General features: G+C 36.2%; 4 protein-coding genes across 10 annotated transcripts; 1 reads left to right on the top strand and 3 right to left on the bottom strand.

Moving 5' to 3' along the window:
• Nucleotides 1-7,240: 7,240 nt before the first annotated feature.
• On the bottom strand, nt 7,241-13,335 carry LOC108346091 (cytochrome c1 2, heme protein, mitochondrial). Of its 7 annotated transcripts, XM_052867380.1 has the most exons (6): nt 13,035-13,335; nt 12,918-12,960; nt 11,109-11,176; nt 8,613-8,827; nt 7,819-8,000; nt 7,241-7,604 (listed from the first exon to the last, which is right to left on the bottom strand). In XM_052867380.1, exons 4-6 carry the CDS (start codon nt 8,677-8,679, stop codon nt 7,398-7,400), a joined length of 456 nt encoding a protein of 151 aa, XP_052723340.1. In that variant the 5' UTR covers nt 8,680-8,827; nt 11,109-11,176; nt 12,918-12,960; nt 13,035-13,335; the 3' UTR covers nt 7,241-7,397. The 7 variants fall into 7 exon arrangements, 5 of the variants coding, with proteins under 5 accessions (XP_052723340.1, XP_052723341.1, XP_052723339.1 ...); XR_008244923.1 differs by lacking the exon at nt 12,918-12,960 and having other exon boundaries at nt 7,241-7,521; nt 13,035-13,183; XR_008244922.1 differs by lacking the exon at nt 12,918-12,960 and having other exon boundaries at nt 7,241-7,656; nt 13,035-13,183.
• A 3,777-nt stretch (nt 13,336-17,112) lies between these two features.
• LOC108345834 (malonyl-CoA:anthocyanidin 5-O-glucoside-6''-O-malonyltransferase) lies at nt 17,113-19,055 on the bottom strand. The gene has a single exon (XM_017584626.2). It carries the CDS (start codon nt 18,894-18,896, stop codon nt 17,472-17,474), a length of 1,425 nt encoding a protein of 474 aa, XP_017440115.1. The 5' UTR covers nt 18,897-19,055; the 3' UTR covers nt 17,113-17,471.
• A 25,379-nt stretch (nt 19,056-44,434) lies between these two features.
• Nucleotides 44,435-46,108, bottom strand: LOC128193336 (malonyl-CoA:anthocyanidin 5-O-glucoside-6''-O-malonyltransferase-like). The gene has a single exon (XM_052867535.1). The coding sequence runs from the start codon at nt 46,001-46,003 to the stop codon at nt 44,615-44,617; it is 1,389 nt and encodes a 462-aa protein (XP_052723495.1). The 5' UTR covers nt 46,004-46,108; the 3' UTR covers nt 44,435-44,614.
• An 18,976-nt stretch (nt 46,109-65,084) lies between these two features.
• Nucleotides 65,085-68,124, top strand: LOC128193689 (protein FAR1-RELATED SEQUENCE 5-like). The gene is made up of 4 exons (XM_052867763.1): nt 65,085-65,188; nt 65,329-67,537; nt 67,842-67,937; nt 68,098-68,124. Exons 1-4 carry the CDS (start codon nt 65,085-65,087, stop codon nt 68,122-68,124), a joined length of 2,436 nt encoding a protein of 811 aa, XP_052723723.1.
• The last annotated feature ends 3,965 nt before the right edge of the window (nt 68,125-72,089 follow it).

The raw sequence follows: 72,089 nt of genomic DNA on the forward strand, positions 1-72,089 counted from the left end.
TAACATTCAAGATGTGTCGTTTATAACTAAATAGCATAAACTTTTAACTAGTGAACCAGCAAATGAAGGACCTCAATACATTGTCATGTTAAACTACTGCATGCTACTACAATACTATTAGTTAAAAGATCCCAATTTTTTATTTGATATACAAACTAAATTGCGATCTTCAATGAAGCAGGGTTCATAATAGTTTAAAAATAAGTCATTCATCCATACAAATCATCAATATATGATGAATATAAAATACAAAAAAGGGTTGAAATCACCTTGAACCAACACATATTGTTAATTATTAACAAAAAGAAAAATAGGTCACGCTGAAAAGTAATATCCATCAATCATGGACTTAATTATCATTTAGCTAAATTCTAAAGGAAAAAAAGAGAGCTTCTTTTTAGGTACCGTAGAACCATATGTAGGTATCCATTTGCTAAGTAAGTTTCCATAATAAAAAATAAAGATTGTCAAAATTAATAGTTATTTTCTTCTGCTACTGCCAAATTGAAAAGTTGAGGAATGTGAACCTCAAAGGACACTCCAGACAAACACGCTTCTTTGGGAATTATGAGATAAAGGCAACTAACACCGCTTTGAAGGTATTCCTTACACAAAAAGAGAAAACAAACTACATTTATATGTTTTTAAATAAATATTGAGATAGATACATTAATTCATTATATATCATATTATATTTCGACTAAGTCATCAATCTTGTTAGAAGCAACATGGTAAGTCAAAGTCTTCTTCAGAGTATTTTGTAGCAACTTTCTCAAATCTAATATGGTATTCTTTCACGGATAAGCCAAACGTAGCTTAGACACAATAAATGTTTATAGAAGAGATTGAACACTATCTTTGCAAGATGTTTTTATATTAATTTTTTAGATAGCATATATTACGTCTAATTTTTAAATAATTGTTTAAGTTTCATTAAAAGAATAATGTTGCAATATGTAAGAGTATTTTTTTCAACTTGTAGACACACTTGGCTGACATGCATGAGTATTGTTGCTTAATATGAATATTGTTTGACTTTATAGGGGTAAATTACAATTTTCTACTTCTTAACATTGAAATCTAAAAGATAATTCTCAAAAGGTGTTAAAAGATTGCATTTGTGGTAGTCTTTTTGACTCTACTACTCATATAACTAAAAGAAATCAAAAGTCTTAAAAGATTGCGCTTATGATAGTCTTTTTGAATATTGTTCTTCCTTTCTTTTTATATTCATTTCTGAAAAGTAGTCATTATCATAACAATATTTCTTTTTAGATAGTCACTCTTTGTTCTTCATTTTGTTTTGTTTGTAATGCATTGATTGTTTTGCTTGAAGTTGGTGATAAGCATTACATTATGGAACTTCAATCATTTGGTTAATGTGTTTTTTATATGGTGACATCCTTAAAAGAGTAGAATAACTTTAGAACTCCATATAATAATATTGGGATGATATTTTTTATGTTTTAACATGAATCATTAATATTACACTAGTGCATAATAATCTTTTTTATCCAGTTTTCGAACAGATATAGAATGTTGATGGTCAACTGAAGACAAATAGAGGCTAGTATAGATAAAGATGTTGATTATATGCTTGAGCCTTTTGTTGGTAAGATATAAAACAATGTTTCACTCTTCATGCACAGAAGATCCCCAAGTGTGGTGTCAGATGATGTTAGGGAAGGATATTTTTCCATTCTTGCAACCAAGGATGGAGATTCGAAAAAGGTTCATCGATGGCTTAAATTTCTTGAATGATCCTGCTTTCTTGGACTGTTGAATCAAGCTCAGGAAGAATTTGCTTTCAAACAAAATGGAGCTTTTGCAATCCCTTGACAGCCTCAAGAATTACAGAACATTCTAGATCCTTCCAAAGTCTGAAGCAAATAAGCCACCAAAGATGTTGATCAAAGGTTGGAACTATGTAACTATGTTCAGATCTCCTTATGATGGACAACAATAAAGGGAGTCTTTGTTCATGAGGATCAGAAAATGGTGTTGAATAAGTTGTTAGACTAGTTTGAAGAGATTTTCAAAGAACCTAAAGTTTTAACATGCTATTATGTTGGTTGAAGGGCAAGTTCTTGTGAATGTTACATCTTATCATTTCTCACACCATCATAAGGATGAAATTGAGAAGCAAATTGTAGAAAGGTTATAGACTGATTGGAATTGGAATATCTTCATCACATTATTCAAAAACAAGGAGTGGCAGAGGATGTTACTAACATTAAAAATATGGTTGAATGGTCAGTCCCTACAAATGTGAAGGGCTACAAGTGTGCAAATGCTTTAAGTCACAGCTAGACAGATTGCAAACTATGTAAGATTGTGTAGCTACAAGTAAAAGAAGTTACAATAAACTATCCTAGAGAATGAAGCAAACGCCACCACAATTACCACAATACATGTAGAGACCCATTCATGAAGATTGAAACTAAAAGGCTAACTACTACATGAAACACCAGTATAAAACACTTAAGATTGAACTGTAAAATAATTCTAGAGGACTTGATTAATCCCTCTCACAATCTTCTATTTATAAGAATAAATTAATACACAAGTACATGATAAATAGGGTAACCCTAGACACAATATAATCATGATAAATAGGGTAATCCTAGACACAATATAATCATGATAAATAGGGTAACCCTTGACACACTATAATAATGATAAAATAGGATAAATATCCTAACACTCCCCCTCAAGCTGGAGCATACAAATTGTATGTACCAAGCTTGGAACAAATAAACTCAATCCGAGGACCCCTTATTGACTTGGTCAATACATCTGCAAGTTGATCGTTTGACCCAATAAACTCAGTACATATTTCTTTGGTTAACAACTTTTCACGAACAAAATGAATATCAATTTCTATATGTTTAGTCCTCTCGTGAAACACTAGATTTGATGCAATGTGGAGAGCAGCTTGATTGTCGCAATACATCTTCATAGTATGGATGTCACAAAATTTAACCTCTTGAAGGAATTGTTTCACCCATATAAGTTCACATGTTAGTGATGCCATTGCCCTATACTCGGCTTCCGCGGTTGATCGAGCTACTACATTTTGTTTCTTACTTTTCCATGAAATAATGTTTCCTCCCAGAAAAACACAATATCCTGTAGTAGACCGTCTATCAATAGGTGAACCTGCCCAATTTGCATCACAAAACCCAGAGACCTGAATGCTTCCTTTATCTTCATATAACAATCCTTGCCCGGGAGCCTTCTTTACATACCTTAGAATGCGAATGAGAGCATTCCAATGGTCAACACATGGAGCCTGCATGAACTGACTAACCACTCCAACTGCAAAGGATAGATCTGGCCTTGTAATAGTGAGATAAATCAGTTTTCCAACCAGCCTCCTATACCTCTCTGGATCGGAGAATAATTCACCTTCTTCTGTCCTTAATTTCTGGTTTGGGTCCATGGGACTGACTACCGGTCTACAATCAATCATGCCTGTTTCTTGTAATATATCAAGAGCATACTTCCTTTGGGAGATTACAACTCCATCTTTTGATTGCGCTACTTCAATGCCTAAGAAGTATTTGAGACTTCCAAGATCCTTGGTTTGAAAATGTCTACACAAGTACTCTTTTAGTTGAGATATTCCAACAGCATCACTTCCTGTAATGACAATATCATCAACATATACTATTAAGTAAACACATTTCCCGAGAGAAGAATGAGAATAAAAACCTGAATGGTCTGCTTCACTGCGTTTTAGCCCAAATTTTTGAACAATGGAGCTAAACTTTCCAAACCAAGCACGTGGGGATTGCTTGAGGCCATATAGAGATCGATGCAATTTGCATACCATACCAGACTCCCCCTAAGCAACAAACCCAGGAGGTTGCTCCATATAAACTTCTTCCTCAAGATCACCATGTAGGAAGGCATTCTTGATATCCAATTGATGAAGTGGCCAGTGACGAATGGCTGCCATGGCAAAGAAGAGACGAATAGTAGTCATCTTGGCTACAGGAGAGAAAGTGTCACAATAATCAAGACCATAAACCTGAGTGTAACCTTTTGCAACAAGCCGAGCTTTGAGCCGATCAATTTCACCATCAGGGCCAACTTTAACTGCATACACCCATCGACAACCAACCGCCTTTTTTCCTGGGGGTAGGGGCACCAGCTCCCAAGTATTACTATGGTCAAGAGCCTGCATTTCTGCAATCATAGCTTGTCGCCATCCAGGATGATCAAGTGCTTCTTTCACATTCTTGGGTATAACAACAGAGGACACTGAGGATAAAAGAGAAAAATAGGAGGGCGACAATCGATGATAGCTTAGAAAATTATAAATGGGATGAGGGTTTCGAGTGGAACGAGTACCTTTTCTGAGGGCAATAGGCCATGGTGAATCATTTGCACCAGGAGGCGTGGGAGGAGGTGACGAGGGAGAAGAATCTGAAGTAGGAGATTCACCATTGTCTTGGGGAGGTGGACTATCCATTGGGGCCCTGTGTGGGATGATCTCAGTATGTGGAGAAACAGGTGTAGAAGGATTGTGATCAAGACTTGGAATGACAGAGACAGTGGAACTATTTGACTCAGCCATTGGAATAGGAAGGACCTGTTGGAGGATGGAAACATCCTGAACAGATGGAGAGAAGTAAGGAGTCTGTTCAAAGAATGTGACATTGGCAGACATGTAATACTTCTTAGTTTCAGGAGAGTAACACCGATATCCTTTTTGAAGTCGAGAATAGCCTAAGAAGACACATTTGAGAGCGCGAGCGGAGAGTTTGTCTAGACCTGGAGACATGTCATGAACAAAACATACACAGCCAAACACTCGGGGAGATGTATGAAAGAGAGGATCATTAGGAAACAAAATGGAGAAAGGGACTTTATTATTAAGAGAGGAGGAGGGCATCCTATTAATAAGATAACATGCAGTTAAGATGGCATCCCCCAGTGATGGACAAGAATATGGGCACCAAGCAAAAGGGTATGAGCAGTTTCAACCAAGTGTCTATTTTTTCGTTCTGTTATACCATTTTGCTGTGGTGTATGAGGATAAGTAGACTGATGTAAGATACCATGGGAACTCAAGATGGCAGAAAAGGAGGATGAGAAATACTCTTTTGCATTATCACTTCTTAATATTTTGATTACTTGACCAAATTGATTCTTGATTTCATTCAAAAAGGATGTAAAGATAGCTAACAATTCAGAACGATTTTTCATAAGATAAACCCAAGTACATCGTGAATATTCATCAATAAAGGTAACAAAATATTTAAAACCAAAGGAGGAGATACGACTAGATCCCCATATATCAGAATGGATGATGGAAAAACTAGAATTACATATTGATTGAGACCTTTTAAGAAAGGAAGATCTAACATGTTTTCCTAATTGACATGACTCACATTCTAAGGTTTGGAGACCACTCAGTTCAGGACACATTTTTTTTAATTTGGACAAATGAGGATGGCCAAGTCGATCATGTAGCACTTTAGGATTAGGAGCAGCAACACAGGACACCCTTGGACGAGATCCAAAATGGTATAATCCGCCAGCTTCATATCCTTCTCCAATCTGTCTCCCCGAACCACGCTCCTGTATAACAAAAGATTTATGATCAAAGGTTATTGAACAATTTAACATTTTAGTCAACTGGCTTAAGGAAATTAAATTAAAAGGACAATTAGGGACAAAAAGGACTGAGTTGAGATTGAGGGAGGGAGATAAAGAAACATGACCGACTCCTTTGGAAGAAGTTTTAGATCCATTTGCAAGGGTTATGAAATGAGGTTTTTCTCGAAAGGAAATAGATGAGAACAAAGAGGTATTACCAGAAATGTGATCAGAAGCACCTGAGTCAATTACCCATGAATTGTGACCTTCCATAGATTGAGAAATGCAGGCTGTTGATGTATTGGGAGATTGAGATGGTTGTGCCAAACTGTTAGACTTTAACCTTAAATACTCTTGATATTCATCCTCAGAAAACATAGAAGTGGAAGTTTCAGTCTTTGAAGTGGCAGTTTCAGTCTTCAAAATATTGGCGGTTTTGGAAGGGAAACCATGTAAGGAGTAGCAATTCTCTTGAGTATGACCCATCCTTTTACAGTATGTGCATTGAGGACGTCCCCGACCTCCTCATCCTCCTCCTCTAGTGCCACGTCCTCCTCTTCCTCGTGTGGCAACCATGACAGATGGTTCCACTAGTTCATGCGCTTCTTGAGTTTGAGGTACCGGGACACGCAGAAGGCGAGTGGTCAATGTTTCCATAGAGGAACCTCATGACTAGTTAGAAGTTGATCTCTGAGATGATCAAAATCGGGATGTAGGGCACGAAGGATCAACACCATGTAAAATTTGTCTAGTTTCTTTTTGATATCCTCTAATGGATCTACTTCCAAAAACATCCTAAGTTCTTCGACAGCAGATTGGGCTTCAGCCATGAAGGACACCATATCATGGTCTGCCATTTTAAGAGATGCAAGCTTGTTCGTAGTGTCACAGAGACGTTTGGGCTTTCTTCCAAAAGGAGTGACAAGTTTTGAAAGCCCTCAAAGATACAAGAAGTTTGGGTTCCACTTATTGCCATAACAGGGCACACAACTGGAAATCTACTTGTTTCCACTGATCAGCTTTTTCAGTAGGCACATGGCTTCCATCTCGCTCAAGGTGGTCATAATGCCCTTGGCCAAGGAACCACATCTCAACGGCAGCAAACCATGACAGATAATTTTTTCCATTTAGCTTCTCGGAGGTAATTGATGGACTTCCAGAGAAGGAAAGAGTACTTCCAGACACCATTTTTGAAGAAGACGAATAGTACTAGCGAGGAACAAGAAAACCCTAAGGGTTTAGATGAAGGAAACTGTGACACAATATAATTATGATAAATAAGGTAATCCTAGACACAATATAATCATGATAAATAAGGTAATCCTAGACACAATATAATCATGATAAATAAGGTAACCCTTGACACACTATAATAATGATAAAATAGGATAAATATCCTAACAACCAGCAACAATGAGTAACAAGAGAACGATTTTATCAAATCAAAGAATGAAAAGCAAAGAGTATAGAAAATATTGAACTTTTTAAACTGGTTATGGAACAAGAGGCATGGCTCAGAGGAATGGGAAATATATCACCTCAAAATTTAAAAACCTCAAAATTTATACAAACCTTAAAAAGAAAATTCTACAAACCTCAAAATTTATACAGATTATCAAATACAAAAAGAAAATTCTACAAACCTCAAAATTTATACAGTATCAAATCTTGATAATCTCTGATACAAAAAAGAAATCTATAGTGAAAACCTCAATTTATCTAAAGATACATTTCTGATAAGGATTTCGGTGATGAAATACAAAAAAAAGAAAATTACAAAAAACAGAAAATCAAATAGAAGCTGCGGCCGCAGGTTCACCTCTGTACTCATCGTTGGCAGCGGCTCTTCCGATCGGATTTGGCGGCGGACCATCACGAGGAGTTTCTTTTAAAATAATAAGAGATGGCCTGCATCTGGACCATTCAAGATTAGCTTTCTCGTTTCTAAATGCTCTAAAACAACGTCGACGTGAGCTTCCATTAGCCTTTCCATGGTGCTAAGTTTTTCAAAATTCAAATACTGAATTGTTAACGACGGTCACAGTTCTTCTGTGGGAAAATGATACTTTATAAAGTTATCATAGTTATTTTAAATTTTATTAGTTTAAATTTTAGTTATTATTTATATTTTTTTATTATATTATATTAAATAATTAATTTGATATAAAAGCTATATAAAATCTAATGTTCCTAACAGACTACAGTCATTACTTTGGTGATGAGACTAAGATCTGGAGGATAGGCTCCACCGTTAGCAAACCTAGCGGCGGCTTCATTTCCATATGGCTGAGGAAAGCGATCACTGAGTTTACCAGGGCGTGTAAACATCTCACCCTCATCATTAGGGCCATCAACCACCTCAATCTCCCCTGCCATAGCCTTTACCTCTTCTTCTGTATGAGCAACACCAACCAAATCACGGTATGATATCAAAGACATGTCAGACATGGAATGACATGAAGCACAGACTTCTTGATAAACTTGATGACCACGACGAATCTTACACATTCAAAAATCAGTTAAATATGGTAATACCTATATTAGTATAAATGGCTATATAGCATTCCCGTAAAATATTGAATTGGGCAAATGATTAGATAGAGAAGAATGCAGTTCACAATATTATGAATCCTGGCCAAGAAAAATATCCTGAAATAAAATTACATTCTAACAATCATTCATGATATTTTTAAGATAAATAAATGAATGATAAGATTACTATTCACCAAATACACAAACAGGATTCAAACCCTGTGAGATCCCTCGTAAAGGCATTAAATTATAAAGCAAGAAAGGAAGATGGAATGACTGGTCCACAGGTGATAAAACTGAACATAAGAGCAATATGACAAAAAAGGGAAAAAAAAATACACCTATAATTAACAAATACTTATAATGCATCTGTAAAATGTACAGGGAGTAGTTTGACTGTACAAAGTCGCTAACTTCACAAATTATATTCTTGAGCAAGAAAAATAGAAAGGGAAATTTCAGGTCAGACTCACGAAGCATGATCATATGAACAGAGAATGCCCTTGTGAGGCCATGGATAGCTGGGACATGCCAGACCATGCTCAGCTTCGTCAGCTAATGCTGTTGTTGAAAAACTTAAAATCCCCGTGACACCAGCTCCTACTAATGCAAGTGCTCGTAAAGAGTTGCTGCCAGTAGAGTTGGCACCATCGATCTTTGAGATCACGGGTGACGTGAAAGAAGAACTCTACAATGAATGTAAAGTAGCTATTAGCAAATGAAACAATTGGATTGTTATATGGGAAGCACAATGTTTATATAGTCATGAAATTTTTTAAGAGATGCACAATATCAGCCACAGGCTGAAATGGATGCCAATCACATCACAAACACTGACATGCTATATGCACACACATATACAGATATAGATAAATAGAAAGATGAACCTCATTAAAGAATATTATCATTTTACCATATAGAAACTGTCTCATAGCATAATATCCCAAGATATGATAAAATTATATCTTTGAGTAAAGATATATTCACCTTTCCAAACCAACTTAACAAGCTTTACATTTTTTATATGATAAACAGTCTTATAAAAGAAAAACTAAGAGGCATTAGTTTTAATATTTTATTAGTTGACTGCACTATAAAAATATTTTTTAAATAGTATGAGGTCATTCATACTTAAGTGTCTATTTAAGTGTCCAAACTATATGGAGACATTAACCAGGAAACCCAAGGTAACAAAAATAGTAGGAGACGCGTTTGCACTTCAAAGTTCCACCATACTAGTTTGCAAAATGGTCTTTCACTCTTTCTTACATGTCAAATAATGACTATAAGTCTATAATGCAAGATAGTTTCCATTAATTGGAATTGGCTATTTGGACGAAAAAACCCAGCGGTCCTATTAAGAGGTTTTAAACACTAAAGAAAACATTACATTTAACATAAAATTAAAGAATGTTAGGTAAAGAAAAATGAAGAATGGTATGTCAACTGGACCAACTAATATTCTTTTTGAAATTTTAAGTTTAGGGAGGAAAGGTATATCATAGCTTAGCAAATCATTCAACAATACAATGTGATCAAAGAAAATGTTACGTGAGAAGAGGAACAATTTGATACCTATTTACAGGAATAAAGGGAATGAAAAAAAGTGTGCAGACACAAGGATCAAGCTAATATGACACTGTAAGACTACGTAAAGAAAAAGGTTTTAAATTGCAATTGTAGTAATGAACTCATGATCACATAGAGTGTGAATCCAGCGCTATCATGGTTGAGGTTAGCATCACAACTGAGATGTTGTAGATGCATCAAATGATGTAGACTGAGACTTAAATCCATGGTAAAGCGTGTTTGAGAACCAATTTTATGCCAATGAGGCTCTACATTTGTTTATTGATTTCATTGAAGATTCAGAAGGAAACAAATGTATTTTTAAATTTTCCTTTTTTGAGGAAAAACGGAAAAATATAGATTCATGCAAATTCAGTTACACTTGAAAATAAGAAAGTGGATCAGTGATTCCAGTAAAAAACAAATTATCGATGCCCCCAACTATCGCCAAACAACACCAATTTGAGTTCTCATATGTCACTCTACATGCAATTTTGAAGCCAAACAAAATGCAGAACATAATATTTGGCAGGCTTCATCACACAATTTGAGAGAAACTATCATCCTCGTCTGTTTTCAAAAAATCGTTCAAACCTCAGAGGCTAAAGTGTTTTGTTTCCGAAGTAAATACTCAGCATTTACAAGTTGAGTCACCAAACCCCATGGGTTTATGTTAACATTGAAGAAAATATAGCAATTGAAATAAATATAACTGAACAAAATTTCGTGCGACACTTGTTGAGGAGATTAAAAAGCTCATAATCATATATGGTAGTTTGGTCACAAGGCTTAATTAAGAAAAAGATAAGGATCAAATGGAACATAGTCAGGACTATTAAAAAAAGACTGTAGTACAATGAGGTAGCATCAAAATAAATTTTGACAAAATAAAATAATGACCCATGTAGCCCAACCAAGCCCACCCCAACACTTGGCTTGATCATTATTGGTGCTGCATACATTAGCTCATTGCAAGAGTTTTTTATTATTATTAATATTTACCATTATCCATCTTCAATCGCTCATTTATAATTTAAGATCTTCAAGTTTTTCAATAACAAACATTATATAACATCTATGACTCTAAAAAGAAATTGATAAATCTTTTACATACTAGCAGCAATGGTATGATGATATAGATAATGATTTTTAACATTATTGTCACATTACTCAAACAGAAAACAACATTGGTCAAGTAGAAATTTAAAAAAGATAAATGATTGGCTCTAACATCTTCCAGACAAACTAATGTTCTCAATTTTAAATTTGTTCACCAATTTTATTTTATTTTAATTATTTTTGGTCTAATGGTCTCTATTTTATGTCCCATGTTGCAAGCACCAGAAAAATAAATCTTCCAAAACAAATAATCTAATCAAAAAGAGAGGGGTCATGCTTACAGAAGAACAAGATTGGAGTTTCCTCCTCAATAACTGCCGAATAACACCTCCAGCCATCTCAGTTCAGACTGCAATCCATTCATATAAAAATTACAGAAAGTAACTAAATACCTCCAACCAAGTATAAAAGATAAAATATATGGGTAATGACAAAGACAGCATCACCAGAAAGTACAAATAAGATAAAAGTAAATGTTATCAACTGTTTCTGAAATGGAATAAGAAGACTAAACCCAAAAGTGAAAATTTACCAGGAAAAGTACTAGCAAATTTTGTAGTTTAGATTATGGTTAGATGATCTACCAATAAAATCACCTTTTTCTCAGTTTTTTTTGCAGAAGTAAAATCAGAAATCTTCCATGGGCATTTTTTTGGACAAACTTCTCAACAAGGATGTTAGGGAGTTAATTGTATATAGGAGAAGAGGTAAAGACACTGAGCCTAACTGCCAAGGCAGTTAGGAAATGGGGAAATGGGTTTCTATTAGTTCTGTTAGTAGTTGGTATAAAAGGGGGGAATGAGTTGTATGTCGCGGAGTTTTGGGAGTCTTATTGATTGTGCAAGAACTCTTGGAGTTCTTTGGGGAGAGGTTAAGCTCTCTGAGTACCTTGTATTCACCATTTTCTTGATTCTTTTGCAATAAAAGGAGGCTGTATAATTCAGAGGACCTGTTCTGTGTTGTGTTTCTAGTGCTATTCATAGGTTCTTGATTAAAAGAACCTATCAAAGGACTTCCATAAGTTAAGGCTAGCTTATGCATAAGATAATCTGTATAGGTTATCTCAAATAGTTCTCTAAATTAATAATTTATAACTTGTGCATGAAGCTAATTTAATTTGTTTTCTTTTTATTTTTATCTATTAGAAGTTCTTATGGAGAAGTTTGCTCAAACAGAAGCAAGGGCATAACTTAACCTTTAACTTATGATAAAAGTTTAAAGTTCTAGTTGCATCCAATTTTTCAAAAACCCTTGTAGAAGAAGAAAGTAAGAAGAAAGTAAGAAGAAAATTATATATATATATATATATATATATATATGTGTGTGTGTGTGTGTGTATAGAGAGAGAGAGAGCTCTTCTAGAAAGTATCTCATGGAGAATCCTTTTTTTATTTTTTTTTTCTTCTTATTTTCTTCTACTATAATTTTCTATCAAGATGTTTACCAGAACAGATCCAAATTCATTTTACCTTCTTATCTTCTTAAAGTAAAAGTGTCCACATAAAAGTTTATCCAAGCAAAACCTTACCCTCTCTCTCCCATATATTCTAATTATTGGTGAAAAACATTGGCAACAAGATCGAGAAAGCAGTAGACAAGATAAGACCAAGCACGAGTATGCACACCACGAAAGAGAAACTAATTTTAAAACCTCGTTAATAATTAATACACAATAAGTTTTACGGCTTAACTGACATCATCCCTCAGTGCTGATTTCAAACAACTGAAAGTACAGATAATCGGAAAAGAAACATTTCCTAAAAGCTGCAAAATGTATTTAAATCGTGTATTTTCAGGCATTTTCAGCACCAAATATGCAACTAAACTCAAAGTAAGGTCTCAAGAATAAAACAAACACACACAAAGGGCCAAAATATAGATAGTTGCATACGCAGAAAAAAAGAGCAACATCATAAACCCATATCACCAAGCAACACATTCAAATGAAATCTCAATACGGCAAATATTTTTCTGCAACACAAAACCAGGAAGCTCGGTTCAATTCAGAAAACGAAGCTTCGTGGACCCAAATGGGAAGTAATAGAAAGAAAATAGATATCAAATTGTTAGGGAGATGAAAATTGTAAAACCCGTAATTAAGAAGTGGGTAACAGATCCGAGTTGCAGTGATTGCTGAATATTTAAAAGACAAAAAACAAATTAAGTAAAAATTATTGGAAATGAAGAGAAAGGAAAAAGGGACTTACGAAACGAAAGCTCTCGATTGGGAACTGATGATCTAATGAAGGAATAAAGCGAGTGAAGAAGAAAGAAGAAGAGAGAGAAACTGCGAAAGAGAAGCTTTGAGCCACACACGCCTCTAATGTTGCACCCACGGGAAACGCTCTGTGCTGTTGGGCCTTACTCACAGGCCTTCTTAAGTTGCTTGTTACCACTATTTTTTTATTTTGGGCACATCTCAGCTATACTTTGTAACCATTTCTTAGTGCATTGGGTATTTTATTCCTGCACCCGTTTTTTTCTTCATGCATCCCTCTATGTTTTGAAATCCCACATTTTCTCCTTGCTACTGCCAAATTGAAAAGTTGAGGAATGTGAACCTCAAAGGACACTCCAGACAAACACGCTTTTTTGGGAATTATGAGTAGTGTAATCAAAGCTCTATATAAAGGCAACTAACACCGCTTTGAAGGTATTCCTTACACAAAAAGAGAAAACAAACTACATTTATATGTTTTTAAATAAATATTGAGATAAATACATTAATTCATTATATATCATATTATATTTTGAATAAGTCATCAATCTTGTTAGAAGCAACATGGTAAGTCAAAGTCTTCTTCAGAGTATTTTGTAGCAACTTTTTCAAATCTAATATGGTATTCTTTCACGGATAAGCCAAATGTAGGTTACACACAATAAATGTTTATAGAAGAGATTGAACACAATCTTTGCAAGATGTTTTTATATTAATTTTTCAGATAGCATATATTACGTCTAATTTTTAAATAATTGTTTGAGTTTCATTAAAAGAATAATGTTGCAATATGTAAGAGTATTTTTTTCAACTTGTAGACACACTTGGCTGACATGCATGAGTATTGTTGCTTAATATGAATATTGTTTGACTTTTAGGGAAAACTTGTGTTCAAATGTAAATTACAATTTTTCTAATTCTTAATATTGAAATCTAAAAGATAATTCTCAAAAGGTGTTAAAAGATTCCATTTATGGTAGTCTTTCTCACTCTACTACTCATATAACTAAAAGAAATCAAAAGTGTTAAAAGATTGCGCTTATGATAGTCTTTTTGAATACTGTTCTTCCTTTCTTTTTATATTCATTTCTGAAAAGTAGTCATTATCACAACAATATTTCTTTTTAGATAGTCACTCTTTGTTCTTCATTTTGTTTTGTTTGTAATGCATTGATTGTTTTGCTTGAAGTTGGTGATAAGCATTACATCATGGAACTTCAATCATTTGGTTAATGTGTTTTTTATATGGTGACATCCTTAAAAGAGTAAAACAACTTGAGAACTCCATATAATAATATTGGGATGATATTTTTTATGTTTTAACATGAATCATTAATATTACACTAGTGCATAATAATCTTTTTTATCCAGTTTTCGAACAGATATAGAATGTTGATGGTCAACTAAAGACAAATAGAGGCTAGTATAGATAAAGATGTTGATTATATGCTTGAGCCTTTTGTTGGTAAGATAGAAAACAGTGTTTCACTCTTCATGCACAGAAGATCCCCAAGTGTGGTGTCAGATGATGTTAGGGAAGGATATTTTTCCATTCTTGCAACCAAGGATGGAGATTCGAAAAAGGTTCATCGATGGCTTAAATTTCTTGAATGATCCTGCTTTCTTGGACTGTTGGATCAAGCTCAGGAAGAATTTGCTTTCAGACAAAATGGAGCTTTTGCAATCCCTTGACAGCCTCAAGAATTACAGAACATTCTAGATCCTTCCAAAGTCTGAAGCAAATAAGCCACCAAAGATGTTGATCAAAGGTTGGAACTATGTAACTATGTTCAGATCTCCTTATGATGGACAACAATAAAGGGAGTCTTTGTTCATGAGGATCAGAAAATGGTGTTGAATAAGTTGTTAGACTAGTTTGAAGAGATTTTCAAAGAACCTAAAGTTTTAACATGTTATTATGTTGGTGGAAGGGCAAGTTCTTGTGAATGTTACATCTTATCATTACTCACACCATCATAAGGATGAAATTGAGAAGCAAATTGTAGAAAGGCTATAGACGGATTGGAATTGGAATATCTTCATCACATTATTCAAAAACAAGGAGTGGCAGAGGATGTTACTAACATTAAAAATATGGTTGAATGGTCAGTCCCTACAAATGTGAAGGGCTACAAGTGTGCAAATGCTTTAAGTCACAGCTAGACAGATTGCAAACTATGTAAGATTGTGTAGCTACAAGTAAAAGAAGTTACAATAAACTATCCTAGAGAACGAAGCACACGCCACTACAATTACCACAATACATGTAGACACCCATTCATGAAGATTGAAACTAAAAGGCTAACTACTGCATGAAACACCAATATAAAACAAAACACACTAAATTAGGGTTAGAGTGAGAAAGAGTAAAATGACACACCTAGTAATGAGTCACCTCTCTAAATGACGTCTGTTTGGAGTTTCAAAGAACGCCAACAATGGCTTAGAAAACGCAATCCAGCAACAATGAGTAACGAGAGAGCGATTTTATCAAATCAAAGAATGAGAAGCAAGGAGTATAGAAAATATTGAACTTTTTAAACTGGTTATGGAACCAATTTAAAAAAGTCCACCTTTTGCACCTGGTTTAGAAATTGGTTTAAAAAGTTCATTTGGGAAGCAAAATTTATGTATGATCCAAATTTTTTAAACCAGTTGGGACCTTAACCGGTTAAAAAAATCCACTTTTTATACCTGGTATGCCAATCAGTTTAAAAAGATTCACTTTCCATACAAGTTAGTGAATGAACCGGTATACTATTTAAGTTAAATAAATGGAAACTAGTCAAGCTTGTAAGGAAGATAACTAGACTCAAAAATTAAAGGAAGAATTTAACAACAAGCAACAAAAACTTATTGTATATTGTGACACTGAAAGTGTTTTGCACATTACAAAGAATTTTTTCTTTCATAGAATAAAACATGTAAGTACACTACTACTTATACTAATAAAAATTTAACAAATGTTATGATAAAGTTAGTTAGTATTTACAAGATTATATGGATTCGATTCTACCACAAACTATCGAAAAAAAAATAAACAATATAATATAACAAAGAATAAAACACAATAAGATTTAATTAATTTCATCAAAACCTTCAAATGAAAAATGTAAAAATAAAAGTCTCACATAGAAAAAAAATGTACTTTTATACTTCTTTTTCATGTTATAATTAAAAATTGTGAAGTTTTTTCTTAATAGGACACTCCAAAAAATATTAATTTCTTTTATATTACTTTAGTAATTGAGAAAAAAATTACGGAATGAAATTAATATTTCTTTTAATCATTTTTCCTATTTTTAAAACAAAATTATTATTTTTCTCCTTAAATGTAGACATAAAGATATTATATAAGTTTTTTCTTTTAATACTCAAATATCCATCAAATTACTTGTGTTGTTTTAAAAATAATTAAGAAACTAATTAGACCTACAACTCCAACTCCATTGACGAAAAAAAGGCAATATAACTATAAGGAAGGTTTATCCCAACAGTGCCAGGGGTGACAGAAGACAACAAACATTGTTCATTGCAAAACGTGGACAAATATAAAAATAATTCAAGAAAGCTAAAGTTTGAAAAGTATTGATAACAAAAGCATATTTTAGGCAAAAGTATGCATTATTGAATAAAATATCTAATAAAATATCTGATGGCACACATGGTAATAAAATAACGTCAGAGGCAATAATAGTATCACCAAATAAAGTATACATTTCTGAAGGACCACAGAAAAAAGTAGAGTCTGTATCTATGCCACAGGCCTGCATTATTGAATCAACTTTTGTAACACAATAAGCTAATTTTCACTACAGAACAACTTTCATTTATCTATCAAACTAAAGTAACTTATAAATAAATAAAAATAAATATTCTTTCACACACTTAAAATTTTAAATTCATTTAATATTATTCTTACTTTTTATTATCTTCTTTTTTTTTAAATAATACAAAAGTTAATATTCTTTTTTACCATTTTATCTTTATAACCTATGTAAAATAAACGAAAATATGTGTTATAGTATCGTTACTCCATAAAACTATAAAGTTACTCCATAAAACTATAAAGTGGGCAGATATTTGCTCTTATAAGTGGGAAAAGTGTTGTATCCAACATAACCAGAAAGGGAATTCTACCGCCCGGTAAGCCGCCGTAAACCGGACGCTCAACTACAAGGCTGAAGATTGACGATTTCACAACAGAACAAAGAAGATCGACCCTCGACCACAGTACAGAAACATATAAGAAAAAGTAACGAGAGAGGTGATTAATATTTATTATACGATTAGTACTTGAGCTTGAGCTGAAAGTTTTCATTAACTTTGACATGGAACGAAGTACCTTTAATCTCCTAACTTGTCGAACGAATGACAAACTGCAAACTTATGAGCAGACTTGGACATTGGACATGCTCAAAGCTTATCAGACATTGGACTGTTGACTTTGATTTCCACATCCGATACAGGAATCAAATCCTTGGACAAAAACGGAAGTAAATTCTTCCATCTCAGTTTTAGGTAACAGCAATCCAATCTCAATTCCTCCACTGATATCCCTACTTTCACTGAGAGAAAATGCTCTTGTTTTGTCTGCGGATACCAAATCCGACTTCTTTGGCCTTCCCCACCCAAAATCAATGCTATAAACCTCAAATAACGGAGACCCACCTGTAGAAATTTTTCTAACCTCCCCAGCGTCATGCATAATCGAAACCGATCTTTCTGCTCCTTTCAACACTCCCTCTTCCTTCACCCTATTCAAAGCCTCAACTATCCCCTCCAAAGCACAAATGAACCCATCTTTTCCAACCAACTCCTTAGTCAAAGCCAAAACGAATTGTCCTCTAATGCAGTTTCCAAAATACGTGGCTGGAATTGGAGGATCCAAGCGCTTTCTACAGTCAACAGCAAATATGTACAGCACATTTTCTTCCTTCACTTGGTTCGCTTTAACCCAACACGCTAACACATACGCACACGTAACAGAAAATGTTGACAGATGAACAGCCACTTTGACCTTTGAGTTTCCGTATTGTTTGAGCTTTTGAATCTGTGAAGGGGTCAATTCAAACAAACCTTTGAGTCCATCGCTCGGTGTTGCAGTGAGAGACTCCCACACCTTGAGACTTCGGTTATTCGAACCATTATGATTCATCCACTGGTCTGCGTACAGTTCAGCCAATCCAGAAGGGTCTCTAATCAATGATCTGTCAAAGATAGGCGAAAGATGGTGAGGTAAGGATGGTGTTGGTGTGGGTGTAGTAGGGTTTTGAAGGTTAGAGCATATAAAGGCCCATGCTTTGATGAACATGGATGAAGATTTTCCGTCGAAAGCTGCATGGTGTGTGGTTACTCCAATGCAAAAGCCAGCGTTTGGGAAATGAGTGACTTGAACCGCCAACAGAGATGCTTTATCATGGGAATTGGCCAAGTGGGGTGCTAAATGGTGGCGTTGTGATGCTTCACAAAGATGGGAGCAAAGATGGTTGAAGTTTAGGTCGGACTCAGCAACAGTGAAGGAAACGGTGTCGCCGGGGAGATAGTTGATGATGGGTTTGGGAGAGTGAGAGGGCCATGTGAGAGTTCCAGAGAAAGGGAGGAAGTGTTGGAGAGTGAGGGAAAGAGAAAGTTTGAGAGAGGGAAGAAGAGAATGAAGGAATGAAGAGGTTGGGTGTGGGAAGTGATAGAAGAAGAGACGTTGACCAGGTGGAAATCGAAGCCATAAGAGGTCGAAGAAGGTTAGCGGAAGAGAGGTTGGAACAAGGGTGGAAAGGGTTGGTTCCTGAAACGGTGCCAACGAACAAACTTGGATAACTTTGAGAGGTGCTGGTGATGATGCTTCAGTCATGGCTCAGAGGAATGGAGAAGCAGTGGTGCAATTGAAAAGGAAGTGAAGGATCGTCTATGATTTGGATGACATTTATTGGTACTGGAAGTCCCAGGTTGCTTAAAAATTCTTTTTTACTCTAGCACAATTACATGCTGGAAGGCCTACTTTGCTTAAAATTATATTTCTTAGAAGTTTTAGAACTTATTGGTCAAATTGCAATTACAGTCTCATTTATCAGTATGAATTATGGTTGTTGAAGGCTAATTTGGCATATACCGAATTTAAATTAAGAAATATTTTATGGAAATGTTAAAGGTAGTGCAATATACGTATAACACTTTCCCCACTAATCATATTAGTTGTCTCGAGTGTAGGTTATGACATCACAATCAAGATCACAATCAAAACATTTCACGTAACAATTTTCTCCAATTTTCTTCAAATCTTCTAAATTTCACAGTCATGGTTACAAGGTTCTCTTAAATCCTTAATGTTCCTTTTCGAGTAGTACCAAAGAAGTACATGTAAAAGGTATTCTTACGATCAAGTCAATAATATGATTGTTCGATTAATATAGTAAAATCTTAAATTTACGATAAATGTAATCATCTATCTCTTTATCTAGGACTTATATTTATAGGTTTTGATATGAGCGTATAATTAACATAAGCTTAATCATGGCCCAATGACCAGTAAGTACATTTTAGCTGTAAACTTGATTATTATAGAAGTTTAAGCATTTGGATGACCGATCAAATCTCTTAACCGACTGGCTAGAATAGCAGGATTCAGGTATGTTTTGACGTCCACCAACTGTAATGTATTGTATAACCGTTTGGATAAGTGCTGACCATACTGTCATACGATCATTTTCCTTTTTCACCATCACGACATTGGCCAACCAGGTGGAGTATAGGACCTCTTGGACAAATGTTGCTTCTCGCAACTTCTTCACCTTTGCCTCCACTGCCTTTCTCTTTTCCTCGTCCAAGCCACGCTTCTTCTGCACGACTAGGCGAGCTTCCCTAAAAAGGGCCAACTTGTGGGACATGAAGTGGGGTGTATCCTCGACATGTCTGTTGTTGTCCATGTAAAGAGGTCCTTGTTCTCCCTCAATACTTTGACCAATGACCATTCAACATCGTCGTTAAGCCCACTGACCAAAGTAGTTGTTTGATTTTCCTCCCGCCTAATATGAGTGGTTTAGTTTCACCTTGGGGTTCTATCCTATCCTCTATGATGGTTCATGGGTGTAGGTTAGTCATGGCTACCATTGATTGCCTAACCTTTCGGGAAGGGACATACGACTTTATCTTTAAACCTATCGTGTAACACTCCTAAGCAGCCTTCTGATTGTTAAGACAAAATCGCTATAAGACTTATAACTCTAAACGCTCTCATATGTTTTGAAGTTTAACCAAATAACATTAAACAAAATGAGAATCTAAAGATAACTATAACTAAAATAGAATAAGCAAAAACATAAGTGTTAGGTTCAAAATTCCTACTCATCTAGAAACATAAGTAAGCCTTAGGAAAATACTTATGCATATATGTAACATAGAAAAACCTAAGTTAAAACATTTAGACACAATACTAAACGACTCTCATATCAAGGGTCTTACACACCAACTCCATTTTAAAGGGAGCACGTTCATTACCAATATGTGTTCTAATCAGAACAATATTTGAGAGGACACAATCAAGGTTTGTTGAACGCGAATTAAAAGCGAACTGTATGCTACAAGCAGGCCACCAATTTTCTGAACAAATTGCCGACATCATTAGGAAAAATCAACAACAATCCGCATTTTGTCATGTTCATCGCTACAACCGTGAAAATTCTGAATTTGATGTTCAGGAAATTTCAACACCTCACCACTACCGCCCTGTTCCACTTTCCTATAAGGTCAGCCTAAATGAATGGTAGTGTGATTCTGGTCACTTCCAGGCTACTCGTCTCCCATGTCATCATGTCATTGCTGTTTGTTTATTTTCGCATATCCCACTAACCCAAGTAATCGATCCAGTGTACAGTCTTAACAACATTTTCAAGGCATATGAAGTACAATTTCACCAAATCCAAAATCAAGATTATTAGTCTGCGTACAGGTCCAAACTTCATACCATATCCTAAAATGCGACGCAAGACATCTGGAAGACCATTTACAAATAGGCTTCATAATGAAATGGATCAATCCAATCCAGATAAGCCAAAAAAATGCTTTTACTGCCGCATCGGAGGTCATCATAGGGGAAATTGTCCATTTCGTCATTAGTTATTTCTTAATCTTACCCAATTGTAATCAAATCGATTATTGATATATTACTATTAATATTTCTTATTAATATATTTTTTCTCTTTTCTTCAAATTTGTCTGCATTCATTACATAATAACCATAATTTCTTTTTTCGTATAACACAACCAATACATAAAATATGTAAAATGCAAAATCATTTTAAAAAACCAACCAAAAACACACTGGTAATCGATTACAAGAAGCTTGTAATCGCTTACCAGAGTGGTTCTTGCACAATAAAAACACTGGTAATCGATTACAGAAGTCTCGTAATCGATTACCAGTAGCATTTTTGCCTACTACAATGAAGTCGAGGAGGGGGGTCACGATTTCAACACTCTGTAATCGATTACCAGTATATTGTAATTGATTACAGGACCCAGAAGTCATTTTTGGGGTGCACGACTTCACCACTGGTCAAATGCACAGTGTGAAGTCGTGTAGGAGGCACGACTTCTTCATTTGAAGTCGTTTTGCCCCCCCACGACTTCATATTTGGTCAAAATTTGCCCATTTACGTAATATTCTAGACATATTTGCCTACTTTGGTACAAAAACCCTTTGTTAGCGAAATATCACTGCGAGTCTATGCAGTTGACGGGTTCTTCTTCTAGTATAGACAAAAAAAATAAAAAATAAAAAATAAAAACCTGTTAATAATTTATTGAAGAGAGAAAACAAAATTTAAAAAGATCCGAAAGGGTAAAAAATACAGATAACCATTTATTTTATAAGTTTTAATTTTTTATTACATGTGATCACATTTTCCAACTCTTATAAAATTAAAATTTTGAACATTGATAAAATGAATGATATAAATTGTAAGGTGGAAAATTTATAACATTTCCAGTCAAATTGGGTTGGGTATACTTCATATAAAGTTGTCAAAATGGATCATCCGGCCCGACCTAGTCCGGTCCACCATAGGTTGATCACTTAGAGTCAATTCAATCTGACTCATTTATTAGCGAGCCAGAAACATTGGAATCCGACCCGACCCACCACGGGTTGGTGGGTAAACGGGTTGGCTCACTGCCTCGTTTAGTTACAATTGTTTTTAAATAAAGAAAAATTACAAACTTTTTATAATTCAAATCTAAACAAATTTCATTCCCAAGATTGGTGTTTTTTAAAAATAAGAAACTTAAATAATTTTTTCAAGCAAAAACAAAAATAATGGATATTTCTTTATAAGATTAAAATTAAATTTTAATAAAATAAAATTAAGTAGGTGGGTTGGTGGGCCAACCCGACCCACCACGGGTTCAACCGACATGAGCCGGGTTTAAATGAGTCGAGTTGAAATCTGATCCGCATAAAAAAAATACAATTTTTTCAAACCCAATCTAACTTAAATCCATGGTGGGCTGGGTTAACCCGCGATTGTGACACATTTTTTGACATCTCTAACTTCACACATATGCCTCTTCTTTTTTACCTAAATATATCCTCCATTAAATTTAAATTAGTGTGAATTCCTTCAACGTTTTTAAGTTCATTTTTATTTTCTTTCAAGTCTGGTGCTTTTTTGTATATTAAATATTTAATTTTTTATTTATATTTTTGTTTCCTTTGAACATTGAGTTAAATTTAATTTTTCTTCATTTAACTTATATTATAAATATTTGTATGGTACTAAATTATAGATATTGTCTTTCAGATGATCAAGCTTCTAGATAATAATAATTCATAATTTAAGTTTTGAATTTTAACATCCCATGTTACAAAAGATTAGTCTTAATTTTTCAAACCATTTTGCTAACCTCTTCCTAGATATTAAAATACTATACTTATAATTTATTTGTATTTAATACGATAATATATTTATTATAAGAAAGGGAAAGTGATCAATTAAAAATAGTTATTTAATAAAAATTAATATTTATAAAAATGTTCACAAAATAAGATATATTTAATATAACTATTATGGATTAAAATATTCTTTTTCATTTTTTTCTTACAAGATTGAGAGGATATCTTTGAGGAGTAATAGTTTCAATCTTTGAGGGATATTTTTAAATTTGAATATTAGCCGTAATATATATTAGCATGAACTTTCTTACTTTGAAAACCTAACAATAAACATTTGTTTGTATTTATAACTTATATATATATATATATATATATATATATATATATATATATATATATATATATATATATATATATATGAACCATTAACATACAAACCTTAAATACTCACTAGTACATAAAGAAAAAAGGGCACCAGTTCTTTTGAGCCATAGACAGCGGTTTCTGAACCGAGGTATATCTAGACGAAGTAAAAAGTGATAGTCTATTTGCCTCGGTTCAAGAACCGAGGCATAAAAAAACAGAATTTTGACTCGGTTGAAAGTTAACCGAGACCGTAGGTTCTTTTTTTTTATTCATTTTCTTCTGTACACTGATTTTCGGTCTCGTTCACGTGCACCAGCATCCACTCTACTCACCAGCATCCACTCTACTCTTCTCAAAGTGTCCGATCATCGCCACTACACACACCTTCAAAGTGTCCGGAACCTTCAAATCCCTAAACCCCAAATCCAGTCAAAACGCCGTTTAAATCCCTAACCCCCAATCGGATGAGCATAAACCCCAAATCCAGTCAAAACGCCGTTCAAATCCCTAACCCCCAATCGGATGAGCAACAACCCCAAACCTCCTCCAACAGTATCGAAGTCCCCAAACCTGCACGAATAGTGGTGACGCGAAGATGCTTTGTCGTGAAACTCCCTTGCGCCGCGGAGACGCTTTGCCATGATCACGGTGCCTCCAAATCGCTTCCCCTCCATGCGTGAACGAACCAGGAATAAGGAAGGAAAGGACGCCTCCTTGCTCGACGACGAGCCTCCACCCGAAATATCGTTGTCGCCTCCTCGTGCCACCAACATTCGCGAATTCGAACCAGGATGAAGGAGAAGAAGAAGAAAACCCCATAAGCGAGAAAGGCCTCTCATCCTCACAATAATCTGCAAAAAAGGCAAGAAGCGAGAAAGAGAAGTCAGATCGAAAAGAGTAATAGGTGAAAGCAACCTTGATGCCGGAATCGGAGGATGCGGGGAGGGAATTGTCGGTTAGGGCATCAGCAGCCATGGCGAGCTTTCGCTTGAGAGGGTTGGAAGCAGGGGTCTCGGAGGCAAGGGACTCTTGAACTTAGCGGGGGAAGGAACGACAAGATTGGGATCGGAGGGAGGGTCATTCTCTTTGGGCGGGTTTTGGCGGAGCTAGGAGAGGCGGTTGTGGTGGCCGTAGTAGCGAGTGGAAGAAGCATGCAATGATTCATTTTGGGGCAGAGAGGAGAACGAAATGGGGAAAAGCGTGTGGAAGAAGAGTTCATTTTGGGGGCAGAGAGGAGAAAGAAATGGAGGAAGTGCACAGCCCTTAGCTCGAGAGAAGTGAAGCACCGTGACTCCTTGGAGAAATCAAAGCAATATGCCTCGGTTCTTCATATAACCGAGGCCTCAAAGCCTTTTGACTTCGGTTTTACAGCAACCCGAGGTTCTTTCTCCTGGTTTTTGAGCTGACTTGACTGACTTGATGTGTGTTGCAGGGGTGTGTCAGGCGTTTTGCTTCGGTTCTGCTAGAACCCGAGGCAGTATCACCTTTTCACACAGTTTTCTGACCGTTTCAAACGAAAAGGTGGCATGGTAGGTGATGTTTAGGCACCGGTTTCCTGTGCAACCAAAGTTGTATCAGCGTTATGCACCGGTTCTGTATGAACCGAGGTCTATAAGATCTCCATAATTGCGGATTTGCCACCGCATTTGGATATGCACCGGTTTGGTTTAGACAGATGTCTATTGGGTGAGTTTAAAGACACAATTTGTACTAGTGACTATTCCAAACTAACGTTCATCTTCTCCTTCACAATTGTGTTCTATGCTCTATTTTGGGTTAAATATGTTTTTAGTCCCTGAACTATTAAGCGATTTTGGTTTTAGTCCCTACTCAGAACTTTGATGGTTTTTAGTCTTTATTGTTTTGAAACTCTGAATAATAGTCCTTAAAATTGGACGGTGTTAAGTTTCAGTGGATGTGGCAAACGGCGTTGCCACGTGATCACTGATTTGCTCTATTCTCTGTCTGCCACATTGGATGTTTAAGTATTTGAACTGAGATTAAGTCTGTTAATTACGTTCTGAAGGTTGGAGTTGGCAGCGGCGAGTCGTTTTCTCTCGGCTTCACTCGTAATTTCTTCTCTGTAAGGCTTCTGCATCATTATCTTGCAATCATAGACAACTCGGACAAAAACTCGGATGCCTGAGACTCCCAATTATAGACAACTCGGACAAAAACTCACTCTTACCTTGACCACTATGATTACACCTCTTCACCGCAACAGTGTCACCACTCTCAGGCAGCACACCCTTGTACAGGGTCCCAAAAGCACCATGACCAATGACCCTATTAGCACTGAACCCCTTAGTGGCAAATTTCAGCTCCTTTAGCTAAACTCCTTTAGCATTCTAATAATCTCCGACTCAATAGATTGATCAAATTTCTTCATTCGCTTCACCTTCTTAGAATACACCCAAATGAATGCACCAGCAAAGAGCGCAGGATGAAAAGCACCAACAGTCACAACCCCAGCAACAGCCCCCACAGTACCGTTCCAAGAAAACCCCACATACATGAAATCATTAAGATACATACCGACATCAAGATCCACCTTCAAAATCGGATCTTTCGGCCTCACAGTCGAGTACGAGACCCACACAGCGGTGGAATCGCCGACAGCGCATTCCACATGGAAGGCGTGGTTGCAACCGGGAACGAGTCGAGCGGGTTGGTCGGTGGCGATGTCGTCGAGGCAAACGGCGCATTCGGAGCCCATGAGAAGGTCTTTTCCGGTGATGGAGGGAAGCTTTTGGAGCTGCGAGGGGGAGAGGCCGGCGTCGGAGACGTGCTTGGCCGGTAGGTGGGGATCGGGGTGGTGAGTGCTGGCGTACCATAGAAGACACATGTAAACGACGAAAATGGCGGTCCAGCATGTCCAGCTTGTCGAGGTTTGGCACAATTAAATCCCCCAATTCAAAAATTTAATTTCACAAATTGTGAACCCTAGAACAACTTAATTAATCAACTTAATCTCAGTTCAAATACTTAAACATCCAACGTGGCAGACAAAGAATAGAGCAAATCAGTGATCACGTGGCAACGCCGTTTGCCACATCCACTGAAACTTAACACCGTCCAATTTTAAGGACTATTACTCAGAGTTTCAAAACAATAAGGACTAAAAACCATCAAAGTTCTGAGTAGGGACTAAAACCAAAATCGCTTAATAGTTCAGGGACTAAAAACATATTTAACCCCTCTATTTTCTCATTCATGGTTAAACTTTATTTACACGAGTATTATTCATCTGTGGGGCTAAGCGAGAAAAACTAGTAAAAAGAAAACCTTATGCAAATTGTTACTATGGGCTGATAGCCAACCAAACGGTAAAGGTTCAGAAGAGTCGCCTGACCGATGATACCTCTCAGGTCAATGAATCGATCGATAAAATCAGTCGTTAAGGTAATTAATAGTAATAACTGTCGAGGAGTTAATGAAAATAATTGTCATTTATTGACAATTAATATTATCATTCATTGGTGGTGAATAAGTCAGACCTAACGGTAAGCTGATTATAATTTATAAATATTTTGCAGGAACGCTCCCCGCGACTTGGACAAGGAGAAGAGAGAAGACAACACAACTGGACATCGGAGCAGACAACTTTGAATATTTAGGGTTCTAAATCCCGCCGAAACACAAATAAAACTAAAATGTCAAAAAATCCAAGGATAAAATAAAAATGGTGATAAAAATGTTTAGATGGTATGAAAATTTAATTAATAATTATTTTAATTTTAATATTTGAGATTTGCATAAAGAAAGGTTTATATTTGTACTATTATATCAATTAATTGAATTGGTTTAGTTGTAATGTATGAAAGTGTGAATGGAGGCTAATTGGAGGGCATAAGTAGTAGCCAATTCTAACCAATTTAATTTTGGATTGTGGCAATCCGTGTGGGGCCCACGAAGAAAAAAAATAATGGGAGGAGAGGGGAAAAGTTTTTATAAACAGATTTAAGGAGAAGAAATAAGAAAAGGGATTTTGAGCCTTTAGGAGGGGGGTTTAGTATTTTGAAACACATTCTTTTAGGTTAAGTGGGAGAGAAAAAGGGACACTTCTACGACAGCCGTAGGAGAGAGAAACACAAACCCTAGTGAATTGCTGTGAAACCGTAGAGCAAGAAGAGCGCACCAACGAAGAGAGGAAGATCTTCTTAGACTGGGAAGGATTTAGAAGCCATTAACAAACCTCTAGAGTCCAGGTAAGGGGAGTTGACATTTCTTTGTTGTTGTGTTTAGTTTTAATTCGGTAAATTATGGGAATGGAATATATGTGTAGGGGTACCCTGTAAAAGAAGGAGTGAAGAGAATGGGGTACATGAAAGTGATGGTGGGACTGATTGGAAGAAGGTGATTGCATCTAAAGGACGGAAGAGGTGAAGTAAATTTGGCCATTGTAGGAATGCAGAGGTGAGAACCTCATGGTTTAACGGGTTGAAGTTTTGGTGCAGAGGGGAAAGCACGACCTTTATATTTTCATGGTAAAGCATGTGCATGGTTTTGGGGAAATTGAATGGAGACCTCATTTATTACGGTTGTGTACAGAGGGAGAAACCAAATGGTATTTGAATGGCTAAAGTGACATGAATTGGAGTTGGGCATTGAAATTGGAGTGGGACCCAGCCATTAATTGATAGAAAGAAAAAGAGTGTGAAAATGCAAAGTAAAGCATTTAAGGAAAGTTACGTGAGAATTGATAGGAGAGAGAAAAGTGAATAAAAGTGGGGTCTACCTTGAATGCATCTTGGTTGTTTTGCAATTTACTTTAGAAGACTTACTTTGTTTAGAAAAGTGGTGGCCTCATGTAGGGTCCAGTTGGTTGTTGAATGGACTTTGGGAGTGTTCAAATAAATAAAGGAGGTGTAGGTAGTATATACATATTGACCATTTTTTAATATGGTTGACTTGAGTAAACATATACTTTTAAAATAAAAGGATGTATTTAGTACATTGTTGACTATTTTTGGATGGTTTGGTTGACTTATCATTGTTCTGATGATTATTTTATTATTGTTTTGAGGATGTCTATCACATACGGGGTTTACTGGTTGTGTGAATATAATATTATTTATTTATTGTGAAATCAGATTTATATTTGTGATGTTCGGTGAAGTTTTTGGAAGAGTGGTGGAAGTAGCACTGGTATTTGTCTCTTGAAGCTTTATGAGAATAGAGTGGTGGAAGGTGTATACTTGTCCAGTGAAGTCCAATAGGGTGGTGGAAATCATATACTTGCCTGTGGAAGCTTTAAGAGAGTGGTGGGAAGTGGTGTACTTGCCGGTAAAGCCTTCCAGAGAGTGGTGGGAGATGTCATTATGTAATGGTGTGGTAAAATGTACTTACCCGATGAAGCTCTTTAAAAGAGTGGTGGGAGGTGACACTCGACCTTATGTTGTATATGTGTAACCGATGGTGATTCAATGTATAGTGAATAGTTTTAAATAAATTGGGGTATGGGTTGGTGAATGATCGAGGGAGTCGGGGTGTGAATTGGTTACTTTGACTAAATCATTTTGTGGTTATATGCGGGTGACTTGAAATTCTGGTAATGCGAATGTTAATGATTTGATGTGTTGTCATGTGAAGATGTGTGTAAGTGAATGATGATATGTACTATTCTATAATCTTATTGTAAGTTGATGTTAATGCTTATGTATGTTTATATGACCTGTTTTTGTTAGTTCACCCTTGCGTGTTGTGGTTGTGATTTATACTTGCGATGATCGTACTTGTACGATAGTAAATGTTGTTACAGATGTAGCTAAAGCGAAGTTGAACGACAAGATACATGTGAGAACTATGGAGTTTTAATTTTTATATTAATAGTTTTGTAATAAGATTATATGAATGCTTTATAGTTACATTTGATTTATAAATTTTTCCAAATTTGATTATAATAAATAGAAGTTTTTATTTAAATTGTATTTCGAAATAGTATGAGAGTTAAATTTTTAAAAGTTATTGTAAACTCATGACATCTCAAAATTTGGGGTGTTACAACACCAACCCCTTACTTTTATCTACAAATAGTACTGTTGAGATTTGAGGAAGAAGAGTTTATTAAATTTAGGACTTAATTCCTCTCTAACCTTAAGCTTACATTTATAGGAAAATAACTCTAACTAACCACACTCCTTTCCAACTCACACACAACTCATACACAACTCATACACACTCATACACAGCTCACACACACTAACCAATAATTCTAACACTCCCCCTCAAGCTGGATCATACATATTGTATGAGCCAAGCTTGGAATAAACATACTCAAATGGAAATAACATCAATCAACCAAATTGCAAATACAAGCACTAAGAAACTTCAACTTGGAAAGTCTTCAAACACAAGAGATTTCCTTTGTAGTGTTGTCTTGGAACGATACTCCCCCTCACTGTAGGGACTAAATTGTCATCACTTTCTGATGGGGCCTGTAGTGGCTGGAAGCGACAAAACTACAGGGACTGCCATCACTAACTAACGAGATGATGGGGACTTACAGGGACGGCCATCTAGCACTGACTGATGGGGCCTGCATGCCATCACTGACTGATGAGGTGATGGGGACTTACAGGGATGGCCATCTAGCACTGACTGATGGGGCCTATATGCCATCACTTACTGATGAGGTGATGAGGGCCTACAGTGGTTGGAAGCATACTCCCCCTCACGACTGAACAACATGAACGTGAAGGTGGAAGAATGGGTGAGAACCGATCCGTACGAGGGTTTGGACAAATTTGAAACCCATAACTTCGGAAGATTCAATTCAGCGAACGGTCTCAAAGAACAACTCCACATGAGCTCACATGAGTTGTTACAACAAGGCAAAATCAGTGCTGGACAGCGGCAAAAACGGTGCCGGACAGCGGCAAAACGATGCCGGACAGCGGCAACGGCGCCTGGACAGCGGCAACGGCGCCTGGACAGCGGCAACGGCGCCTGGACAGCGGCAACGGCGCCTGGACAGCGGCAACGGCGCCTGGACAGCGGCAACGGCGCCTGGACAGCGGCAAATGGCGCCTGGACAGCGACAAACGGTGCCTGGACAGTCAACGACGGAGACGAAGATGGCAGCAATGGCTGCTCTGGAAAGTCTAAACAAACAAAGAGAGGGAGGTCCAGCACTTCACGGTTGGCAGCAGCTCACTTTAACGGTTCAGCTTGGATTCAGGCAGATGCTGGAAGCACATGGTCACGGCCTTGGTGCAACAAGGAAGGCCAGCAGCATTTTCCATGTGGGCAGCAATAGCATTACGGAGAAATGTGTGATTTTTAATTTTGAGAAAGACAGTGGCTGCCACACGGTAAAAATGGTAATGTCCAGCAGGGTCCTTTGAAAAATCCAGCTATTTTGGTGGAGGAATTTTCTTCCTCTTTTGGAGCTTCGTCCAACACTGCCAACAATAAAGAAGCTCACGGCCTTGATCCAGAAAGAGGAGACGACCTTGATCCAGAAAGAGGAGATGGAGATTCTGTGAAGACCAAAGAAGATGGAAGCTATGGAGGGTCAGAACAGAGAGAGGAAACTCCGGCGACGGCTATGGAGGTGTCGCGGTAATTTTCCGGTGGACAGAGGGCGGCGCGTGAGCTGTACGCGCCTGCTCGTAGTCACAAAGAAGCGGCTCGTGGCGGAGCGTGGGAAAGAGTCAGACGCCGGAACCAGCGGGGTTAGGTCGCGCTCGAAGAGGCGATCCAGATCCAGTGGTCGCTGGTCGGAACGGTGACGGTGGCCGGCGACAAGGCGGCGCGTGCAACACGCGTTTGAGATCTACCGGAAAGAGGAGGCACGTGGAGGCGCGTTGGGAGGAGTCTGGTGTTGTCTCCGGCGGGGTTGGCCGTCGCTCGAGGAGACGCTCCAGATCTGCTGGTCACCGGTCGAAACTGGGACGGTGGCTGGCTGCCGGCGACGGGATGGCCGGAAAGAAGCGCTGCGTGGCGGCGCGTGACTAAGAACTGGCTCTCGAAACCGGCGTGGTTGGCTGTCGCTCGAAGAGACGGTCCAGATCCGCAGGTCACCCGTCGAAACTGTGACGGTGGCCGGCGGTGGCGACGGCGGCGACAGCGGCGGCCAGCGGTGACGGAGTTAGCAGCGACGACTGCGAAAAGAGGCGGCGACAGTAGTGGCTGGCTGGGTCTAGATTGGTGCCGACTGTGGCACAGATTTAAGAAGAAGAGAAATGCCCACTGAAATATGAGGGGCTGCCAACTGAAACTATAGGAGCTGCCGGCGGCCTTGGCGGCCGGCCGCCGGCAGACGGCAGGGACCAATAGAAGAGGATCAGAGAACTTACTCTGATACCATGTTGAGATTTGAGGAAGAAGAGTTTATTAAATTTAGGACTTAATTCCTCTCTAACCTTAAGCTTACATTTATAGGAAAATAACTCTAACTAACCACACTCCTTTCCAACTCACACACAACTCATACACACTCATACACAGCTCACACACACTGACCAATAATTCTAACAAGTACAACAGAAATAATTCATGGAACTGGTTATTAACAAAGGAAAAAGAAACAAACAAATCATTTTTCAAACAATTTTAGTGTAATTTCACTCTATGATTATAGAGGAATTTTTTTCTTTCATATATGAATGTTAATGTTCCAATTACAAATTTATTGAGTAATATCATTAGGATCAATCATCACACTTAAAATATTATTTACTTTAAAACTTAAAAATTAATCATAGTTTTATTTTTAAAAGGCTTGAAAAGTAAAAAAGAAAAAGAGTGTTCAAATTATGACCTCGACTCTTAAATAAGAGTCTTCAAATCATGTAATGATATTATATATACCAAAATATACCTATAATATTTTATTACGATATAAGTATTATTTATTAAGATTCTAAATCTTGAGACCCAAAGCAAGGAAAAGAAAATAGTTGTACAAGTAACATTTTATTCGTTATTCGGATAAAAGAATACAACCCAGGGGTTGATATTCCCTTAAAGACCTAATTAGTATATATTATAATAATTTAACAAGAAAATATTAACTAACAATTAATATTTAATAATAAAATTAAATAATTTATCAAGTTTAATATGATATTTTTTGTTATTTCTAAAAAATAATTGATCTAAAATTTTCAAATAACATTTTCGAATAGGAGAATCTCTCAAACTCTACTATATATAAAACACATATTTGCTGTTGATTCTTTTAAATTTTTCAGATATAAATAATTTGTAAGAAATGGTCGTCAACTTTTTTTGTCAAAATTTTTCACATAAAATTTCTACTAATTTTACTATACACAGTACTTATTTTATATATTTATTCACTAGTATTTGCTGATTAAAAATAAGCTAAACCTTGCAGGTTTTTTATTTTGACTTGTGATCGTGATTTTGATATATTTAAATTCATTTGTGACTACAATGCCTTTTTTATTGTGATGGGGATTTTTAAATATTTAAATTCGTTTGCAAGTATAATGTATTTTTATTAAGACTCAAGTCCAAAATGTTAGGTTTTTATATAGTTTCTTTAGTTGTCTTTTCAAAGTTATATATCCAGTGTGAAGGAAAAATTGAACCGAAGACTCTTTCAAAATTTTCTGCTTTTAATACTTTGTTTGAAAGGCCTTTTTTTCTTATTATCTAACCCGAAAATTTCACTGCCATGCAACAAAATGAAAAATAAATTTGAGAACATGATCATCTGTAGCAAGTTTTGATGACTCAACCTACTGTAAATAACGTAACCTATACCTATGATTTTGAAGTAGAAACAACTTTGATTGAAAGCCTACATACAATTGTTTGTTCGTGAAATTTTTAGAATGTTTTGATATAACCATAAAAATCCTTGTAACTGTAAATTTTTTAAATTAACTTTTCTGTTCAGTATTTTGATGAAACTATGTCCAATTTGATAGCTCTTGGGAAAATTGTTTTTGAGTGAACCAGCAATGAAAGATATATGTATAGTCTATGAAGTTTTGCAATTCTTCAACAACATCTCCTGCTGCATAAAAATGCAGACACCAGTATTGTCTAATTCGAATGTAGATGAGTCTACTTTGAAGGATCATAACTTTGGTAAAGGAACTCCAATTTTTGTGATCCGAGCATGAGTTCGAAACCTTAGGATATATAGCTTCTTGGGATAAATCTCATAAATGATCCATTGTGATTTAATTCCACTTTTAATTTATTATACTAAATTTTATAATTCAAACGACATTGAAAGGGTTGATTCTTATGTTGTAAAATCTGTAAGTTGTTGTATGATATAAAAGTATAAGTTTTCTATTGACTGTAAAAAGTTTAAATAAGTACTGAAAAATCCCACTTTGACTAAAAATGAGTGTAGTGAATATTATATAAAAGTAAATATTAAAAAAATTGTTTTAAGATTTTAGTTTAAAATTGATATTGAATTCAAGGTCGGTTTATTACTTAAGACAGATTAGTTCAACAAATATAATGCAAAGTTATTGAGATGTGATAAATTTAGTACATCACTTATTATTGTTTATGTTTATTTTTGGTTAACTGTTAATTTCTTGGACTCATATGCATATTATGGTACATATTATGCATACCATGGTAGTATTATCGATGCTTTGGATTTTGCCAAATTGTAATGAGAAGTGATAATATAGCTATTTTATTTTGTAAATTCTTTATAATTATGAGTTTTATGAAAAAATGATAAAGAAATATATAATTGAGTGAGTTTTACGAGAAAGTGATAGAAAAATCAGGATGATGAAAACAATGATCATACTAAAAATAGTGATATTTGGTCTTTTATTCTTTATTATATTACTTTTGATCTAACCTTTGTTTATTTTTTAAGAATAAAAAATTGTATTTAAATTTGAATGGTTTAAGTTGTCTCTATAGCTATAGTTTTTATATCTTATGTTTGCATAGGTTGCTATGAATTTACCATTTATTATTGTTAATTATGTTTAGTTCTATATGCATGTATAGTTTATTATTGACATTAGTCGAAGTTTATTTAAGGCAAGATGTTAGTTAACTTGGAAACAATATTTATACTAAATATATATTCGAATAGTGGATTATAAAGTTGCTGTATAGTTTGACCAAATTTTGATGGGAGCCTTAGTTGTTTTGAGAAATATTGCTTAAAATATCGTAGATTTAAGTTTTGTAATTCTTGGAAATATTTCCTATATTTTAAAAAATAAATAAATTACTTTTTAATGTTACTTATATTTTTAAGAACTGTTATTTTATAGATAAATATTATTTATTAGTTATGGTTTGAAATTTATTATAAATTATTATTTTATTTAATCAGATTCAGTAGAATTTACATATATTTTTCTTTTTTTATCTATAAATATTACTATTTGTATATAAGAAAACAATTTGTATAAATTTCTTTTAGTTTTTTATTTTATATTGTTTTTCAAAATGTTGGTGTTCACCGGTTTAAAACTTTATCATTCAATCGATTTAACGAGTTGTTATATTTATATAATACTCTTTGTGAGCGTTTAAATAGATTTTTGTATGCTTCAATATAAGTTTTTTCTAACCCTTTTTTTCATTTATGTTTTAGTTCTATATTCTTATTATTAGTTTGACTTCAATCTAAGCTTTTGCTAACTCTTTCTTCATTTATGTTTTTGTTCTATTTATTATTAGTTTGACTTGATAAATTTTTTTATTATTCCTCTAATAATAATTATTATTTATTTTGATTAATATTTTCTTAACATTCTTAAAAGAAAATTATGTTGTTTTACTTTATTTATTATTGTTCCTTTTATTTAATTTATTGCAAAATTTTGTTATTATACAATAGGTTTGTTACGGTTATGATTAAGACATTCTCATACAAGTCAATAAATTTTATGGATATACCTTCTTTCGTACTAGTAACAATAAATGAAATCACATGGACAAATGAATTCTCATTCATTAGTAATTTGCGTGTGATTTCTAAAACTACTGTTTTTCCTATTATATTAATTGATGCTTTAACATTTTTTATTTCTAATTATGATAAAGATATTTTATATCATGGATATATTTTAAGTATATTTTATATAATAACATTTATAAAATAATTTGTCTTACTAAAACTATTATTGCATTATGAGAAGTGTTACTATGGACTTATAGTCGATCAATCTGACATGATGACAAGCTGGATGAAAAGGACCGAGCCATTAACGCACAGGAAAAGCGTTTCACAACCGCTCGGTTCCGACAACAGTTGAATAGAGTTAAGACGTAATTAATGTTACAACGACTATTGATGAGCGGTTAATGTTTACATTAATAATCATTAAGAGGTCAATTAATTGGTCAAATTTTTATAAACTCGAGGACTAATTTTGAGATAAATTCACATTGACTCCCTATTGAATGACTGACTCCCTGTTCAATCATGCACATCAAGCTTAAAACAAAACAATCACAATTTAACATACCACATAAAACAATTTAAAACAGTTTAAATATAATAAATTAAACACAACATAATTAATCACCATAATCACATAGATACACAATAAAAGCTAGATAAGCTCACTCTCTAAGATCCAAATTTTCTTTTTTGAAAACTCAACTTTGATACCAAAATGTAACACGCCTTTCCGGATGCCACATATGATTTATAGAACGTTCATTACTTACGAAAAACTTAACCTTGATACCATTGCGAAAAACTGAATTAACAAAAACCTTTATTTGTTTATCACACAACTTAATCAAACTAGGTGAATGTCATATTAAACTAAGTTTAAAACCTTCTACTAATAATCCAAAAACATTACATTATATTAAAATAAAGATTGTCTAAACACAACCTATCCCGACCAACACAGCTCAGATAGCCTCACCACAAAGCAAAATATATTCAATTCAGCATGGGTTCAAATATTTCCAATAGCAAAACATACACAAAATAACATAACAACACATTTGAACACTCAGGAACATGTTCACATAACTCGACAACACTTAAACATCAGTGTATCAGAAATAAACAACTCAGAAACATGTAAAAACAAACTATACAACATAAAATAGGCTAAATAACTCAAGTTCATGCAAGACAACACAATATGGCAAAAAACAACATGGCTTCATAATTAAACAACCGGAAAGATGTAAGCACACCTCTATAAAGAATGGAACATCATGTTAATATAGCAAGCAACTCGACACAATCCTAAAAACAACATTGTAACAATTATAATACAATAGATCAGGCATAACACATCCTACTAACAGAGATACACAACACGACATATACACTTAACCATTTAAAACAACCTAACACCCCAAACTCCATGACAGTATGTCAAAGCTACTTGGTGACACTCGAAAATAACATGATAACACTCTCAAACAACCCATCATCACCCCAAACCCCATTATAGTAGATTAAACACTTGTTTTTAATGCAGAACATGTCAGTGAGGAGAAAAACAATGCAGATGTAGTGTCAGTGGTAAGACTGTCGCGGTCATACAAATTTGATTGCACGAAAATAATGCAGTATAGTCTAGGATTTGACTCCTAGGTCGTCTCTCAAGGACCAATATTGTTGGTTTCAGTCTCAGATTTAACACAAAGGGGGGGTTGTGAATGTTTGTTTGCGGTAAAATTAAAGTGGACTGGAAATTAAATAAAACAGAATTTAAAACACTGAAATAAATTTTGAAAACGGTAAAACCAAATGGTAAAAGACAGTAAAAACGGAACAGTAAATATGCAGAAACGGTAAAATTTAACGGTGCAGAAAATACTAAACGGTAAAATAAAAGAGACAATAAAATTAAAAGCACTTGACTGAAAATAAAATTTAGGAAAAGATTCAATACTTGAAATTAAAATGTTTCAACAGAAGAAAATGAAAATGATCAAATTAATGTAACAAGCATTCAGAAATAAAATTCTACACTGGAAAATAAAAACACAGAGAGCTTTGGGGAAGGAAGAGGCGAGAGCCTCCTCCCAGGTTGGCTGCTATCCTAAACTACACTAAAATCTAATGCTGAAATCTCCTTCCTCTTCTTTGCTCTGCTGCTCCATTTTATAGTTCAATTCTGAATTCTGAACGTGAATTGCTGGCCTCCCAAACCAAACCCGTGAGTTTGCAGTGGCTGCTCTCCTTTGGTGGCAACTGGGCCATCTGAATTCTTTTTCTAAATTATTGAATGCAGAAAAAGAAATCAACTTCCATCACCCTCCATCTGTGGGTTCCACTCTCTGTTGGACCCATGATGTTCTTGGTTGTGGCTGATGTGTGCGTGAAGTCTGGACGCGTGAAGGTAGCTGGGAGAACGAAGCCCGCTGCTGCTGCTGGTGAAAGACGCCAATGTGCTGGACCGTGGCTGTTCCAGCCCCTTCACGGCTCCTTCCCTTGCTTGTGGCTGCTGGAAACTGAAGTGTGGACGTGTGCTGGTCCAGCTTTGCTACCATCCGTGTGCATGTGACATGCTTCTTCTGCTGCTTCACCGTGTAGTGCTGGATCAGCTGGGAGAGTGAAGATGTTGCTTCCTCCATTGCTTCTCTTTAATTTATTCCCGTGCACACCAACTAAGTGGAATCCCGTGAGCTCCTCTTCTCTGGACCGTTGAAGGCTTTTCCTTCTTCCAAAAATTATTTTCTAAGTGGTGAACGGACCCTTGGCCGTGAGCTTCTGGTGGCTGCTGGTACACGGGGAGCTGTTGCTGTAATGGAGTTGTTGTTGGACGTTAATCCCTGCATTGCCGGACACATCTTCTGGTTTTCCGTGGTGGTTTTCTCTCCAGCCAGGCCATGACCGAGACTCCTCTTCTCCACGTGAGCTGTTGAAGGTCCGGTGCTGCTGCTGGGTTGCTTCTCTTCCTCTCTGGACCAGGAGCTTTGCTGGTGGTGGACGGTAATGGCTGGAACGCTTCTCTCTCGAGTGCAGCAATGAGTGAGCTCTACTGGACATGCATCTCTGCTGTCAACGTGATTTTCCTTCAATGTGTGCCACCTCTGCTTGTGCTCCTCCCCAACGTGTGTCCGAGAGTTGCGTGGTCTCTCACTTCCATTTCAACAAAAATGTATTTTGTTCCATTTGCCAAAACAAAGTGTGCGACAATACTAAATCAATAAAACTTTCTCGAGACTTTGAACCAAGTGGTGCCCCTACTTCTATTTTTTCATTTCAAGTCTAGCTTGGTGTTTGCCAAAACCGTGACCTTCCAAATGTGGTAGATCCCACTTTAATTCTAAAACATGCTTTTCCAAATTCTCTTTTCCATGGGTCTAAGCCATATCCGTGAACTCTTTTCCTTGAATGGATGGGTCTAAATGTCCCTTCAAATGAATCCCACCAAATTCTGATTTGTCCATGGGTCCAGCTCTTATTTCACGTGGCAGCTTCTTTCAAGCACATAGAATGTGTGTTATTTCTTCATAATTGAATGTACTCCTCTTAATAGGCCGAAAATTAATCCAGCCATGACTAACATCGTGTGGATGTTGCCTCTAAAGAAAAATCTGAGTATATTTTCCAAAATAAATTCTTGTGTTTGCACCTCAGTAAATCTCCACCCTTAGATCCAATTACTATTTCTTATTAACCCTTCAAATGTCCCAAAATATTATCCAACAATTTTCCTACAATTAATAATACAAATAATTAGTCTCAAATAATTCAAATTAATTAAAATAAGAATTATTGGTCAATTTAAGCACAATTAGTAAAAACGGGAAAATGTCGGACAATTAAGTACAATACCCTGATTAATTCTAATACAATAAACTAAGTGAAGTGAACAAAATATTGACTCATCAGTCAGACTGTTCTGTCATGCCAAGAAAAATGGTTTAGCACGATTTTAAGGAAAAAGAGCACGACCAAAGACATATCTATCACAATTCTGACACAACCTTCACAGCCAACACATTAAACAACACGATTCATAAGCATTTAACAGAAGACAAGTGAAAACAACCCTATTATGCAATTTGTGTTAGAATTTATGATTGACAGATTAACAATTAATGAGCAATAAACACTTTAATCAAAACAACAGTTCCCAATACCTCTTAGAACAGTAAAGCAGAAGCGTACCTGAAGGATTAGACATTTGGAACAATGAATAAGTAACCTGAGTTGGTCTCTGGTCTTCCTTCTGTAGAGCACCTTAGGTTCCCTCTAGATTTTCTCTTTTAATAGGATAAAGAAACAGGAATGATACGATGTGCTCACAGATGGGGACCATGACCCTTTAAATAGCCTCTGACGGTTAATATTCTTTAGTTTCAATAATTATAAGTTGTCCCCTTCAACAAATTAAAATTATTACTGGTCTCTCCACAATATACCTTTCATGACAAATATACCCTTAGCTATATTTCTCTTAATTAGATCACTTTATAAAGTTGGCTAATAAAATATAATGACCCTAACACATTTAATAATTGTTATATATATATATATATATATATATATATATATATATATATATATAAATGTGTGTGACCTAAATTGTTAAAAATTTGGACTATTGTAGCGACAAAACCTTCACTACACATGCACCAACTGTTATAAAATATTAATGTTGATTGCAAAAGAGAAACGTTTGATTGCAACGTTCAAAACTTTAATTTCCAAACATTCAAATTCATTTTCTTAAGTGCTCCAACGGTAAAATATTTAATGGTTTTTATTTTCTTTTATTCTCCCCTAACTCTATAAATAGAGAGTTCTTCCTCCGTTCCAAAACACACCAAAAAGAAGTCTTCTCTCATTCTCCTTTCTTCTTTTCCTCTTCTAAAAATATTTTGGTTTTATTTTATACTCTTTTTTAGACATTTTTGCTAGTTTTGAGATCCTTAGAGATGTTTTAGGAAGTTCCTATTGTATCTGGGGGACTTGCGCAATACACCGTAGATAAGTTCTATACATCGCGGATAAGTCTTTAAGGACATTGAATCTACACGCATCAGTAAATTTTGTTCGTGTTTCTGTCAGCTTCTTACAACAATCTTAAGGACTTATGGCTGACATCAACAACTCAATCCCAAAGAATCAAAACTTTCTTTCCAGAATGACGATATTTGCGAAATCACTTATGGACGTGTCAAAAGTCTAGGTCTTCTCTAGAAAAAACTTCTAGAGGCTGGCAAGGTGCTCGCAACAACGGTGGCTTCTAATCACATTTGTAGAGACCGCGGATGAGGATGAAGAAGAGGGAGACGAGGCGACAACTTAGAGTTCATTGGAGTTAGGATGATGAACCCTAATTTTCATGTGTCATTCCTTTGTAATGTTTGAGGAAAGGTGGAGAAGATTTTCTCTCCAGAGAAAGGAAAAGAAACAAGAAGATGAGGTACTTGAGTAAATTTTCGTATACGTTACCTACAAAGAGAAAAACACAACCAGGTATTTTCTCGTTTACCAATCTTAAATATTTTAAAATTGTGGGGGCGTAGGTAATTTTACTTAATTACTTGAAGAAATAAATTTGGCTTTTCACCTAATGATATTACTCTAAATCTGGAAGTAGAGAATATGTCGTTATATATTTATATATGAACGGCATGTTAATGATGGACACATGCAATCAGATAATATTTAAAAATTAAGGTTTCTAGGATCAAATTTTGAAATGAAAGACATAGGTGAAACCAATGTGATGTTAGGTATTAAAATCATAAGGAAGGGAGATAATATATTACTATCCCAAAAACAATATATTAAGAAACTTCTTAAGAAGTTTAGGTTTTATGACATCAAACCAGTGAGTACCCCTTATGATACTAATTCTATATTAATAAAATAAATAAAGAAATAAATAAAGGAGAACTTATATCTCAGCCTTAGTATGCCTAGATAATTGGGAGCTTACTGCACTTGATGAGCTTTTCTAGACCTGATATTGCTTATGTAGTAGGTCGACTGAGTAGGTACACTCAATGTCCAAATCAGGAACAATGGAATGCACTTGCTAGGCTTATGAGATACTTAAGAGGTTTAATGAATTATGTCATTGAGTACAGTGGATTTCCCACTGTACTAGAAGGGTACAATGATGCTAACTTGATCTCTGATTCAGATGAGACAAAATCCACTAGTGGTTATGTATTCACAGTTGGAGGTGGTGCAATTACATGAAGGTCAGCCAGGCAAACAATTATTGCAAGATCAACAATGGAATCTGAGTTTGTTGCTCTTGAGATGGTTGACAATGAGGCTGAGTGGTTGAAAAACTTCTTAGAAAACATTCCACTAGGAATGAAACCAACCCCATCAGTGTCAAAACACTATGATTGCCAATCAGAAATAGCTATAGCTAAAAACAAGAATTACAATGGATAGAATAAACATATACAATTGAGACACAATTTGGTGAACCAACTATTAAAGAGTGGAACTATTTCCATTATGTGAAGTCAAAACATAATCTAGCAGATCCTTTGACAAAACCCTTGGGAAGAAATATGATCTTAGAAACATTAAGGGGAATGAGACTTAAGCCACTAGCTACCAAACAAGTGATGGTAACCCAACCTTTGTGATTGGAGATCCCATGAATAAGGTTCATATGGGTAAAAACAAGTCACTTGTTAGTTCTGATAGCACTAATTTGATTTTAAATCAAATATGTACATTCCTATGTTGTGTGTGAAAGTGCTAGACACTGTATTATTGAGAGGTTAAACTTTGTAATTAAACAAAGTCTTAAATCTTCATATCCCTTATATGAGTGTCAAGTAGGGCCGCTTGCATGAGATCTTGGCATGCTCTCTAGAGCACTCATGAATATCGGGCACGTGCATGGCCTAGTGAGTGCACCACAACGATAACAGCAAAGATTGTAAGGGTGTATTGTGATTGATAAACCTCTAACACACATTAAGTGTCTTTGGTTCATATAGCTTGTTATACAGCTCTGATGCATTACATCCTTTGAGACCCAGAATAAAAGGTTTTATCTTTTCTTTCAACTCTCTTTTGCAATGAGTGGGAGATTGTTATAAAATATTAATGTTGATTGCAAAAGAGAAACGTTGGATTGAAATGCTCAAAACTTTAATTGCCAACCGTTCAAATTCATTTTCTTAAGTGCTCCAACGGTAAAATATTTAATGGTTTTTATTTTCTTTTATTGATTTTATTCTCCCCTAACTCTATAAATAGAGAGTTCTTCTTCCATTCCAAAACACACCAAAAAGAAGTCTTCTTTCATTCTCCTTTCTTCTTTTCCTCTTCTAAAAATATTCTGGTTTTATTTTATACTCTTTTTTAGAGATCCTTGCTAGTTCTGAGATCCTCAGAGATGTTCTGGGAAATTCTTGTTGTATCCTAGGAGACTTGCGCAATACACCGCGGATAAGTTCTTAAGGACAGTGAATCTACAAACCTCAGAAAATTTTGTTCGTGTTTCTGTCAGCTTTTTACAACACCAACCACAAAGTGATAGTAAGAACAAGTAATAATAGAACCCCAAACATGATTGAAAATCGACACCAAAAACAGAGAAACATCATATATAGCATCATTAAACCAAAAGGAATAAACATCATATATAATCACTAAAAGACCCATGGTTGTCACTTATCTGATTTGATGTCGTTTATTTACATGTCACACAGATTATCCGTAGGTAATTACATGTGAATTTATCTGTAGAATTACTTACAAATTTCTTTGTAGGTACATACAAATATTACCTATGGATAAATTTGTGTGTCATTATTTATAGATAAATCTATATATAATTACTTATGAATAAATTTGTTGGTAACTTTCCTATGATTATTTTACCTACAAATTATTTTCTATAGGTAATATGTAGGAAAAATCACCTTACTTAGCCAAAAACACTCAAAAGCATGTATATCTTACGTCTTTTTCACTCTTCTTAGTTAATAATGTATTTTTGCTCTTCCAAAGGTTCTTTGTGTCTTCAATTGTTCTCTTTCCCTTATATGCCATCTGTCAACCTATTCTTTTGCCCGTAGTGGGGAAGTTATTATGCATAAATGAGTATTTTATATAATTGTTTCCTGTCTTGGCTACTTACTAAGGTTGTTGTGGGAAATTTGGGTTTAAACAATTGAGGCTGAGGTGAACAAACCCGATTCAAGTCTTCCAAATCCTTACAAATTGGACCCTTTATCAAGATATCATAAATATCCCTATGTTAACTTCACGATATATTCGGATCATATATATACACTAAAGTAACCTTAGGTGTTGCATATGTGTATACACTTGCAAGAGTGATAATAAGTTGGTTACCTCTAAGTTACAAGATCTTATATAGCTCTTTATACTACATAAGTTGAGTACATGTAAACTACTCAAGCTTATAAGGAAGTTAACTACACTCAAACAAACATTAAAAGAAGAACTCAAACAAGCAACAAAAACTTATTATATATTGTGATATTCAAAGTGTTTTGCACATTACACAGAATCTTGCCTTTCATAGGATAAAACATGTACGTATATGCTACAACTTATACCAATAAGAAAAATAGCAAATGTTATGACAAAGCTAGTTAATATTCTACCATGAGTTATAGAAGAAATAAGCAACATATATAATAACGAAGAATAAAATACGGTCAGATTTAATTAATTTCATCAAAATCTTACGTGGAAATATGAAAAATAGAAGTCTCCCATTCAAAAAAATTTACTTTTATACTTACTTTTCATGTGAAGTTTTTTCTTAACAGGACACACCAAAATTTCTCATTTTCTTTTATATTACTTTAGTATTTGAGAAAAAGAAATTAAGAGATGAAATTAATTTTTCTTTCAAAGTGTTTCTTTTAATTATTTTTCCTATTTTTAAAACAAAATTATTATTTTCTCCTTAAATATAGAAATAAAGTTATTATAATTTTTTTTCTCCTAATTATCTAATACCCATCAAATCACTTGTGTTGCTTACAACAAAAATAATTAAGAAACTAATTATAGCGATAACTCGAACTCCATTGAATTTTCCCTAAAAACGACAATATAAACTACGAGAATATTTTTCTCCTCACAGAAGACAACAAACATTATTCATTGCAAAACGTGGACAAACAAAAATAATTCAAGAAAGCTAATGTGAGAGAAGTGATTGATAAAAAAAACATATTTTAGGCAAAAGTATTAATATCACCAAATAATATATACATTTCTGAACCACATAAACTAGAGTCTCTATTTATGCCATACGGCTGCATTATTGAATCAACTTTTGTAATAAGCTAATTTTCTCCTAGACAGCAACTTTCATTTATTTATCACACTAAAGTAACAGATAAATAAAGTGGGTACTGTATCCATCATAACTAGACGGAAAGGTTGCATTTTTCTAAAGAGAATCAAGTCCTTGAAGAAAAAGGGAAGTAAAATCTTCCATCTCACTTTTACTTAACAGCAATCCAATCTCAATTCCTCCACTGATATCCCTACGTTCACTGAGAGAAAATGCTCCTGTTTTGTCTGTGGATAGCATATCCACCTTCTTTGGCCTTCCCCACCCAAAATCAATGCTATAAACCTCAAACAACGGAGACCCAGCAGTAGAAATTATTCTACCCTCCCCAGGGTCATGCATACTCGAAACCCATTTTTCTGCTCCATTCAAAACTCCCTCTTCCTTCACCCTATTCAAAGCCTCAACTATCCTCTCCAAAGCACAAATGAACCCATCTTTTCCAATCAACTCCTTAGTCAAAGCCACAACGTATTCTCCTTTAACGCAGTTTCCAAAATACGTGGCTGGAATTGGAGGATCCAAGCGCGTTCTACAGTCAACAGAAAATATGCACAGCACATTTTCATCCTTCACTTGGTTCGCTTTGACCCAACACGCTAACACATACGCACACGTAACAGAAAATGTTGACAGATGAACAGCCACTTTGACCTTTGAGTTTCCGTATTGTTTGAGCTTTTGAATCTGTGAAGGGGTCAATTCAAACAAACCTTTGAGTCCATCGCTCGGTGTTGCAGTGAGAGACTCCCACACCTTGAGACTTCGGTTATTCGAACCATTATGATTCATCCACTGCTCTGCGTACAGTTCAGCCAATCCAGAAGGGTCTCTAATCAATGATCTGTCAAAGATAGGCGTAAGATGGTGAGGTAAGGATGGTGTTGGTGTGGGTGTAGTAGGGTTTTGAAGGTTAGAGCATATATAGGCCCATGCTTTGATGAACATGGATGAAGATTTTCCGTCGAAAGCTGCATGGTGTGTGGTTACTCCAATGCAAAAGCCAGCGTTTGGGAAGAGAGTGACTTGAACCGCCAGCAGAGATGCTTTATCATGGGAATTGGCCAAGTGGGGTGCTAAATCGTTGCGTTGTGATGCTTCACAGAGATGGGAGCAAAGATGGTTGAAGTTTAGGTCGGACTCAGCAACAGTGAAGGAAACGGTGTCGCCGGGGAGATAGTTGACGATGGGTTTGGGAGAGTGAGAGGGCCATGTGAGAGTGCCAGAGAAAGGGAGGAAGTGTTGGAGAGTGAGGGAAAGAGAAAGTTTGAGAGAGGGAAGAAGAGAATGAAGGAAAGAAGAGGTTGGGTGTGGGAAGTGATAGAAGAAGAGACGTTGAACAGGTGGAAATCGAAGCCATAAGAGGTCGAAGAAGGTTAGTGGAAGAGAGGTTGGCACAAGGGTGGAAAGGGTTGGTTCTTGAAACGGTGCCACCGAACAAACATGGATAACTTTGAGAGGTGCTGGTGATGCTGCTTGAGTCATGGTTCAGGGGAATGGAGAAGCAGTGGTGCACTTGAAAAGGAAGTGAAAGTCGTGCAGTCATGACTTGCCGTTTTGGATAAGGGAGAATTGATTAAAGGTGATAGACACGTGGTAAATATAAAACTGTGACTCATACGTGTGTGGTATGACTCTTCTTTATGCAATCTTATTTTCTCCGACCTTACTCCTATTCCATTTTCCTGACCTAATGGAAATTGTTTTTCCGGAATGGCTGTTTCCCAAATTGTTATTCCAAAAAAATTATTAGGTTTAAACCCTTCTTTGGTTCTAATTTTTGTATGAAAATCTCACTTGGATCATCGTTTTTTTAACTGTCTCAATTGGGTCATATTTTTTATAAAAATAAACACATTTTACCCTAACCGTTAAGTGTTCTCTGACGGCGTTAGCAGTTGCTGACCTATGCACGCTGATGTAGAAGTGTTTTATTACGTAGAATTTTCTTTTTAAAATTAAGAGTTTTTTGACGTGACTCATCCAAATCTGGTCAGATTCCCTTCACCACCCACTTCACTGGACTCACTCTCCCATGGACCTCGTTGGCGGAGCTTCACCGACGCAAGTCATTAGCAGGCACACCATTGATTGGATAATTAAAAAGATAAAAACCATGGAGCGATTCCTCCTCGCCGCGCCTTCATCGCTGATCGTTGCCGCTATGCCGCACCGAACGATCGCTACCGCTATGCCGCACCGAATGATCGCTGCCGCTATGCCGCCATTTGTGAGAAAATGAAATCTGTCATGGTTGAACAGTGCACCGAAGGAGAAGAAGAGCAGAAACAGAACGCGAAAACCAAAAATGGCGAGACCTGATGTGCGAACTGTCATTGCCTGTGCCTTCACGACCTGAACCAGGAAGAAGAAGAAACCAGAAAATTGGATTTTCCTTAGGGTTCAGGAGCATTAGGGTTTCAAATTGGGAATTCTCCCAATTTAGATTTCAAATTTTAATTAGGGTTCTTAAAAGAGATTTTCTGGAGGATTAAATTCCCGAAACATAATTGGGATTTTAATTTCCAATTTTATCATAAACGTTAAAGTTTCCCGAATTGGATTTATCATTAATGCTAATTGGTTTGGGTTTCATATCCTAGAGAACCAATTCGATCCACCAAGAAATCAAAAACAGAAGAGCATCATCTTCCTCCATTCATTCATTCATTCATCATTCGTCCTTGCATTTTTCTCCCAACAAAGCTGTCTGAAAATCCTGGGTGAAAGGAGAGGGTCCAACACCACCAACAACAAGGGAAATGTTTTTGGGATATAATACCAGGTCACTAGAACAACAATATTTTTGGTAAGTGTTGGAGGAGGGGTCGTGGGAAGTAGCCGCTATGTTTGTGGAGTTTATCGATTAGGGATGGGAGGGAGGAGAGGATGCGAGAGAGGTTATGGAGGTTAGGGTCGGAGGAGAAGACGGCGTGGGACTTGGCTTCGAGGTCGAGGAGCGTGTCAATGGTAGTGCTGGGTGTGAAGGGCTTTGGAAGCTTCTTTGACACCTTCAATTTTGATAAGCCATATCATGATTCTTTAATTTAAATAAAATTTCTACATAATCAAACAATATATGTCAGCATAAACACGTCAGCTATATTTAACGCCGTTAGAGAGCACTTAACGGTTAGGGTAAAATGTATTCATTTTTACAAAAAGTATGACCCAATTGAGACAGTTGAAAAAATGATGACCTAAGTGAGATTTTCATACAAAAATTAGGACCAAGGGAGGGTTTAAACCAAATTATTATGACCTCTGCCGCCATTGCTTTATTGTTCTGTTTCTTTTTGTTGTTGTCAAATAATTTTTTATTGTTGTTTCAAATCCTATTTTCTTCTTATTAATAAAAACATCTTAAAAATTCTTTTCTACTCTAGCACAGTTACATGCTGAAGGCCTACATTGCTTAAAATTATTTCTTAAAAGTTTTAGAACTTACTGGTCAAATTGCAATTGCAATCTCATTTATCACTATGAATTATTGTTGAAGGCTAATTTGGCATATACCGAATTTACATTAAGAAATATTTTATGGAAATGTTAAAGGTAGTGCAATATACGTATAACACTTTCCCCACTAATATTATTAGGTGTATCGGGTATGAGTTATGAGATCATAATCAAAACATTTCACATAATAATTTTTTCCAAATCTTCTAAAGAATGAAGGTTCTCCTAAATTCTTAATGTTCCCTTTTAAGCCGAACGGAAGAGGTACCTGCCAAAGGTACTCTTACGATCAAGTCAATAATATGATTGTTCGATTAGCACGGTAAAATTTTAAATTCATAATAAATACAATCATCTACCTCTTTATCTGAGACTTATATTTATAGGTTTCGATATGGGCTTATAATTAGCATAAGCTTAATCATGACTCAATGACTAGTAATCACATTTTACTTGTAAACTTGATTATTATATAAGTTTAAGCATTTGGATGAACGGTCAGTCAATCTGTTGACCGACTGGCTTGAATAACAAGATTCAGGTACGTTTTGACATCCACTAACTACAACGTACCGTACGACCGTCTAGGTTGAACAAATGATTTTTCGCTGAACAAATGCATGTTTGTTCGCCCAGCTAAAGGTTAATCTCTGTAAGTGGTTAATTAGTCGAGAAAGAAAGAAGGAAGGCAATTCCGATTGTGGGAAACACGAAGAAACTCGAAGAATTGGTCAGAGGCTACTCCAAGGCACAAGACGTTGTTCTTCCGTCAATTTTTGTCACACTTGTATGTTCTAGATGACTAAGAGTAGTTAATTTCCATTTTCACTAGGACTGGATATAATAACTCAAATTGATGTAATTCTTCTATGCAATAAAATATTTGTTCGTTCATATGCTTTCGCTGAATTTTCACGGTATGATGGAATGTGATAATTTGAATGTGTCTAATCATTGAAAAGTGAATTAGAACATAGACATAGATAAAGCACCCAAGAGAATTGGTGTTAGGAATGGTTTTAATCTCTTGGTAATTCTAAACATCTAAATTTAATACAAATTATATGTTAAATCAACTAAGGAATTAGTAATTTGACATATAAGTTTAGAACTAGTTCTTTAGGAATTAGGCCTAGTAAACATTTGATGTGAATGTTTGAATGAAACATAGATAAATTGTAGATAGCATTTTCATCAATTGATTCATGAAGTCTAATTCCAATGAAGCTTTATCTTTATCTCAATCACAATTTCTAAACTCTTGTTGTTACAATATATTTCTTTAATTATGAACTCAATTATCATTTGCATCACAATTGAAATTGGTAAATAAGTATTATTAGACAAACAAACACAAATCATGTGGGAAACAATACTTGGAACTTCCATTTACTACTTGTAACGAATTGGTACACTTGTCAAAGAGTTAACATAGATTGACGGAAAATTTGGGAGGGTAGCATTAGAGTGTTATTAAGAGGATCCTTAGGTGTAGGATTATGTTTTGGAAGATTGAATTAGTTGTCAAAGACTATGTCGATTTAGATTTTACAAGTGATAACAATAAAAGGAGATTTATTATTGCATGTGTTTGCAAGAGGGATAATAAGTCGGTTGTCCAAGTTATAAGATGCTATAACTTCGCATACTACATAAGCTTAGTACATGAAAGTTGCTCAAACTTGCAAGAAAGTTAACTAGACTCAAAGATTAAAGGAAAAACTCAAAGACAAGCAACAACAAAAAATTATTGTCGTATTATAAAAGTTATATAGTGTTTTGACACCCAAAATTTATTCATTTTCTTTTATTACTTTAGTGCTTTAGAAAAAATATTAAGAGATAAAATTAATTTTTCTTTAGAAGTTTTCCTTTTAATTGTTTTTTCTATTTTCAAAAGAAGATTTTATTATTTTCTTCTTAATATAGAGATAAAGATATTTTATAACATTTTCGTTTAATCATTCCCGAGGTTCTTATACTTGGTTCAAAGTCTCAAATCGGTTCCTCACTTATTTTTGTTCTCAATTGGGTCCTTGTGAAAAAATTATGCAATTAGATCCCTGCCATTAAAATGAATGGACGGCGTTAAAAGTACGTTGATATGGCACATTGACATGGCGTTTTTAAACAACGTGGGAGAGTGACTTGAAATTTAGCATTTTTAAAAAGAAAAATTAGGGAAATTTTTTTAAGCCCTAATTTGTTGATCATTCTTCTTCTTCCTTCTTCATTTGTATATAACCTCTGCAAAATTTGACTTTTTCAATTTTGCTTTCTATGCTTCTGAGAGACACATGTTTTTACTAGTCTGCTGAGTCTTCTTATATGTATCGTGAGTTTCAAACGTGGACAAACAATTAGAAAATATCAAATTTTTGTGCAAAACCCTAAAATCCAAAAATCTCCAATTGATACCTCGTCGTCTAAAAAAACATGCTTCGATTTGAATAATGGGAGTTTCACCAGTAATGAAGCTCCTCGAATCGAAGAAACAAACAAAGGTGTAGCTAGAGTCATCTGAAAATCTCTTAGAATTCGTTCCAACACACACAAAAACTAGGGATTTACCCAACTTAACTTAATGCCATGCATGTGGCTTCAAGGTTGACGTTTGCTCCGATAATAATAGACTCTGAACCTTTTATAGTGAATGGTGTGTAGTTCTTCTATGAAAGAATTGTTTTTCTTCTATTGAATCTTACCAAATTTGTTCCTATTGTTTTTATGGAAGGATTCTTGAATCATATCATTGTAATCAGTGTTAAGGTGTTTTGTTCACAAAACCTATTTTTTGAAATACAAAAGTGCTCTTTTGTGGTCATATGCTTCTATGGGCTCTAAATTTTCTGTATGTATGGGTTGTTGGATTCCTAAACACTTGGAACTTTCCCAAAGAAGAAAAACTATGTATGAAGGTAGCGAAAGAGGGAAAGTGGTAGAGGAGTAGCGAAAGACAGGAAGTTGGAACTTTCTACATAACAGACTTACCCTTAGGCTTTGTTTACTTGAATGGATTTAGGGGAGAGTGATTGAGGGGATTTGAGAGGATTTGAAGGTAATTTTTCTTTTGTTTATTTGAGTGAATTTAGAGGTAAGTGAGAGTGGATTTGGAAGTAAAGTTTGTTAGAATTAGTGTAGGATTTGATAGATATGACAAATTAAAAAAATTTACTTCTAAATTCACTCTCATTTACCTCCAAATCCACTCAAATAAAAAACTAAAAAATTTACCTTCAAATCCCCTCAATCACTCTCCCCCAAATCCATTCAAGTGAACAAAGCCTTAATGTCCACCACATCCAGGGCGGTGGTTGAAGGAAGGTAGCGAAAGAGGAAAAGTGGGAGAGGGAGGGGAGTCGAAGATGGTTGTAGAGATTGAAGGATGGTCTAGAAAGGAAGAGACCCTGACCTCCATTGGAGACTGTACTATATGAAATATATCGATCGGAGTTAAATGTCATTTATGGGCAGTTAGCAGGTATATTAGCATGTATTAATGGGTCAGATTGCCTTACGCTCTACAAATATACGATATTAAAATTGATTATTGGGTTTGATTGCCTAAAAATATACTGCATTAATGGTTAATCAATGGGTTTGACTGCCATAAGCCCTATAAATATACTATTGATGTTCAGGTAAAGACACCTTGATCTATCCTAATAAAATAGACGTCTTTATGAAACATATATGACTTAAGCGTTCGAGTGTCTTCTACAGGTCAACAACCCATCGGAGTGGATTGCGTTGTTGAAGAGGATTGGATGATCGGAGTAGAGCAGGGCAATGAAGGACGACCAACCCTCATACCAATTCAACCGAAACATTTTGACGCCCACCGTGGGACCTTCTCGCTCGGTCAGTTGGACCACCTACGTTCAGCCTTGTCAGGTTCTAATGACTTTTCATTATAAAAATACATTATAAATATTGAAGCGTTTAGTTTATTTTGTTTAACGTATGTATTTGTGAGTAATTGAAGCATCTAATTTATTTTGTTTAACGTATATTTTTGTGGGTAAAAATATCCTGCACAGGAAGGTTCAACCCCTTCCCGCTTGGTCAGTTGGACCACCTACTTTCAGCGTTGTTAGGTTCTAATGGCTTTTCATTATAAAAATAAATTATAAAATATCGAAGCGTTTACTTTAATTTGTTTAATGCATATTTTTGTGAGTAAAAATATCCTGCACAGGAAGATACAATCCCTTCTCGCTCGGTCAGTTGGACCACCTACGTTCAGCCTTGTCAAGTTCTAATGACTTTTCATTATAAAAATACATTATAAATATTGAAGCGTTTAGTTTATTTTGTTTAACGTATATTTTTGTGAGTAATTGAAGCATCTACATTATTTTGTTTAACGTATATTTTTGTGGGTAAAAATTTCCTGCACAGGAAGGTTCAACCCCTTCCCGCTCGGTCAGTTGGACCACCTACTTTCAGCGTTGTTAGGTTCTAATGGCTTTTCATTGTAAAAATAATTATAAAATATTGAAGCATTTACTTTAATTTGTTTAATGCATTTTTTTTTGAGTAAAAGTATCCTGCAGAGGAAGGTACAATCCCTTCTCGCTCGATCACTTGGACCACCTACGTTCAGCCTTGTCAGGTTCTAATGACTTTTCATTATAAAAATACATTATAAAATATTGAAGCATTTAGTTTATTTTGTTTACGTATATTTTTGTAAGTAAAAATATCTTGCATAGAAGGTTCAGTCTCTTCCCGCTCGGTCAGTTAGATCACTTACGTTCAACCTTGTTAGATTCCAATGACTTTTCATCATAAAAATAAATCATAAAATTTTGAAGCATTTACCTTATTTGATTTAACGCATATTTTCGTGAGTGAAAATATCTTGCACGGGAAGGTTCAGTCCCTTCTTGCTTGGTCAGTTGGACCACCTACGTTTAGTCTTGTCAGGTTCCAATTGTTAGCAAAATGATGAAGATGAAGTTTTGATGATATCTAAATCAAGTCAAGAACAACCAAGACTCATGAAGAATGATTTTTGAAGACTTGTAACTTTTGTAATAACTGTATGAACATAGGAAATTAGTGGTTTTATGTATGCATTCAAAAGTGATGTAAAAATGTACCAAGAAGCAAAAACTGTGCAGTGCTAATCGATTAACAGGGGTCAGTAATCGATTATTCCAGAGAGCAATGGAAAAGCTCAGCACTGCATGCTAATCGATTAACAAGGGCTGTTAATCGATTAGCGCTAATCGATTAGCGCGGGCTGTTAATCGATTAGCAAGGTGTCCGTTTGAAAAACTAGCCGTTTTTGAGCCGTTGGACTATCCGTTGTTTTGTCTTTTAGTGACTAATCGATTAGCAACTTAAGTTAATCGATTAACACAGTAAGAAAGGCTGAAAACGAAAAATGGAAGAGCCTTTGGATGAGTCTATAAATAGACTCTCATTTCCTCTCAAGAAAAGCAACTACAACTCTTCCCTTGTGCTCAAATACTCAGAAACTCTTGAGAATTGTGTGCTCTTGCTCAGCTAAGGAAACTCTGTCTGTAGAGTTGGTGAAATACTGCTACGGTGATAGAGGAATAGCTGGTTCATCCTTGGTGTGTCTAAGGAAGTGTTCGGAAGAGAAAGTCATCCTTCGTGAAGTATTCGGAGGAAGTGTTTCATCCTTTGTGAAGATTCAAAGGAGGTGTTGCTTCATCTCTTGTGGCATCAAGAGAGGTGTTTTCTAAACTTTTACAAATTGTATCTGTGTGATTGTAGTTTGTAATTGTTTTGTGATTAGTGAAGTGTTTATCTTGTTTTGAGATAAGCGACTGGACGTAGGATTGGTAAGATCCGAACCAGGATAAAATCATCTGTGCAAATTTCTCTCAACCTTACTCTATTTTATTGTCTTTATTATTTGCTAAGTAAGTTTAATTGAGTAGAAATTTTTAAGGCACACGTTTTTAGTAAGAACCAATTCACCCCCCCTCTTGGTTTGTTATTCCACTCTAACCATTCCGCTGCAGTCGCTCTGACACCAATGGCTTGCCTCACGTGCGAGCATCAACTAGGCACCTCTATCCTCGTTCAGCTTATCCCAAGTGGTGCCTAGTTATAATATCGTAGTTAATTTCCTCATCTATTTTGCAGGTCTTAAAGCAGTAAAGCACCTACAACTCATCTGTGACACATCCTAATATAGATTCTTCATTTTTGGCCTTCAAACGTTTAACCAAAGACCGAACGAACTTGTCAACCCGGCCATCCGACTTCATAACCTAAACTATTTTGATATTAATTTGATTGGCTACATTTTTCTAACCATTCGAATTGCCATTTTCTCTTCAGTGCAGATGATAGGACCCTACGCACAACTAAAGTTAAACCACTCGGCCAACTAAAGTCTGTCGTTTGGTGATTCCACGGCGAATTCACCTGAACTTTGAGTGGAAGGAGCTTCCAAAGACAATTCCCACAGCATGTCGCTCGGTGATTCCACAGTGAATTCACCTGAACTTCGAGCAGAAGGAGCTTCCAAAGAGAACTACCACAGCATGTCGCTCGGTGATTCTACAACTAATTCACCTGAACTTTAAGCGGAAGGAGCTTCCAAATAGAACTCCAACAACATGTCGCTCGATGATTCCACAGCAAATTCTACTAAACTTTGAGCGGAAGGAGCTTCCAAAGAGAACTCTCACAACATGTCGCTCGGTGATTCCACAGAGAACTCACCTGAACTTTGATCGAAATGAGCTTCCAAAGCAAACTCTCACAGCATGTCGCTCGGTGATTCCACAGTGAATTCACCTGAACTTCATGCGAAAGGAGCTTCCAAAGAGAACTCCCACAGCATGTCGCTCGGTGATTCCACAACGAATTCACCTGAACTTCGAGCGGAAGGAGCTTGCAAATAGAACTCCCACAACACATCGCTCGATGATTCCACAGCGAATTCACCTGAACTTCGAGCGGAAGGAGCTTCCAAAGAGAACTCCCAGAACATGTCGCTCGGTGATTCCACAATGAATTCACCTAAACTTCGAGCGGAAGGAGCTTCCAAAGAGAACTCTCACAGCACGCCGCTCGGTGATTCCACAACAAATTCACCTTAACTTCGAGCGGAGGATCTTTGATAATGACCAATTTTACTTCATTATCCAACATGAAATTGATGGAAATTGTCAACTCTTCCTTTACTTCTAGTCTTGTTTAACTCAATTTCTTGTTATTTGTAAGTGATTACATCATAAGTTGTAATTAGCCCTTTTGATGGCTAATCCCCATTCAAAGAAGCTGGGAGAAGCTACCCACCAAAGAACATTGCCAAAACCCAAGAAAAGAGAGAAGAGTAGCTGAAAAGATGAAGAACCCAGGCTGCTGCAGAGAGTCACGCCGGGCGCCTACTGACCTAGGCGGCGCCGGGCGTGACAATGCTGACTGAGGACGCGCCTGGCGCCTGTCTGTCGGGCCGCCGGGCGCCACTTTTGCTGATGTGGCAGAAACAGCTTATTTAGTTCTGGAACGCGAAGGGGTTTGCATCTTTGGCATCCCAGACACAAATTCTCTCAATTGGAGCGTCCAGAGGCGAGCTAGGAGCTGTGGGAACAGCCCTTCTTCATCCTTGGGTCCTCCTCCTTCTTCCATTTCCACCTTTGTTGTAAGATCAAGCTCTCCATTCATGGAGAGCTAGTTTCATTATTGTTGGGGATTGATGTAATCACGGATCTCTTATGTAAATTACAGTTGTTTTGAATGATTATATGCCTCTTTGATTAATTGTTAGTGTTTAATTCCTTTGCTTAAAGCTTGTATGATTGATTCAACCATTTCATGATTTTAGGGTTTGCTTGATATTGGGAAATATTGGGTGAATCTAGAACTGGATTAAACACCTAAAGAAAAGTGTATCTAGGGATAGAACATGGACCTTTGGTTGTCTTGAATCTCAATTCTTAAAGCGGATGAACTTGTTAGATTTTCCAAGGGATTGGAGTTTAAGAAGTAAGTCTAGGCTCTTTCTACCAAGGGATTGGGTTTGAGTAAATTAGAAGATTGACATTGGCTAATTAATGAAGAGGAAGTGATTTTCTATACATAAGAGTGAAGTAGGTGAAATCATATCCCCAACAATACCATTCCATATCATTTCTAATCTTGCATTTCCTAAGTGTTTGCATTATCAAAGATCATTTTTACACTTCATGTTTTATCTTTAATTTAATTGCACTAAAACCACAAAAACATGGAATCATTCTTTAGTCTAAATTAGTTAGATATTATACGATTGTCTAGGACACGAGTCTCTTGGGAAACGATATCCGGTCTTACCGGTTTTATTACTTGAACGATTTGGTACACTTGCCAAAGTCACAACAAGTTTTTGGCGCCGTTGCCGGGGACCCGTGTTAAATTAGACTTTTGTGTAATTTTTAACCGATTTAGGCTTTATCTTTTTGTGTATAATTTTCTATTTTGTTTAATTATTATCTTTATTTTTGGGCTGACTTGTGGCACGAGTTTGGTTGTTTTCTAGTGTATGCAGGGAAACATCCGTACAAGGAGGACTGTGTCATCTGAACCACTCCTTGTGGATCCTGAGATCGAGAAAACAGCTCGTAGAAACAATAGTGACACCAGGAGACAGCGAGCTCTAAGTCAACAAGCTGCCCCGCAATCCTCATTTCCTTTCAACAATCAAGAAATAGAATCTTTTGATTCTTCTTCTGTGAACGGGATGGCTGGCGCAGGACCACCTCCAAGGAGAACCATAGGGGACTCAATCACTTACACAAGCCCGAGAAATTTCTCAAGCATTGTGAGGCCCACTATGAGTGACAAGCTGGCAGAAATGAAGCCTGCTCTACTCCAGCTCATCAGTTCAAATCAATTTTCTGGCCTAGACAATGAAGACCCCCATGCTCATTTGGTCACTTTCTATGAGCTATGTGGTACTATGGGTGTACAAGGGGAGGACGAAGAAGCATTATACATGAGACTCTTCCCATTCTCTCTTAATGGCAAAGCAAAGGCTTGGCTCCAGTCACAGCCTAATCAAAGTCTTACGAGCTGGGAGGATGTAGAATACAAATTTCTAGCACGCTTCTTTCCACCATCAAAGAGCACAGAGGTGAAGGCTGCCATTGCTACTTTTGTACAAGGAGTAGAGGAACCACTTTGTGAAACCTGGGAAAGATTTAAATCCTTATTGAGAAAGTGTCCCAGCCATGGATTCAGTCTAGAAATGCAAGTGCAAACTTTCTGTAATGGTTTGCAACCTCATACAAAGATGATATTAGACGCATCCTTTGGTGGTTCAGTACTTTTTAAGACTGCTGATGAAGCCATTGCTGTGATAGAAAATATGGCTTCCACTGATTTGAGGAGCCAACATGGGAGAATTCCAGCACAGAGGAGAGGAGTGTATGAACTGAGTGCCCAGGATGCTTTACTTGCACAAAATAAGATTCTGGCCCAACAAATGGAGCTCCTGACTCAACATATGGCCAAGCTTCCTCAGCAGTTACAAGCAATGCAAGCTCAACCTCAACCACATCCTCAAGTAATGAGATGTGATTTCTGTGGAGATAACCACCCCAATGGCCATTGTCAAAGTCCTAGTAGTTCCCAACATGAAGAAGTCAACTATATGGGAAATCAAGGACGACAACACTTCTTCAACAATCATTTCCCTAATCCTTCCAATCAAGGGTGGAGACAAAATCAAGAAGCTTCTAGCAGTAAAAATCCGTATCAACCTGCTCAGCATTATCAACCTCAAAATGATCGGACTTCAAAGCTAGAAGATACCTTGCAAATGTTCATACAGCAGTCCATCCAAAACCAGAAAAACACTGATGCATCTATAAAGAATCTGGAAGTGCAAGTTGGTCAATTGGCCAAGCAATTAGCAAACCAACAAGGTGGACAATTTACTGCAAATACGCAAGTCAATCCCAAGGAAGAATGTAATGTCATATTCACTAGAAGTGGGAAAGTGGTTGGAAGAAAAGAAGAAGAAGAAGAAAAGCCAGAAGAAGAAAATCAAAAAGAAAATGAAGTAGAAGAAGAGATTGTTGAAAGAGAAGAAGAAAATAAAAAAACTGAAAAAGAGAAAAACCAAAAAGAGAAGGAGATAGTGAAACAACTTCCTTACCCAAAAATCCCATCTGCTAAAGGGAAGGAGAAACAATTGGCTCGGTTTAAGCAAATATTTGATCAACTTGAGATTACCATGCCATTGACCGAAGCACTGCAACAAATTCCTGCTTATGCGAAGTACATGAAGCAAATCCTCAGCAAGAAGAAATACTTAGATGAGGAAACAATTGAAGTACAGGGAAATTGCAGTGCCATCATGCAGAAGACTCTTCCTCCAAAATTTAAAGATCCAGGGAGTTTCACCATTCCATGCACTATTGGAAACCACGAGATAGGTAGAGCTCTCGTTGACTTGGGGGCTAGTATCAATCTGATATCCCTATCTATGCTTAAGAAGATTGGTGGTCTTGAAGTCAAGCCTACGAGAATGATGCTGCAGCTGGCAGATAGATCCATCAAGTATCCGTATGGTGTCGTGGAAAATGTGGTGGTCAAAATAGATAAACTCCAATTCCCAGTGGATTTTGTAGTTATGGACATAGAAGAAGATGTCGAGATACCACTCATACTGGGAAGACCTTTCATGAAGACAGCTAAGGTTGTCATTCATGTGGAAGAAGGAACAGTGAAATTGAAAGACCAAGATGAGGAGGTGACTTTCAACGTCTTTGGGGTTGAGCAGCAAAATCAGGAAAAAGAGACTAGTCTTGAAGCTACAGATGAACTTCTATCAATTACTAGTCTAACAGAGCAAGCTGCCAAGTTGGTAAAGAGGAGCCTTAGTTGTTTATCTCCAAGAGTAGAGGGAGAAGAAGAAGAAAAGGAAGAGGAACTAGTTCACCAAAATCCTGTGATGGCAAGCGATGAGCCCAAACCTGGCAAACCAGTGAGATTCAAGAATAGGTTATGGGTCATCAAGAACATAAAGATAAATGGAGTGCTTGAGATAGAGGCTCCATATTCTAGGAGAGTCAAGGTGGTGACTAGGAATTTGCTGAGAGGATGTTGGTGTCATGACAAGAAGAAGCATTCCAACATCAAAAATCAAACTTGAGCTTAATGGTGTCAAGCTAATGACATTAAACAAGCGCTTACTGGGAGGCAACCCAGCTTTCTAACCTTTTCTCTTGTTTGTTTTTAATTTTTGAGTGTTGTTTGATTGTTTGATTGTATGTTTTAATGTGTAGTGTGTTGTCTTTGTTTTGAACCATGCTTGTGTGAAGAACAACCAAGGTGAATTTTTGAGTTGATTGTTAGATTGTTGAAGGATATAATGCTTTGATATGAATTAGAGATGTGAAACTGTTTTGGCTATTTTCTGGGCTGTTTTTGCATGATTTCAAATTACCTTACTCAAGCCAAAAGCCAAAAATGTTGCCTAACTTGTGGAATTTTAAAGTTTTGAAAGAATGACTTCAATTTGCAACTTGAATGCTCAAATTCAATTCCTTGGGTTTTGAACAAGTTTGTTTAATGATAATATAAGATTCTGGAGCATCTCAAGTGATTTGAAGTTCAAATTCACAAAAACCCGAGTTAGGTAGCTTGGAAATCAGTTTCTGCATAATTCTGCAGAAACTCACGCCCGGCGCCTCCTACACTAGAGGGCGCTTGGCGCCAGCTCGTCCAGCCTGACCATTCCTTCTCTGATTCTGCATTTGGCTGGGTCACAACACCACGCCGGGCGCCGCATGGCCCATGAGGCGCCGGGCTCAACTTCTGCAGCTAATTTTATGAGTGCACAGTTGAGAGGCCCAACTCAAATAACCAACCCTAAACTAACCCAACCTCTCACGCACACCCTCATAACCTCACACAAACCATCACGCACCTCCACTTCACGTTCTTCACTCTTCTCCACTCCGAATCACCACAATCAACCTCCTTCTCACTAATTCTCAGCCCACACACCTCATTGCTGCTGCCACCACTCTCCATTTTCTCCTTCCTCACTCTTGGCCATTCTCCACCCAAGCACTCATCCAATTCAAACCCTCCAACCAAGCTAATCACATTCTCTGCACATCAAGTAGGCTTTTCATTCTTTTAATTGTAAATTCCTTCACATTACTTAGCATTGGTTGTTCTTCATTTACATGGTTTGATTTTGACCTAGGATTGTTTAATTCAATTCAATTCGTGTGGTTTGTTAGTACTGCTGTTTTGTTTAAATTTCGTGCCATTATTGACCTGCTTGAACACACACACACACGCACAGGGGCTAGAATACAGAATCTGGGTTTATCCCATGTCTGCAGGTCGCGCCCGGCGCCTTCTGACTGAGGCGGCGCCCGGCGCAACTTTCCCTGCCCAGCTTTGATGTTCATTTTCGTGTGTCCTGCACCTTTTGTGTTTTGTTTCAATGTTTTGTTGTGAATTTTTGACTGAACTGTGATGCCATCTGAGTTTGACAGCGTCCTATCCCCAGACGTCCTCAGCCACCACCACCAGCACCTCCGTCCGATCCTTACCAGATGATGGACATGAGACTTGCACTGATTGAATCAAAGCTGGAGGCGGTGAATTGGATCGGCCAGGTCCACGCAGAGATGATGAGGCATGTTTATGCAGCATCCCATCCAGGTTTCATGACATCGGATCAATACAGCGCCTTCGTTGCTTGGCCTGGGGACCAGTCCTTTCCTGCTGGGGGGGGTAGACCTCAGGCTGGCACTGCTGCTATGGATGAGGATGATGACGATGACGAGGTAAACGAGGACGAGGACTCAGACTGACTGATGGCCATCACAGCAGGAGTCGTTTTTTACTTTATTTTTTCTTCTGTTTTCAGTCGTTATTTTACTTTTAGGTACTTTAAATTTTTGAACATAAACATCTTTTATGCATTTGGTTTGACAGTATGAGTTGATGTGTGAAAATCTGGTTGTTATGCTCTCTATATGTGATTGAACGTGTGGACATAGCTTATTTGATTGAGCATTGATTGTTGATGTGTTCACTGAGTTATGCTAATGCTTGGGGAGTCGATTGGAGTCAAAATTCATGACATTGTGTTTAGCAGAGTATGGAATCTTAATTAACAGGGTGAGATTTAGTGCCTCATAATTTTTTGCTGTGTGATTGCTATCATACTAGATCACAATTGACTTTGCCTGAGTTTCTAAGATTTGAACTATCTACTTGCTTGTTGAATTTGATCAAGGCATTCTTTTCTCACCTTACATATACATTAGCCATTCAACCACAAATGTAAAAAGATCTTTCCTCTTTGTACCTTAAGCTTATTGAAAATTCCCTGAACTTTTCTACCTTGAGCTGAATAGAACATGCATCTGCATTACAGGAGAATAGTCCAAGTTTGGGGGGAAAATATGGTGTATTGAGAAAAAGACAAAGATGGAAAAGTAAGAAAAAGAGAATAAGAAAAGAGCTTAATGAAAAACAGTTGGGTATAAGTTTGAAATTGGTAATAGTACATGAGGAGCAAAAGGAGAAGTTTATATGCATGAAATGAATTACTTAATCTCTCAGCTCAAGATCCTTTGAATTTCAGAAAAACCATGATTCTTTCTTAGCCCAATCACAATACAAGCCAAACAAAGTCCTTGTGTTATCAACTTGCTTGTGATGTGTTTGATTTGATTGAAACGAAAGGCAAAGTTAAATTGTGTGATATTATGACTGCAGAGTGAGCTTTATACACCCCTATACACCATTGCTTTAGAGCGAAACACTTTCCAGGTGAGGATTGATTCCATACATCTTGTGAAACACTCTGTCATGTTTGTTGATTTCTTTTACACCCTTTGCATTTGATCATAATTGTTGATAGGTGAACAACATTGTTGTGCTTGATTGATGAAAGCTGTATATATCCATTTTGTTCTTTCCATTAGATGCAAACACAGGATTTTTACTTCATGAGCTTAAAGGATATCTCAAATTTGAAACCAATGCACTTGAATGATTGTTTTTTTTTTTAGGATAGTTTACCTTTTGCTTGAGGACAAGCAAGGTTCTAAGTTTGGGGGAGTTGATAATGACCAATTTTACTTCATTATCCAACATGAAATTGATGGAAATTGTCAACTCTTCCTTTACTTCTAGTCTTGTTTAACTCAATTTCTTGTTATTTGTAAGTGATTACATCATAAGTTGTAATTAGCCCTTTTGATGGCTAATCCCCATTCAAAGAAGCTGGGAGAAGCTACCCACCAAAGAACATTGCCAAAACCCAAGAAAAGAGAGAAGAGTAGCTGAAAAGATGAAGAACCCAGGCTGCTGCAGAGAGTCACGCCGGGCGCCTACTGACCTAGGCGGCGCCGGGCGTGACAATGCTGACTGAGGACGCGCCTGGCGCCTGTCTGTCGGGCCGCCGGGCGCCACTTTTGCTGATGTGGCAGAAACAGCTTATTTAGTTCTGGAACGCGAAGGGGTTTGCATCTTTGGCATCCCAGACACAAATTCTCTCAATTGGAGCGTCCAGAGGCGAGCTAGGAGCTGTGGGAACAGCCCTTCTTCATCCTTGGGTCCTCCTCCTTCTTCCATTTCCACCTTTGTTGTAAGATCAAGCTCTCCATTCATGGAGAGCTAGTTTCATTATTGTTGGGGATTGATGTAATCACGGATCTCTTATGTAAATTACAGTTGTTTTGAATGATTATATGCCTCTTTGATTAATTGTTAGTGTTTAATTCCTTTGCTTAAAGCTTGTATGATTGATTCAACCATTTCATGATTTTAGGGTTTGCTTGATATTGGGAAATATTGGGTGAATCTAGAACTGGATTAAACACCTAAAGAAAAGTGTATCTAGGGATAGAACATGGACCTTTGGTTGTCTTGAATCTCAATTCTTAAAGCGGATGAACTTGTTAGATTTTCCAAGGGATTGGAGTTTAAGAAGTAAGTCTAGGCTCTTTCTACCAAGGGATTGGGTTTGAGTAAATTAGAAGATTGACATTGGCTAATTAATGAAGAGGAAGTGATTTTCTATACATAAGAGTGAAGTAGGTGAAATCATATCCCCAACAATACCATTCCATATCATTTCTAATCTTGCATTTCCTAAGTGTTTGCATTATCAAAGATCATTTTTACACTTCATGTTTTATCTTTAATTTAATTGCACTAAAACCACAAAAACATGGAATCATTCTTTAGTCTAAATTAGTTAGATATTATACGATTGTCTAGGACACGAGTCTCTTGGGAAACGATATCCGGTCTTACCGGTTTTATTACTTGAACGTATTGGTGAAAAAATTGAAACCTGTAGAAATATTATTGGTGGAATCCATATTTTTATGTGGGAATATAAGGTCAATAGCTAAGTGTTTATGAAAATGAAATATACTTACATCTTGTAGGATTATCACACTTCCAACTTTTAAGTGTATGCCTATTTCAGGATGATCAATGGCCTTGTGGTGAACACTTGCTTTTACAGTCCCTTTTGGATCCTGTTAAGAAAGAGGTTCATTTATCAGAATTATATTTGAAGCTGGTCGTCAAAGTAAATATACATCAACCTACCCGAATTGTTATTTTCATGTCACCCAATCCGTTATGTTCACAAGCTTTAACAATACATCGCAACAACGATAACTTACAAGTTCCTCTCAATGAATCAAGGGTTGAGATATGCTCAACCTCATGTTTAATCAACAATCCTGCACATGAAATAACTATTTCGATAATCTTCCTAAAATAGAAAATTACAAAAAATCTATGAACATCAACTCCCAATTAGGTTTTTACCGTGGATGTCAATGAATTTTTCAGCCCATAACCATGCATTGCAAGTGAAGTCACGATCAAAACTAGCTTTAGCTATGTCACTCAAAAATTCTTGTGTTGGAATGTTTTCATTCACTTGTCGGTTAAGCATAGCTGCCTCAATGACACCAGCAGGGCCCGGGATGACAGTGTCATTAGAATTGCAACGGCGAATAAAACTATCAAGATCACTTTCATCAATATCAAGTTCTTCCCATGGCTCCATTGCTCTCGGTTGCTGTTCACACAAAAAAAAATGTACAAAAAATATGAAGTTCACATAACTAGAACGATGTATTCCCTAAATCGTATGAAGTGTGCATGAGAAAAACACAAAATTTCAGAGGATGTATGCAGCAAAAGTAACCCAAACAATGGGGGAAATTTCAAAATCGGGGAGACAATAACGAAGGTCGGTGTTGTTCTTCTCAAAATTAAAAAAATGAAGAGGATGTGGCAATAAGCAAATATAATCCAGAACCAAACAATTAATTGGGGGTGACGAAAATGAAGCATTAAAATTGGGCATACCAGCAAGGAAGCGCAGATATTGTGCCGTTGCAGTGAAATGTTTCGTATTCCTATCCAACCAGAGGTTTTAATAACACAATTCTGCAATTACATAAATGCCCTTAAGAAACATTAAATGTGATTGCTTGTGATAGAAGTCATGCAATCACTGTCTATTTAATGTCTCTGCCAAAACTTAATGACCCACACACTTTTCTGGTTTTATGATTGAAATAAAAGGTAGAGACAATGTTGTTCCAAACAAAATTAAGTTGAAACCCAACCATAAACCCTAATATTGGTAGCAGACGAGATGACCGAACGGGGAGAGCTGAGACTCATTTATTGAAGTGCATTAATCTCAACAACCATTGCAGTTTTATTGAATAGGTAAGTTATTACAACTTTCCATTCAAAGTAAGAAACATTTACAGCTGGCCAGAAGGTTGTTCACTGCCTTTATTGTTGGGAAATGATCTTTGTCATCTTCTTTGTGTTTGTCATATTGTTCTTAGTGTCATCTTTGAATTTATACCCCCTTTGAATGCATACACATGGTACAATGGTGTGTAATGTTCGGTGTGACAGAAAGCATTGCATAGTGGACGTTTGAAAAGATTTAACGTTACAGTAAATGGTTGTATCCTCATTGTTACGTGGTTATTTGTTAAACTGGTTATGGACATATAGAAAAGTACTAACTACCATTAATGAAGGACGATATTAATTAGTCCAATAATGAACAATAAAAGGTTAACTGAATGAATGTGCTTAAACAAAGTCCATGGACATTATACATGCATATTTGGATGATAATGACATTGGTGATCAACATTTAAATACATTTTTCGATGAAGTTGACATTGATGACCAACATTTATTGCTGCAGTAAGTGGTTATTTGTTCATTGATATGTGAATATTTATTTAAATGGTTATGGACATATAAAAAATTCATTTTCTTCAATATCAAGAACCATAATAATTAGTGTAGTGAGTACTACTCATTTTTTTATTACATAAATGTAGGAAAATCAGGTACATGGATCATACAAATACATGTTTGGATGAAATTGAAAATGATGACCAACAAGAAAAACAACAAGAAGAATTAAATGAAGACAATGTTCAACCTCTCTCAATCGCTCCAACAATTGGAATGGTTTTTGAAACTGTTAATGAAGTCAAGTTATTTTATAGACAATATGCAATATCAAAGGGTTTTGGAATTCGTACAAGGAGTTCAAGGAAGAACAACAAGAACGAATTATGTTACTTCATGATGGTGTGTTCTAGGGCTGGAAAATATGTGTCTGCCATTCAAAATCAAATGATTGGACGTCCAACATGTGCTAATGACTGTTCAGCTCGAATGATTGTATCAAAAAGAGATGATAAATGGTACATTTCAGGATTTCATGATGTACATAGTCATGATCTTAGTCCAACAAAGTCCAGATTGTTCCGAGGCAATAAAAGAATGAATCTCAACGTCAAAAGAACTCTGGACTTGAATGCCCAAGCAGGAGTTAGGATTAACAAGAGTTTTCGGTCCTTGGTTTGTGGAAGTGGAGGTTATGAGAACATGGAGTTTGTCGAACACGATGTTAGAAATTATGTGGCCAAACAAAGAAGAGCCTTATCAAAAGATGGTGATGCTAAGACACTCTTAAATCATTTCTCTTCCATGAGAGAATTGAATAAGGATTTTTTTTACGAGATTGATGTGGATGACGACAACCGCATACTTAATGTGTTTTGGGCTGATGCACGAAGTAGGGCAGCTTGTGAGTATTTTGGTGATGTCATTTCTTTTGACACAACATACTTAACGAATAAGTACGACATGCCATTTGCTCCTTTCGTTGGTGTTAACCATCATGGCCAATCTATATTGTTAGGTTGTGGTTTGTTATGTTCAGAGGACACAAATTCATTTGTTTGGCTATTTAATTCATGGCTTCGATGCATGTCCAATAGACCACCTGAAGGAATTGTTACGGATCAGTGCAAAGCAATGAAGAAAGCCATTTCTTTAGTGTTTCCTAACACTCGTCATAGGTGGTGCTTATGGCATATAATGAAAAAAATACCTGACAAGTTACAGAGTTATGCAGCTTACAAAGATATCAAGCGCCAACTTAAGGAAGTTGTGTACAATTCTGATTCAGTTGAAAATTTTGTTTATGGATGGGAAAGGATGGTAACAACCTTTTCACTTCACAAGAATGAATGGCTTTCTTCACTTTACGAAGAACGTCACATGTGGGTTCCTTGTTACTTGAGAAACAGTTTTTGGGCTGGCATGTCAACAACTCAAAGAAGCGAGAGCATGAATGCATTCTTTGATGGATATATTAACTCACGCACTACTCTTCAAGAATTTGTTAAACAATATGACAATGCACTACAACACAAGACAGAAAAAGAGACCCAAGCTGACTTCACATCATTAAACACAACTCTTCCATGCGGTTCACAATCACTCATAGAGCGCCAATTCCAAAAGCATTACACACATGCTAAGTTTGCAGAAATACAGTTAGAATTTAGAGGTAAAATTAATTGTTTTGTTGATGGCGTTGTGGTACAAGATAATTCGTCACTGTACAAGGTGATGGAGGACTTCATTCATAATGAAATAAGGGAAGAGAGGGCATTCATGGTTACATTTCACCGAGACACAATGGATGTTAATTGCAGTTGTTTGCTTTTTGAGTTCAGGGGCATTATATGTAGACATTGTGTTTGTGTTTTGGCCCAAGAGCGAGTGATACAGGTTCCTGCTAAGTACATACTCAGAAGATGGTGTAAAAGTGTCCGCAGAAAGCACACATATATTAGAGCAACATACAACAACAACGAAAAGGACCCACATATTGAACGGTATGATAACTTAATGAAGACTTTTGGAAATATTGCTGAGATTGCTTGTGACTCAGTACACATGACACAATTATTGGTTGACAACCTTAGTTCATTTGTAAAGAAGCATGACCTACAAATTTCATCTTCACCATACGTCGACAACAATAGCCACATACAAGAAGAACACCTGTGTGATAGTAACATAGGCCATGATGTAGACACCACTACAAACACTGCTCAAATCCAAAGCCCCAAAAGTGTGAAGCGAAAGGGTCGACCTAAGACAAGAAGGTTGAAGTCAACAACTGAGACAATCAAAAGAAAGAAACCATCAACAAAAGGCACTAATCAAACATCCAATGCTATTGGTGTAAGTAATTATGTTATTAATTTTTACTGTGTTTAGTTGCAATAATCATTTCGTTATGTAAAAATTTCCAAACTAATGCAAGTTAAACTAACTTCATATCGACTACTCATAAAGGAAACAATTACGGACGTACCATATACAACATTGAGAAACAACAGTGATGTCACAGTCAACACACATTACACAACATCCAACTCAATTGGACCGGTAAGATTCAATTCTGATTTTATAATTTATTGATTTCACATTTAGTAAGTCCTGCATATATTTAGATGGCATTTTATACTCTTGTTCTGTCATGCAGGTATCAGGTGTGCAATCCACTGGGTTCATGTCACTGCTGACATCATTACACAATGACATGCAAAACACACAGTCGTCCACAACTAATATTGACAATGTATTTTGAAATACAATATTCACATTTAGGATTCAATTCCTGACATGTATGTTGTTACATTTTTTTGGTGATGTCATCTGAAATATGTGGTGAACAACATATTTACAATCATTGGACACAAATGTTCTATTTATACTTTTCTAGTGATATTGATTTGCAGTATTCTGCTCTTGTACAAAATGTCTGACACAAATAACCAGAAAATTGTATGTCAATAACCACTTACTGAACCAAATAATCAAACCAGTTAAAATGATCAAATAACTATTCTGCCAAATACCACTCCATTTGACCATATCACGCGATGCACAATAACTACTTAATCAAACCTTAATATCAAACGCACTAAAATGAGGTTGATCAATTTATTGTTGAACCAAATATGTGTGAGGACCAACCACAAGTTTTCAATCAAATAACCACTAACTGCTGCAAAAAGGCTGACCATTTAAAATGACCAAATTATTATTCTGCATAATACCATTCCTGGTACCAAAATATTGGGAACCACATTAACTTCTTACTCAACTGTTGCTATCAAATCAGTTGAAATCAGTGATATCATTTTATTCTTGTACGCAATATCTGTTACAACCAACCACAAATTTTCAAACAAATAACCACTTACTGCAGCAAAAAATCTACAATATTGACTACAAAACTGTTTATTGCTTATCTCTAATGAAGCACATGGTTAATTCAATTGCCCTTATCAACAAAAATAACAGAAAAAGTTACGTATTCCCAAATCAAATTCAATCAACCAGGAAAAATAACATCTCAATAACAATTACAAATGCTTCATATATTCAACCTCTATTCATCAAAAAATACAAAGTTAACATAATTCAAAATGACATTTCAGTTTGGTAACAATATTTATCATTCCAACCTAATATTGTAAAATAAACAACTTCATAAACTATACAATGCGCCTATGATTTTTCCTATCTAATCTTGTCCAAGGGGTTTTCAGAAGAACACTTCTAACACGCTTCCTAGGTTGAGCTTTTAAACGCGTGTACATGTCAGATTTTTCAGTATCCATCTCTGCATGACCTAAAACATCACCAACATTTTCAATGAAACCTTTTCCAACAGCAGGTGTAACATCAAAAACATTCTCACAATTGGACTTATCCACACGATCACCTTCAATCTCTGACTCTTTCTTTGAATTTGACTTCCCAATAGATGATACTTGTACCTCATAATGTTCCTGTGAACTACTTGTCCCAAATTCATGAACTAACATGTCACACTTTTTATTCGAATTTGAATTCGTAACATCATCAAACTGTTGCCGCTTTTGTGCAACAACCATTGCCAGGTTGTCAACCATTTTCTCCAGCTTGGCAATGGATGCCTCTTGGTCAACAATGATAGCAACCAAAGCTTCATTTTCTGCCACAATATCAGCCATAGATCGCCTTTGGAAGTTCTCCTTCAATCCAGCATTGTGATGACCATCTAAGCCTTCTTTGACTATTTCAGTACACATCTCTTCATTGCTTACATATATCTCGGTAATCACCTATACAAAACAAAATAACCACAATAAAGATATTAAAATCAATACAAATTAAAAAACATCCAATTGGTATAACACATATTAATTTAATCTCACTTCATTACACAGAAAGGCTTTCTCAAGTTCTGCTTCACCAACTTTAACATGTATCCAATGAAGGATTCTAGGTAAACAAGTATTTGTTTTAGCCAACTTCTTCTGACCGTACAAAACATGTTCCATTGTCCAGATCTGTTACATACAAACTTCAATTTCAGAAAAGTAACAATTGTAAGTTATAACACAATAACTTCTGTAACTAACATCAAAATATACCTGTAATGCAAATACACAACCAACCACATGACAGTGTGATCTGTTTTGTCTCTTTCCCACACACAGTGCAACATCACACAAACTAGAAACCAAATACTCATAAATAACACGCCCCCAATTATATTTTCCAATACAGGATAAATCATCTAATAATTCAAATAAACCTAAGGGAACTTTTCCACCTCTATTTGGGAAGAAAAACTCACTCAACCCTAACAATAAATATAATCTACAAACATCACTTACTTCATCCCCTTTTATATGCTTTTGAATTTCTTCATAAACATTATGAACACTTACATCAATTGTGTCAAACAATCTCCTAGTATGACAATCAACTTTGTCTTTAAACAACTTAAACATCTCTCCATTAACCCTAACCCCTAAACCTAAACAAAGGTCTAACTTGGTGAATGGAATAAAGACAGACCTAAGTTCAAAACCGCCCCTCCTCTCTGACCATCTACTACACAATTCTAAAAGTAGTGTCCTACTCATTTTGGCATCCACATCAATGGACAATAGCCATGCAAAAGGAGTTGTTTGTATCAATGTCTTTTGCACATCTGTTAATAATGTGTTCACATGTGCCAAGTATTTTGTCCTGCATGAATGCCGTACATAAACCTATACATCAAAGTATACAATTGAATAAGTCAGACAAAGCATTTCACCAAATTAAATTTAAAAACATAATAAATCATCATGTCTATTCAAACCTGTTTCTCCATAATGACTCTTCCAACTATCTCTATGGTTTGTACTGAATGTCCATAAAATAAACAAGTTAGACTTTAAGCCATAAAACATAGAAAATTAAAAATCATGTCTGTCATTCATCAAATATCGTTTCAACCTACCAATTTATTAACCTAATTATATCAAACATTCTACAAAAAGACAAGATAAAAAATAATGATTGTGTGGATAGTAGGAAAGCATTAAATACTCTGTGGAAGGGAATACATACATTTGTCATACGGTAATCATGCAATCTTCAAGTTCACGAACATTTGTAAAATCTAACTCCTGCATCAATTGTCATAGGGTAATACATGCAAAACAATTAATTTCGTAAGAGCTGATTCCACAAGGACACTAGAAACAGAAAAAATGGAGAAACAAACTTTTGGTGTTAATCAAGCACTTAGCTCTATGAAAGAATAACCTATATTTAAATTCATAAATTAGATGAAACTATTCTCTACATAAAATCCAAGGAGTTATAAATAACAGTGGCCAAACACCATATACAAACCACAAACAACATAATCACGCAATATATCTAGGGGCAAACAGGGCACAATGCAAAATGCTAATACAACTGACCAAGAAAGGGCAACCTAGTAGTGATAGAAATAAAATATATGTGATGGATTCCAAACCAAATTTATCACTGAGTAAAAAACAGTGGATTCAGGTAAATAACATATACAATACATAAATTAAAAATAAAATGGTGCCAGAAGCAAATGTATGAAAAATTCAGGACACCTTAAACTGATGTTCAACTCTCATGACAATATTTCCCTTTTTCTAACTCAAAAAAAATTTCATCAAACAGATAATGAAGGAACACAGAGGGAGCCAATGCAGCATGGACAGGGAGTTTTCGGACTATAACAAAAACGGGAATCATTTCAATCAGTTCATGGGAAGTAGCTCCAGCATTGGCGCGAAGACAGTTAGAAACGTTTGCGTTGCATTTCGTGCTGCTGCTGAGCATAATAACCGTGCTGGGTAGTTGCCATTTCTTGTAATCATCTCACACTTTATCCATTTATTGCAATATTCCCTTTTGCAAATAAGCAAACCAAGCCCAAAAACACTAAGGACAGTAAATAATCCTACAGGTTTGCCCAATCCAGAATTTTATCTCTCACGACATTTCCCCCTTTAGTCTAGGGTTTCCGATAAAATACCAAAAATAAAAACAAAGATAGACAAATTCTGAGAAAAGAACAAAGGAACAACAGTATCATACTTTATATTATTCAAACGGTACAAAGGGGAGAAATAAGAAAGGGGACAAACCTTCCGCGCTCCACATCGATCACGTCCGGTACGAACTTTGCCTTCGGCTACACCTTCGCTGGTACAATCTTTTCCTATCACGTACAGCCTCCGGTGGCAGCAATGGAGTAGGGTTTGTGTTTTCTCCCTCGATCTCTCTGGTTCTCTCGTTATCTCTCGTTCTCTCTCAATCCTAACCCTTGCTCGAAATTTCGAAATTTGAAATCTCACACACGATCCTAAGCCAGCAAGTTAACTCGACCGTTTCGAAATTTCAAATCCCACACAGATCC

The sequence above is a fragment of the Vigna angularis genome, chromosome 8 (genome assembly GCF_016808095.1).
Source record: "Vigna angularis cultivar LongXiaoDou No.4 chromosome 8, ASM1680809v1, whole genome shotgun sequence".
Taxonomy (NCBI): Eukaryota; Viridiplantae; Streptophyta; class Magnoliopsida; order Fabales; family Fabaceae; genus Vigna; species Vigna angularis.

Excerpts from the sequence above, each read along its gene's own strand:
- LOC108346091 (XM_052867380.1), bottom strand. The coding sequence starts at position 8,679 with ATGGTCTGGCATGTCCCAGCTATCCATGGCCTCACAAGGGCATTCTCT. Across the intron at positions 8,001-8,612 it reads TGTTCATATGATCATGCTTC|AAGAAGAGGTAAAGGCTATG; the intron begins GTGAGTCTGACC and ends TTGCTCATACAG. Across the intron at positions 7,605-7,818 it reads ATCTTAGTCTCATCACCAAA|CACCATGGAAAGGCTAATGG; the intron begins GTAATGACTGTA and ends TGAAAAACTTAG.
- LOC108345834 (XM_017584626.2), bottom strand. The coding sequence starts at position 18,896 with ATGACTGAAGCATCATCACCAGCACCTCTCAAAGTTATCCAAGTTTGT.
- LOC128193336 (XM_052867535.1), bottom strand. The coding sequence starts at position 46,003 with ATGACTCAAGCAGCATCACCAGCACCTCTCAAAGTTATCCATGTTTGT.
- LOC128193689 (XM_052867763.1), top strand. The coding sequence starts at position 65,085 with ATGGACATTATACATGCATATTTGGATGATAATGACATTGGTGATCAA. Across the intron at positions 65,189-65,328 it reads GACCAACATTTATTGCTGCA|GAAAATCAGGTACATGGATC; the intron begins GTAAGTGGTTAT and ends ACATAAATGTAG. Across the intron at positions 67,538-67,841 it reads AAACATCCAATGCTATTGGT|GTATCAGGTGTGCAATCCAC; the intron begins GTAAGTAATTAT and ends TCTGTCATGCAG.